The sequence below is a fragment of the Panthera tigris genome, chromosome D2 (genome assembly GCF_018350195.1).
Source record: "Panthera tigris isolate Pti1 chromosome D2, P.tigris_Pti1_mat1.1, whole genome shotgun sequence".
Classification (NCBI taxonomy): domain Eukaryota; kingdom Metazoa; phylum Chordata; class Mammalia; order Carnivora; family Felidae; genus Panthera; species Panthera tigris.
The window spans coordinates 17254792-17315739 of NC_056670.1; the positions used below are offsets into that span (position 1 = coordinate 17254792).

General features: G+C 49.7%; 1 protein-coding gene across 3 annotated transcripts; it reads right to left on the minus strand.

The window, feature by feature from the left end:
* Nucleotides 1-16272: 16272 nt before the first annotated feature.
* On the minus strand, nucleotides 16273-60023 carry CAPN9 (calpain 9). Of its 3 annotated transcripts, XM_007086009.3 has the most exons (20): nucleotides 59811-60023; nucleotides 53253-53322; nucleotides 49078-49196; nucleotides 47474-47607; nucleotides 43612-43780; nucleotides 42637-42720; nucleotides 37567-37652; nucleotides 35164-35241; nucleotides 33039-33199; nucleotides 31861-32018; nucleotides 31496-31704; nucleotides 28528-28564; nucleotides 27405-27485; nucleotides 25627-25684; nucleotides 24063-24127; nucleotides 23518-23586; nucleotides 23119-23197; nucleotides 21879-21995; nucleotides 19188-19246; nucleotides 16273-16633 (listed from the first exon to the last, which is right to left on the minus strand). In XM_007086009.3, exons 1-20 carry the CDS (start codon nucleotides 60021-60023, stop codon nucleotides 16607-16609), a joined length of 2073 nt encoding a protein of 690 aa, XP_007086071.1. In that variant the 3' UTR covers nucleotides 16273-16606. The 3 variants fall into 3 exon arrangements, with proteins under 3 accessions (XP_007086071.1, XP_007086072.1, XP_042816494.1); XM_007086010.3 differs by lacking the exon at nucleotides 35164-35241; XM_042960560.1 differs by lacking the exons at nucleotides 49078-49196; nucleotides 53253-53322.
* Nucleotides 60024-60948: the final 925 nt, after the last annotated feature.

Below are 60948 nucleotides of genomic sequence, written 5' to 3' on the forward strand. Positions count from 1 at the left end.
TCCACGGAGACTGCAGGGCCCGTGGGTGGGGGGAGCCGGGACTCCCTGCCGCCCGCCTGCGTCCTGCGCACTCGCTGCCCCTGTGCGCGTCCCCCTGCAACACCTCTCCACCCGGAGGGCCGCAGGGCCCTCCTACGGCAGCAGCAGAAGCCGGCTTGCAGCTTCCCCAACCCTTGCAGAGCCAGCCTAACGGCACCCTCTTCAGATGCCACGCTGCCCTGAGGCCTCACCCACTGCCATCCAGATTTTAGCAACGCTTCGGGGGCTGGGGGGTGCGCCCACTGACGACCGCATCTGGTTCCCTGTTCACACTTCACCTGTTGCTCTTTGCGCATCGCTTCCACTGGCCGGAAGCAGGAGAGGTGAGTGCAGCCAGAGGCTCCAGCCCCGGCCCCACCTCTGTAGACTGCGGGCTGCCAGGCGAGGCGACGGTAAACTATTTCGCACTGCCAACAGGAGAGAGGCCTGGGAGACGATCAGAGCACAGAAGGAAGGGAGAACCTTCCATTTCTGGTTCTGGCAGCGTGGCATTCCCGGCAGTTGTAAGAACAGCAAGAGAGGCGTCACGCTGGATCAGAGGTCAGGATGATCTGGAGGCTGGGAGGCTGGGGGAAGGCAGCGCCTGTCTGGTGTTTCCTATCTTTGTGAGACCTTCGGTGGTGCACCAGCCCGGGAAGGCTCCTGGGTCCTGTAGGCTTCGTATGTGGAACAGACACGAGTCTGGGGGAAGGTGAGTTGTGTAAGGCGTAATAACAACCCCTCAAAGGTCTTCGTGCCCTAATCCCAGAAAGCTGTGGCCATGTTATGTGACCCGGCAAAAGGGATTTTGTAAACGTACTTAAGGTTAAATAGGCATTGTATTCTAGGTTTTCCGTAGAGTGTGGAATATAAACCATAAACTAACTGCTAATAGAGCTTAAAACCGAGATTCACAGGGATCAAGCTTATTTCGAGTAACAGAGCTATGCTCCTGAACAGACCTCCAGAGTGTTTATAGGGAACACAATAATATTTAGCAACCGAGGTAAAAGTCATAATGTTTAGCATTCAATAAAAGATTATCAGTCACGCAAAGAAGCAGGAAAGCACATCCTGTAATGAGGGAAAGAAATCAATCCGTTGAAGCTGCCCCAGAGCTGACACAGATAATAGAATTAGTAGAAAAAACATAAATGTTGTTATAACTATACGCCATGTGCTCAGGAAGTTACAGAAAAGATGGAACCTGCTAAGTAGATGCGTGGAAAATGTAAAAAGACCCAGAATGAACTTCTAGAGATGAAAAGCACAATGGGTTAGATGAAAAAAAAAAAATACAGGATGGGATTAATAGCAGAGTAAACTGTAAGGTAAAGCAGTACATTTGAAGACATAACAAAAGAAACTATCCCAATGAGAGAAAGAAAAGACGAATAAAAAAATAGATCATCTAAGCTGTAGGACAACTTCAAGAAACCTTAAAGTGCTCAAAGCAGAATTCAAGGGTGAAAGGACAAAAATATTAGAAAAAAAAAATAAAGACTGAACACTCTCCAAATTCAGTGAAAACTGTAAACTCACAGACCCAAGAGGTTCAATGCACATTAAGCACAAGAAACCCAAAGAAACTACAAAGGTACATTATAATCACATTGCTGGTGGGAAGAAACTACAAAGATACGTTACAATCACATTGCTGGCAGGGTGCTTGCTTGGATGGTTTAGTCAGCTGAGCATCCTTCTCTTGATTTTAGCTAAGGTCATGATCTCACAGTTTGTGGGTTCAAGCCCCCTGTTGGGTTCTGTGCTGTCAGCTCGGAGCCTGCTTGGGATTCTCTGTTTCCTCGCTCTCTGCCCCTCCCCGACTTATGCTTTCTCAGGCGTTCTCTCTCAAAAATAAATACGTACACATTAAAAAATACATAATATATATGTTGTAGCAAGCAATGCAATTATATATACATATTGTATATAATCTATAATAATATCTATATAATCTCACTGCTTGCTATAAGTGACAAAGAAAAAAGTCTTAAAAGAAGCCAGAAGATAGGGACACATCATATACAAGGAAACAAAAATAAAGATGAAAACAGCTTTCTTATCAGAGATATTGCAAGGCTCAAATTACTAGAGTTGGAAATGCATGAGGGGACAATTGGATACCTTGCCTGAAATGAGCAAATTTTCAGGAATGCACAATCTATCGGGGCGCCTGGGTGGCTCAGTCGGTTGAGCGTCCGACTTCGGCTCAGGTCATGATCTCACAGCTCGTGAGTTCGAGCCCCGGGTCGGGCTCCGTGCTGACAGCTCAGAGCCTGGAGCCTACTTCTGCTTCTGTGTCTCCCTCTCCCTCTGCCCCTAACCCACTTGCATTCTGTCTCTGTCTCTGTCTCTGTCTCTGTCAAAAATAAATAAACATTAAAAAAAAATTTTAAAAAAATGCAAATCTATCAAAACTGACTCCTGAACAGAAAATCTGAATAGAACTCTAACAAGTTAACGAGATTGAATTTGTAATAAAAAAAAAATCTCCCAACAAAGAAAAGCCCGGGAGTAGAAGGCTTTACTAGTGAATCCTACCGAACATTTAAAGACTTAGCATGAATCCTTCTCAAACTGTTCCAAAAAACTTGAAGGGAGGGAACATTTCTTGACTCAGTTTATGAAGCCAGCATTACCTTGATACAAAGCCAAAGACACCACAAGCCAATATCCCTGATGAATAGTGATATGTAAATCCTCAACAAAATACTTGCAAACCAAAGTCAGAGGCATATTATCATTATTCACCATGACCAAGTGGGATATACTCCTGGAGTGTAAGGATGTTTCAACAAATGAAAACCAGTTAATGTGACACACCACATTAATAGAATGAAGAAAATAACCTCACATGGTAATCTCAAATGCAGAAAAAATATTTGACAAGATTCAACACGATTTAATGATAAAAACATTCAATAACTATGAATAGAAGGGAACATCCTCCACATGATAAATCCATACATGAAAAACCTACAGCTAACACCATAGTCAATGGTAAAAGACTAAAAGCTTTTCCATTAAAATCAGGATAAGACAAGGATACCTACTTTCACTAATTCTATTCAACATAGTCCTAGAAATCCTAGCCAGATCAATTAGGCAAGAAAAAGAAATAAAAAGCACCCACACTGGAAAGGAAGAGGTGAAATTATCTCTTTTTACAGAGAGTCTGATCTCATACATAGAAAGCCTTAAAGATTCCACAAAAAACCCTGTTAAACTAATGAATGAAATCATCAAAATTGTAGGACACAACAAAAATCGACACGTAAAAATCTGTTGTATTCCTACACACTAGCAATGGACAACCCCAAAAGGAAATAAAAAAAAAACATAATTCCATTTATAATAGTACCAAAAAGAATAAAATACTTAGGGATCAATTTAGCCAAGGAGGCCAAAGACTTGTACACTGAAAACTGGAAAAAACATTACTGTAAGAAAGTAGACATAAATGGAAAGATATCTTATGTTCATGGATTAGAAAACATAAGATGTCAGTACTACCCAAAGCAATCCACAGTTCCACCACGGTTCCTATGAAGGTCCCAATGGCATTTTTTTTTTTTACAGAAATAGAAGAACCCATCCTAAATTTTATATGAAATTTCAAAAGTGATAGCCAGCACATTATTGAAAAAGAAGAACAAAGTTGGGGGACTCACACTTCCTGGTTTCAAAACATACTACAGAGGTACAGTGATCAAACAATGTGGGACTGGCTTCAGGATAGATGTATATAGACCAGTAGTATGGAATGGAGAGTCCAGAAATAAACTGTCACATATTTGGTCACTTGATTTTTGGCAAGAATGTTAAGATCATTCAGTGGGGGAAAGGACAGTCTTTTCTACAAACAGTGCTGGGAAAACTGGATATTCACAAGCAGAAGAATGAAGTTGGACCTTAACCTTACACCATATACAAAGTTTGACTCAAAATGGACTAGGGACCTAGACTTAATGGCTAAAACGATAAAAACTCCTAGTAGAAAACAGGGGAAAATCTTCACGGCACTGGTTTTGGCTTGACCTCTTGGTTATGCCATCAAAAGCTCAGGCAACAAAAGAAAAAAAAAAACATACATTTGACTTCATCAAAAGTTAAAACTTGGTTTCATCAAAGCATGCTGTCTGGAGAAGGAAAAGACAAGCCACAGAATGAGAGGATATGTTTGCAAATCATATATTTGATAAGGAATTAACATCTAGAATAATAACTTCTCCAGCTGAAGAATAAAATCTAAACAACCCAATTCAAAAAATAGGAAAGGACTTGAATAGACATTTCTCAAAAGAAGATGCTCAACATAATTAGTCATTAGGAAAATGTAAATCAAGACCATGATAAGATACTACTCCACATCAAATAAAATAGCTATTATCAAAAAAAAAAAAAAAAGGAAAATTACAAGGGTTGGTGAGGATGTGGGGAAATTGGAACGCTTGTGGCATATAAAACGGTGAAGGCACAATGAAAAATAACTTAGCTGTCCCTTAAAAAAATTAAGCATAGGGGCACTTGGGTGGCTCAGCCGGTTAAGGGTCTGACTTCGGCTCAGGTCATGGTCTGGTGGTTTGTGAGTTCGAGCCCCCCGTCGGGCTCTGTGCTGACAGCTCAGAACCTGGAGCCTGCTTCGGATTCTGTGTCTCCTTCTCTCTCTGCCCCTCCCCAACTTGTGCTCTGTCTTTCTCTCTCTCACAAATGAACATTTAAAAATTAAAAAAAAAAAACCAAACCTAAGCATAGAATTATCACGTGACCCAACCATTCCACTTCTAGGTATATACCCCAAAAGAATCGAAGGCAGAAGTTCAATCAGACATTTGTCGCACACGCACATTCGTAGCAAGTGGCATTGTTTCCAATAGCCAAAATGCAGAAACACCCAAATCTCTGTCAACAGAAGGTTGGAAAAACAACATGTGCTGTATACGTAACTACGAAACACTGAGCCGCAAAAAGGAAGGAAATGCTGACATGTGCTACAGCTTGGAAGAATCTTGCAAACGTAATGCTAAGTGAAATGAGCCAGATACAAAAGGACAAAACTTGCATTATTCTACTTATTGGAGGTCCCTGGAATAGGCAGATTCATAGAGACAGGGAAATGGGGAGTTAGTGTCGAATGGCTACGGTATTTTTATCTGGATGATGAGAGTTGGGGTGATTGTGTTCAGCCTCATTCGCGGTATGGATTACCCTCCATTCCCCACCTGTGTGTCCCGTGGACTCTGTCAAACGGGGGCCTTGGCGGCCTGTCCTGTTACTTGACCCTCTCGTTGCGGAAGGCTTTTGCCCAGATGTCTGAGAGTCATCCCGTGGGCGCCGGGTCATCCTGCCCTGGACCTAAGTACCTCTTTCACTCTGCCTGTGGTCTATGGTCGGGCACAGTTCGAAATCCGTGTATCTCCATCGAGACTTATGGAAACATGTTTCTCATTAGTTTCTAGGGGTAATTCTACCTCCTGTGGATCCTGGCTCTGAGTTTATACTGAGGCTGAGTCAAACCAGGGCCGCCGTGTCCTTAGTAGCAGGCAATGCGACCCTTTGATATCGTCCTAGAGCTGTTTGCTCCCTTGTCCTTCATCTCTCAGGTCAGCTCGCGCTAAGACTGCAGGGGGCCACTGGAGGTTTCCTGACTTGGGGAGGCCACCATTTCTGCAATTCTCTCCTTCCATTTCCGTCCACTTATGGAAACGCTAGAATTTTATGGGAGAAAACAACCCCTCGGATAGAATGATCAAGGCAGCTCATTCACAAATAACAAGGCAATTAGGACCTTCTCCTGCGTTTCATTTTGGCTGTCACCCACCTTCGACGTTACTCCGTATCTTTTATTGAGTGATAAGTGTATTTATTTATTTATGCTTTTATGAGGGTCCATTTTGCTTTAAGATACGCTGCTATCATTGAGAAGAATAAGTGAGGTTTTTTTGGTTCATGATTTCTCAGGCCTAGCACACAAAATTCCTGAGAAAGGAGGAGGAAGTATGTTATAGTGACAAACAGCTGTTGGGAGACAAACTTGGTTTTTGTTTTGACACTCAGTATCTGTTTTCCCCTTTCTCCCTCAGCACCTTAAGATTTCATTTCTTTCTTTTTTTTTTTTTAACTAGCAGTTTTTCTTTTCTTTAAAAGAATTTTTTTTTAATGTTTGTTTTTGAGAGAGAGAGAGAAAGAGACTGAGCACAAGCAGGGGAGGGTCAGAGAGAGCAGGAGACACAGAATCTGAAGCAGGCTCCAGGCTCTGAGCCATCAGCACAGAGCCCGACGCGGGGTTCAAACCCACCAACTGTGAGACCATGACCTGAGTCGAAGTCAGATACTTAACCGACTGAGTCACACAGGCACCCCTAACGGTTTTTCTTTTAAACGTTTATTTATTTTTGAGAGGGGGGAGGGGCACAGAGAGAGGGAGAGACAGGATCCCAAGCAGGCCCCGAGATGACAGCAGACAGCCCGATGTGGGGCTCAAACTCATGAACCGTGAGACTGTGACCTGAGCTGAAGTCAGACGCCCAACTGGCTGAGCCACCCCGGAACCCCTAAAAATATTGGGATAGGGGGCGTCTGGGATTGTGGGGCATCGGACTTCAGCTCAGGTTATGCTCTCATTGTTGGTGAGTTCGAGCCCCAAGTCGGACTCACTGTTGTCAGCGCACCGCCCGCTTCAGATCCTGTCTCCCTCTCCTTCTCTCTCTGCCCCTCCCCTGCTCATGCTCTCTCTCTCAAAAATAAATAAAACATTTAAAAATAAATAAATAAATCAAATTTTGGAATGGGTTTTAGAAATGTCAAGGCTTATAAGAAGCCTTGGAACAGCTCGGCAAGAGCCCCATGAATTATTATTGTGCGTAACGCCCTGTGATAATGATGCCATCCACGGCGACATATGTCCCTGTGCTTCTGGCTCAAGGACGTTCTGTTTCTGCAGATACAGTGGCCAGCTACTGGCAAAAGAAATATCGGCTTTGCAAAAAACAGACTGACTTTTATATATTTCTACCAAATGCAAGAATAGAGATAAACATGGGACAAGGTTTCTGTGGGACTCTTTTCTGACTTTGCCCGGGACTTTCAACCAAGCAACTGAATGCTGCTCGGAGAGGGTGATTTTTAAAAACTTGTAATTATTGAACACAGCATGCACGTTCCGTGGACGGCACGACGACCCTTTTATTTAGAAAAAGGGACTGGCATCTGTTTTCTATCAACGGTTTTCACCATCGTGCTCCTTGCTTCAGCAAAGGCCACCCTGTGCGCTCAAAGTTTCTTGTATCTGGAAGGCATCCTGCCACCCCTTGGAGCAGAACACCGTGCATGCTCTTTGAGCAAAGAGAGCTGGTATCGCGTGCTAACAGACAGATGCTCAGGACGCCCTTTGTGTATCCACAAAAGCTAAGCCTATTGTGACCGAGCAAAGGGATCTAAGGAGCACGTATCTTGGGTCCGATTTCCTTTCCTCCCTGCTTGTGGTCCACACGCGTTAGAGACAGAAGGCCCAAACATGAACGTGGGCCAGAAGCTGTGCTGGGCACTTGGGGAACACAGAGGTGGGTAGGACTTGACCCCGTCCCCGCCGGTAGGTCATTCCTGGTCTACAGGGGACACCCACAGTGGGCAGGAGCGCACGCACAGTAGAGGCAGTACTGTGATCCAGCTAGGCTAGGGGATGGTTCCAAGCGAGAGGACAGCAACCCGGCTCCGGGCTGCGTCCCGAGAACACGCTGAGAGGTGAGCAGGGCCCTACTGAGTTCTGGGCGTTTTCCCGGGAGCAAGGAGGAGGCCTGACTGTATTTGAAGCAGGAGGGTCACAGAGCACCTGTCATAGTTGGGAGCTGGGTGGGGGCACACGCAGACACGATTCTCCTCTGCAGTGTGCTGTCGAGGAGCTCAGGAGAGGCCAGGAAGGGGACACGGGGCCGGGTGCAGAAATGGTGACAGATCCACGAGCACACAACATGAGGTGTGTGCAGAGTGGGATGAAAGTACTGAGTGCCAAAGACGCCAATGTTCAAGTCCAAACAGAGGAGAAGAGCACGGACGTGGGACTGGCAAGCGTGGCCGGGAAGGCAGGGGAAAGGCAGAGGGTAACCGTGCCCAGAGCGAAGGAGTGGGTTCATAAAAGAGGCATGGCCGGGAGCCTCCGGTGCTGCAGAGACCTCCCACGGGAGAAAGACCCCGGTGTCCCCAGGGCTGGCGCTGTCCCAGCACCGGTGCCAGCCCAGTGGTGGGAGGAGGAAACTCCTTCCAGCAGTGTGTTGAGAAGTGAGCACAGGGGAGACCTTCTGGGTGGCCGACTGTCTTTGTAGAACCTAGAAGGTCAACTGCGAGGGCCGACAGAGGAAGCTAAATCGTATGGATGTTTGGCTTCTGATGAGTTTGGAAGACAGAGGAGCATGTTGACATGCTGAAAGGAAGGAGGAGGACAGGCAACTTCCTAGAAGCCAGGTCCTGATGTGGCCCGGAGAGACTCCTCTGGATGGTCTCCTTCTTCTCCGAACGCTGGGCTTTGTCGGAAAATCAGATCAGTGAAGTCTCAGGCTGGCCGGCCCCATCTCATCTGCATCCTACCGGCCTCTCCATCCACCCCATTGGACCAGGACTGAGCCACATGTGACTTGCCTTCAAAGCCCCAGATTTAGAGAAGGAATCACATAATTGCACAGGGCAAGGCAGCCCAGAGAAGCTGAGTGATAGGGTTAGAATCACACAGCTAGCTGGAGGTGAACTGCAGACTAGAATACAGGTCTCCAGACTTTAAATCCAATGCCACTGCGTCACATGATCCTACATTTGTTCCACGTGGTTCAGCGGCCTGCCCCTGGAAAGAGCGATTTCCCTCCTGGCGGAGTTCTATTGGTGGTGCACAGAGAGAGCTCCTCCTTGAGAACATCACTGGGCTGTGTTCTTCCATCCAGGGCCACCATTCAGGGATGGCGGAAGAGTCTCTAAGTCTCTCTCTCCTATCTGTATTTCTCTCACGCGCTCCCTCTCCCTCTCTTGTCCCCTCGGCTCTTTGTCCCCTTCCAGAAAGGCACTGCGGGGCTGGGAAAGTGCCCCAGGCGAGCATCAGTGGCAAGCACAGCCTCCTGCTGATTCACAGCTGTGGTGTCCCCACAGCCCCCACACTGGCACTTGGCAGGCCGTCTTGGCTGGCCGTAGAATGGTGCTTTGTTACCATGAATGATCCGGAGTACTGAGTCGAGCTGGCACCACTGACCCCAGGACTTGTGCCAATCGGTGTCCTGCTCTGGTACTTTCTGAAGCCCCGGCACCTCAGGGCACTGTGTGGCTCCACACAGGGCAGGGCAGAGAAGAGCCTGGAGTGTTTCAGATACAGGTGTCTCTGGCCCGCAGCTCCCTCCCGGTAGGGTCTGAGGGGTTTGGTCTAAGGATCTATGGGAAAAGATTTTCACTCTCTGGGTTGCGTGCAGCTCTTTGCATGTGACCACAGGGCGGCAACTGATGTCAGGGCTGGGGCGGGGGGGGGCGGGGTGCGAGCAGCCCTGTGAGCAGAGACAGTGGGGAGGTAGCTCTGCTCTCTGAGGTCTCCCTCAGAGTCCATGCACGTCTTTATTTAGAGAACCCCCCCCCCCTTACATTGTCCTTTATTGAGGGCTTACAACGCATCAAACACTGCTGTCACGTACAGGAATTTCAGTCCATCGGCCATTGTAGACTTTGCATCCAGCAGAGTTAAAATACTCGGGGCACAGCCACCCTTCGTGTGCAAAGCTGGCCCAGGTCAGCAGGCAGCTGCTCACACGCAGGGGAGGAAGTCCTCGCTGCATGATAACATGTATCCTCCTCTCTGGACCTGAAGTCTCACCGAGGAACATCACTCCTTAAGCTCAAAGCTCTCATGGTGCTTCAAAATGTCAATACTTGCTTTACAAGTTTACTTATTTATTTTTGAGAGAGAGAGAGAGAGAGAGAGAGAATACCAAACAGGCTCTGCACTGTCAGCACGGAGCCTGATGTGGGGCTCGAACTCACGAGCCATGAATAATGAATGACCTGAGCTGAAACCAAGAGCGGGACGCTTAACCGACCGAACTACCCAGGTGCCCCAAGATGATAATACCTTTTAAGTGTCATTAGTCATTTATACTATTATAAGAATAATTTTCAGGTTACTTGATAGCATGATAGAATCTCAAGGTTGAGAAGGACTCCACTTCCTCCAGCCAGGACTTGAATATCTTTATTCAGCTTCTGCTCAAACAGGGAGCAGTCAGGATTGTGTTCATCACTCTCAGCTGCCCGGTTTGGGTTGTTTAAAAATCTGTTTCACCGGGATGAGAAAACCAAACGTGTAGGGTTGCCTGAGTATTAAATGAGCTCTTTGTAAAGTATGACTTGATATTTTGAATGAGTAGGGTGAAATCAGAAAACAATCTTCTTTCTTTCTTTAAATGAATTCATTTATTTTTGAGAGAGAGTGTGTGAGCAGGGGGAGGGGCAGAGAGAGAGGAGAGAGAATCACGCTATCGGCACAGAGCCTGACGCGGGGCTCGAACTCACGAACCGTGAGATCATGACCTGAGTCGAAATCAAGCGTCAGACGCTTGACTGACTGAACTACCCAGGTGCCCCAGAAAGCAACCTGATTTTTGTCTTTCATTGTCATTCAAAGACTAGGTCTCATTCATCCCCGACCCTGGATGAGAAGTCGGGTGGGCCTCTTGCCGTCACTGGTCTTCCCCAGGTAATAAATCAGCTGGCATTGGAGGTTAAGAAACACACTCTCCATACAGTAATTAAAATGTCTTGTCCAAGGTTCAGATGAGCAATCTGAAGCTGAATCCACTGAACACGGGGGTCCAAGCAAATGTCCATGTGGTTGTTAATGATTTGGGGTATCACCCTCACAGTCAGGGAAGGAGTGGGGACCTGTCTAGAAATATACATATTTCACTCAACCAAGCTGATGTCTCTACTATTAAAAAGTTGGAAATTAACGGACAGATTAGCCTACTTAAATGTACTCAAACTCAGCTCAAACTGTGTTTTGTGAAATTGATGGCTACCACCCTAAGAACTCTTGTCCCATCAAAGATGAGTGAAAGCAAGTATTCTTGAAACTAAGAAAAAAACACGAACACACATTATCATTTTGACTGAATTAACAGAAACCAGTCACTAAGGTCGATGGTAATTAATTCAATATTATTTATCTGCTTATGCTCTCTCTCAGGTCTCTCTCTGGTCTCACAGATCATGTACTTTTTACTAAAGGCTTTATCGAGGTATTTATTTATTTATTTATTTATTTATTATTTTACTATTTATTATTTATATATATATAAAGAGAGTGAGAGACCATGCGTGCACATGTGAGCAGGGGAGGGGTAGAGGCAGAGAGAGAGAATCTTAAGCAGGGTCCACAAACAGTGTGGAGCCTGACTCGGGGCTCGATCCCACGTCTCTGGTATCATGATCTGATCTGAAATCAAGAGTCAGACGCTGAATGACCTGGGCCACCCAGGCGCCCCTCTTGAGGTATAATTTAAACATCACAAAACACACCCACTGTAAGAGTACAAACAAATGCTCCTTAGTAAATGTATAGAGTTTCACAACCATCGCCACGATCCAATTTTAGAATATTTCCATCACCCCACATTGTTCTCATGCTATTCCGTGAATCCTCACTTCCGTTTCTAGGTGAATCCTCACTTCCGTTTCTAGCCCCCCGGCGACTGCAGATCTGTTTTTTGTCTCTAGGGGTTTGCCTTTCAAAAGAGTTTTATGCACATGCGAAATTGAAAAAGCATATATCAACAGTTTATTTTACAATATTTACATTTCATTGTGATGAATTTTGTTAAGCTATTCCCCAGTGATGTGTTGGGTTCATTTTTCTTTCCGGCTTTATAAATAAACCTTCTACCGAGCATCATATACAAGTCTTGTGTGTGTATCATGTATTTTCATTTTTCTTAGGTAGGTCATTGAGAGTGGATTTGCTGATGGACATGGTAAGTATGTGTTTAACTTTTAAAGGAAACCCAACCGTTTTTCAAGTAATGGTACATTACTTTCCCCCCAGCAATGGATGAGGGTTGCAGTTTCTATACATCTTCACCAGCCCTGGGTGTTGTCAGTCTTTTTCATGATAACCATTCCAGTGGGTCTGTGTGGTATCCCACTATGGCTTCAATGTGACAATGTGTGCATTTCATTAATGACTGGTGACATTCAGCATCTTTTCATGTGCTTATTTCCATTGGCGTATCTTCTTCAGAGAAAGGTCTAGTGAAATCTTAGCCCATTTAGAAAATTGGGTTGTTTACATTAAAAAATTTTTTTTTAAAAAGGGGAGGGCACCTGGGTGGCCCAGTTGGTTAAGCATCCAATGTCAGCTCAGGTCACGATCTCACTGTTCATGAGTTTGAGCCTCTTATCGGGCTCTGTGCTGACAGCTCAGAGCCTGGAGCCTGCTTCGGATTCTGTGCCCCCTTCTCTGCCCCTCCCCCACCCTCTCTCAAAAAGAAAGAAATATTTAAAAAAATTAGAAAGTCAGGTTGTTTGTTTCCCTATTGAGTTGTAGTTCCTTACATATTCTGGAAACGAATCATTTGTCAGACGTCTGATTTGCAAATGTTTTCTTCCAGTTTGTGGCTTTTCTTTTTATTATTATAATGGTGTCTTTTGAAAAGCAAACATTTTAATTCCGATGAAGTCTAATTTACCAAAGTTTTCTTTTATGAATTGTGCTTTTGGTGCCATATCTAAGAAATCTTTGCCTAATTTAAGATCACAAAGAATGACTCCTATGTTTTGTTTTATTTATTTATTTTTCAACGTTTTTTATTTATTTTTGGGACAGAGAGAGACAGAGCATGAACGGGGGAGGGGCAGAGAGAGAGGGAGACACAGAATCGGAAACAGGTTCCAGGCTCCGAGCCATCAGCCCAGAGCCTGACGCGGGGCTCGAACTCACGGACCACGAGATCGTGACCTGGCTGAAGTCGGACGCTTAACCGACTGCGCCACCCAGGCGCCCCCTCCTATGTTTTGTTTTAAAAGATTGATCATTTTAGTTCTTACATTTAGGTATGACACATTTTGAGTCGATTTCTGTATATGGTATGACATGACAGTCTAACTGGTTTTGTTTTTGTATATAGCTATATGGATATTCAATCATCCCAGTCCCATTTGTTGAAAAGACTATCCTTTCCTCCATCGAATTGATTTGGCACCTTTGTAAAAAATCAGTCGACTATAAATGGAGGCATTTATTTCCTGACTTCTGCTCAATTTATCTGCATGTTTGTCTTTAAGCCAAAACCATACTCTATTGATTACTATAGCTCATACTAAGTTTTGAAATCAAGCAGAGTAAGTATTCTTACTTTGTTCTTTAGGTAGATTTTATGCACAATATTCAGGAGTTTTTGTGCACAGATTCAGGTCATCTATGAATCTGTCAATAGGTTTACTCCTTCCTTTACAGTCTGTTTGCATTTAATGGCTTTTTCTTGCCTCTGTTACACTGGGTAGAGCCTCTAGTGTAGTGTTGAACAGAAATGGTGAGCACTGATATCTTTGCCTTATTCCTGATCTTTGGGGGAAAGGATTCAGTCTTTTACCATGGCTCTTACCAGTAAGTATGACAGTTGTGGGTTTCTTTTAACTGCCTTTTATAAAGTTGAGAACGTTTCCTTTTTCTCTCAGTCTTTCAAGAGTTTTGATCATGAATGATGTTGGCTTTTGTTGGAGATTTTTCTGCAAATGTTAAGATGATCATGAAGCTTTTGTCCTTTATTCTCTTAGTATGGAGTATTACCTACATGCATTGAAACTTGTTTGATTGCCTAGTATATGATGTAACCTGGAGAATGTTCCATCTGCTTCTGAAAAAATGTGTATTTATTTTAGATAGAGTGCTCTAAAATGTCTATTAGTCAAGTTGCTTGGTAGTGTTATTAAAGTGTCTGCATCTTTGCTGATTTTCTGTCTAGCTGTTCTATCAATCCCACTGAAGTGGGATATTGAAATATCTAATTGTTAGACTGTCTGTTCTTTCAATTCTATGCATTTTTGCTTCATAAATTTTGAGGCTATACTGTTAGGTAGTGTTACGTTTATAATTGTTATATATTCCTAATGTATTCACACTTTATGATCATGCAATATCCTTCCTTGTCTTTAGAAATACTTTTTTCTGGAAGTTAATTTTGTTTGATAGTAATATAATCACTCTGGGTCTCTTATGGCTACCATTGGCCTGGTATACCTTCCTCATCATTTTACTTCTATTTGTGTCTTTTTGTGTGAAGTGTGTCTCATGTAGACAGTAGCCATTGAATCTTATTTTTTTTTAATCCATTCTGATAATCACTGCCTTTTGATTATAGTGTTTATCCATTTACATTTAATATGATTATTGATGTGGTTGGATTTCGGTCTGCCATTTTGTTTTCTATTCCTCATTTTTAAAATGTGTTCCCCCTTACTGCTTTTGTGCTAAACAACTTTTTTCTAGGTATGCCATTTCAATTCCTCTGTTGCTTTACTTCATTTTTGTTATTTTCTTAGAGGTTGCTTTACAGATTAAGATATGCATATAACTTATACCATCTACCTCGGGTTAATACTTGCTTAATTTCAGTAAAATATAGCAATATTGTTTCAATATATCTCAATTTCCTCCCTTTCTTTTGTGTAATTATTATATCTCCAAGAATGCTATAACCCCAAGGATATAGTGTTACAATTATCGTTTTATATAATCTTACGTCTTTTAACAAAATTAAGAGAAAAGAGAAAACATATATGTATAGTCTTCTATCTTTGCCCACAGATACCATTTGTAGTGCTGTTCATTTCTCCTGACACAGTCGAGTCATCATGTGGTGTGAGGCCAACAGATCAGGAGACAGTTGCTGTTGAAAAGGTAACTTGTTATACTCACAGATCCCAAGAGGAGGGGCCCTGCCATGTAGGACCATACAGAGACCCCCCGGGGTTGCTCAGGAAGTGGAGGGAGCAAGAGGAAAACATGGGCAAGAGTCTCAACTGTGGTTTCCATGGGAAGAATGAGTGAGGCAGAGTAATTTCAGCAGGCTCTGGGGCATAGGCGTGCCCCTAGTTGTATGGCACCTGGCCCCGTGGTGATTGGGGGTGGGGGTGGGTAGAGGCCTAGAGTGTGAAAGCCCCATAGAGGAGATGGTTGGGGTGTGGGCTCTGGATTGGGTGGCTTGTCAATGCAAGTTGTTTGCTCTCTCTGGGAATTGACTAGCCCCGAGAGGGGCAGTCCCCCCAGGGTCAGCAAGGCCTCAATGTGTCAACGATCAAGTGCAGAAACTAGAAAATATGGCTGTTGCACGTCGCTCCTGTCCTGCATCCATTGCTGGGTGAGCTCAGGGAAGGGTTGGGAAGCGAGAGAGAAGACCGTGTTTCCCTGACACCTTCAGCCAGGGGGCAGGGCTCTCGATGAGGTTTTGTTTCTACCTTCATGTTCATCCCAACCATGCTTCCTCCTTCCCTCTCTGAACACCTTACATGCCACCTCACCTGCCACAGGTATATAAATAAGAAAGCGAGACTTAGCATTTACTGAGGCAACATCTTATCATGTTATTTTCCATGATCCAGTTTGGTGGGATTTTCGTATGCAGGGTCAGGGAGCTAAAACAAGGCTTCTCCACTCTGTTCTTCCCCCATCATGGTGGAAATGAGTGCAATCCAGTCTGACCTGAATCTGGACTCCTGAGAAGAAATAACATTGCCTTTGGCGTTTCTGACCCAAAAACTTTAGACACAAAGAGTGTCTGGACTGGATGGAGAATTAGTTACCACCTCTTGGAGGAGGAAATAGAGATTTTCGTGTTGTTCTGCTCCTACAAGTAAGCATCCGGAATTCCCTGATGTTTGCCCCCAGTAAGCAAACACACCTAGGATGAAGAAAATGCTTAATTATGACATCACACCTTTCCCTTCTCATCTCAGGCCCCAACGTACTTACAAAAACATTGTCCTGTGGCACCTGGGTGGCTCAGTTGGTTAAGTGTCTGACTCTCGATTTCGGCTCAGGTCATGATCTCAGGGTTTGTGAGTTCAAGCCCCGCATCAGGCTCTGCACTGACAGGGTGGAGCCTGCTCTCCCTTTTCTCTCGGCCCCTTCCCCACTCGTGCATGCGCACACATTCTCTCTCTCAAAGTAAATAAGCTTAAAAAGAAAAGAAAAGAAAACAAAAACCAAGACGTTGTCCTGTGTCAGATGTTTGAGTATAATGATGGATGCTCCGTTGAAGCCAGGGTTCTATGCACCAAGTTACACTTTGGATAATTAGTAGTGGGAAGAGGTTCGGAGAAGGAAGGGGGAATGCCTGAACCTGAAGGTAAGGCACCAGCCATCTTCGGGAAGTGATTGTACAGAGAAATAGCATAAAATCCGAGGCCAGAGCTGTGTCCATTTCATTCTTCCAAGATCAAGATGGTGAGGCAGGGGGAGGGGAAGGTTGGGTCATGAGAGGAGAGCTCTGCACCAAGAAACGTTCTGAAGTTCGTGGTCCAGAAGTCAAGACTCAGCCGGACAGAGTGCGTCCTTGCCAGGGAAGCCTCAGATGTTCATTGTCAGCTTGATGAACTGGGAACAAAAAGGAGAAAGAAAGAGAAGGGCTGGTTATCCCTCTAGGTCCCCGCCAGCACTGGCTTGTTGAGTCCATGGCAACTCTGCTACGCGATTGCCTTGCCTGCGAGTATGGACTTCTGCTTCGACATGAAATATTAAAAAAAAAAAAAAAAAAAGAATCCTCAGCACTTTGTTTTCCCAGAGGTCCTGAGTTCTGAATTGGCTCAAGTCAAGTGCAGGCGGTGAGAGAGAGAGGGAAGTGTGCTTTCTCCTGGCAAAGCAGACAGCTTTCCTGAGGCTCCTCAGCCGTTTCCTCTTGGACGAGGGCCCCCCTCGCGGTGAGGACACAGGTGGTCCTCCATCATGTGGAGGCTGCGGGCTCAGCATCCGGGCTCTTTACAGGTGAGCTGGTGGAGAAGTTGCATGCAATTCTCATTTCCTCCATCCTGCCTCTGCCTCCCCGCCCCCCAGCCCAGCTTTCCTATCACAGCATGGTGACGTGGGGGACCGTGCTTGTGTGGGGCGTTGTTTTCTCTCCTCTCTGCCCCTCTTCCTGGGCACAGCATGTGCCGAGGCCAGGGTCAGGGAAGGCGGCTGGATGACGCACGGGCTCTTTTAGCAGAGTAACTGTGGGTGGGGCCAACCCAGGCAGGGCAAGGATCCATTGTTACCTAGGTGGATGGGGGGGGGGGTCCCAATTGTGGCTCTTGAACTTGGCCGTATATTGGACTCATCAGGGAATTTAAAAAATATCAATGCTTGGGCATGCCTGGGTGGCTCGGTCGGTTAAGCATCTGACTCTTGACTTTAGCTCAGGTCATGGTCCTAGGGCTCTGGGATCGAGCCCCACCTCAGGCTCCGTGCTGAGTGTAGAGCCTACTTGAGATTCTGTCTCCCTCTTCCTCTGCCCCTCTCCCATCCTCTCTCTCTCTCTCCCTCCCCCACCCTCTAAAAAAATGTATCAATGCTTGTGCCCCACCCCGAGAGATTTGGACTTATTTGGTCTGGGTCATGGCCAGGCCACTGGGGTTTTGAAATCTCCCCCAGGTGATGCTAATGTGCCGCCGGAGTTGAGGATGATGGGCTTGCAGGGAGAGAGAGGGAGAAGACTCAAAGATCTTCGACATCTCCCTGTTGTCTTGGAGGTGAACAACAGGGGCCGGGGGCGGGAACTTACACGAGATGGCTTGGGTCTGCCGAGGGGAGGGCAGACAGGAGAGAGAGCTCGTTCCAGCCCCCACACCTGTGGACGCTCGGTTTGGAAATGACGCCTTGACGCTGAGGCAGTGGGATGCTTCTATCTTGCAGAAGGTGGCCTTTGGCTTCGAGGCCTTTGGCTAAGAGGGTATTGAGTACCACACCTGCCCACTCTCCCCCCCACACTGGGGACAGGCGGAAAGTGTCCCTGGCTTAGCAGAGGCCAAACCCTGACGAAACTGAGAAATCTGTCTAGGAGTCCCTCTTGTGTGATACGCACAGGGTGAGTACGCACATCTTTCTTTGGAATCCTCAGGCTGAGGCCTTGATCTCTCTGCAAATGGTGACACTGAGGCACAGGGCAGGTGAATGCGTCAAAGCACGGCCCACACGGCCATCAACCTCTCCATCTTGATAGTCAGTAAAATGCAACCCAAATCCAAAGTTGCCGTTGAATTTGGAAAGGAGCCGGGTGTCTCCGGTGTGAATGTGAAAGAGGGAGGGGAGGGAAAGGGCCCAAGGATGGGAAGGAGACACAGGCTGCCTCCTCTGCTACTGTTAAGTTCAAGGGAAGGCAGAGCTGGAGCGGAAGACACGGGGAGAGAAAGGAAAATAACGGGAAATAAAAATCGTGGGAACCATTGGAGGAAAGCGCTCCATAATTTTCTCCCTCCCTGCCTTGGGGCAGGAGGATGACCAGCCAGCACTCGCAAACCTTAGTACGTGTAGGAATCCCTGGGGATCCTCCTAAAACAAGATCTGACTCGGCAGGTCGGGGGTGGGGCTTGGTCCTCTGCATTTCTCGGTAATGCCCACGCTGCGGGTCGGCAGACCACGCTCTGGGCAGCGGGGAGAGGACTGTCTACACCTGGGGCGCCCCTTCCGAGCCTCTGAAACTCTGATCCGTGTTCTGCCCTCCATCGCTTTGGCTGTGGTCAGCCCCTGTCACTGGCACAAGCTGTGTCCTTCTCAGGGTTTCTGAGGTGTGTGCGCGCGTGTGCATAGAATCATGAGATCCGCAGGACAGCGTGAGCAAGGGGAGTGAACAAATTGGAGGCTGGAAGGCAGACAGGCTGAGGAACCCGTATGGCAGAAGGCAGAGAAGAAGTCAAGGTTTGCTGGCTCGCTCTGTTCAGGTGATTAAGCTCTTTATGCCTCAGTTTCCACTTCTGCAAAACAGGGATGCTATGAATCCTTAGCTCACAGGGCTATGGCAATGATCGCATGGACTGCTAACCGACGGGTCCCTAAACATATTAGCAAGTTTACTGTTGTCACTGCCCCCGTGGCTCAGTGTAAACTTCACATTCAGTCGCGCATTCAGCAAACGTTTACACAGCATGGGCTCTGCCTCGCGCTGGCCGGTTCCTACCTCGTTTATGTTGAGATGAATGAACTCCTTGTTCTTTGTACTGAGCGCCTGGAACACCCCTAACAGGGAGAGACATGAGAAAGGCATCATTGTGGGGACGGTTGCTTCAACAGGTTCAAGGATTTCCTGTGACCTTGGGGCCTGCCGGGCTGCTGGTGGAGGAACTGCTCCATCTGGTGGTGAGCACGGGTCTTCTAGAACAGCAGGCCAGACTCAGGCTGACTCCGCGGGGATCTCTCGCGCCTGGGGGAGGCTCTTGAATTCCTGGGATGGCGGAGCTGGTGGCCTTACCATTGGGTGGCACCTGTTGTCATCTACAATGTGCCAGTCAGCCGGCCAGCTCCCGGGCCCCAAACATCTCCCCTATGCTAACTTTTTGGGGAGCTACCGATCCCCTGCAATCTATGGACCTCCTTCCCAGAGAAAGAACACACATATGTAAAGTTTTGCCTGAGTCTTGAGAGCTGTTCAGCCTCCATGAGCCCCTTACAAGAACATGAGCCCCCAGCTGCTCCCACACATAGGAGCAAAGGTAGGACAGAGAGTCCTCTAAGCTGGACGCCAAGGCTAACGCACTGAATAGCCTGGGGGTTACTTTCCTCTCTGGGCCTCAGTCTCCCCATCTTAGTCAAAGTGGCCGAGCCACTCAACCCCGGCTTCCCCTGAGAGTCACCCGGGAACTTGAGAAATACAGCAAAAGGGGGGAAGGGTGGCTGTCCTAGAACAAAACAGACAGGGCCCGACAGCCCAATGCAGTTGGGTACATCCCGAGACCGGCAAGCCAACGTGGAAAGACGGCCTGCAGAAGTTGAGCAGGGGCCAGGTCTTAGATGAGGTTGAGGGCTCGCTGAGAGCCTGCCTGTCAGAGATATCGACAGGGGAAGGGACTCAATTTCTGAGGTCTGTTATTAAATAATTCAGGAAAAAAGGATGCGTTAGAAGGACGTCTGAAAGATCAGCAGAACGATCGTTGCTGAAGCTGGTATAAGGCCCTAGAACTCCCTGGGGGAATTTTTATAAATACTGACACTGTGTGTCACCCCCCGGATTCTATTCAGTTGGCCTCCTGGGCAGCCTGGTCATCACAAAACATTATTTTTTCTTTTAATCCCCTTCTCCTATTGTGCCCGTCCCCCCCCCCCGCCCCCCCACACACACTCCCAAGTCATCAAAAAATGCTAGCCCTTCCCCGGGGGCAGGGAGGGGCTTTGTAGTGGGTGGCAAAGTTTGGAAACACTGGTGCAGGGCACATGGGGACCGATTGTCATTCTTTCTACCTATGTATGAGTAAAAATTTTTAGAGTAAAAAGTTTAAATGATCCTGGGGTAAAACCCTAGCCTTGATATTTTAAAAACGGTCTCCAGATGGCGAATCTAACAAGGATCCCGGAGTCGAGGGTGTTGGGGCAACCGTACCTTCTCCCTAATAGTCCTCCGTTGTAAGAACACGTTGAGCACCCCTTGCTGGGAAGGATCGGCCCAAGGGGACTCAGGACAGGGGCAGTTGAGAGAAGAGAAGCTACCAAGTCTCATCATTTTTAGGTCGGTTTTGGCCACTGCGTAATTGTACTAAGTGACGATCTTTTGGGAGACGCCTTCCTAAAATGCACCTCTTACCAGCTGCTGGTGACCGCCTACAGAAGGTGCAACCTCCCGGCTTGGCGTACAAGGCCAAGGACCTGCTTGCCTCTCTCAAAGCACCACGATCAGCCAGAAGTGTCTTGCTTGTCTACTAAGCCCAGCCCTCCCAGGGATGACAGCCTGGTGGAGACAGGCCTCAGCAGGGAATCACCTGTGACCTAAGTGGCACAAAAGAAGCCGAGGGGGGAGCCCCAGCGCCCTAGAGCCGAGGAGCACGGACCCTGCCTTGGTTTAACGAGTGCCTTGAAGTCACCTAAGCGAGCACCCTTTAGAAAATGCCAAGCAGAACGGGGCCCTGATCTGTGGGGCCCAGCGCAAAATGGAAACGTGGGGCCCCCTGTACAAAAATGATTAAAATTCAAGATGGCGACGTCAAAGCATTAAACCAAGCGCGGGCCTCCTCAGGGGTGCGGGGCCCTGTGCGCCAGCGCATTTCGCCACCCCGGTCCTGGGTTACAAGCCCTCGGATGCGTTTCTTTCAGCTTCAACTTTGTGACAGTGTGACGAGAAACCGTTAAGCCCTAAGGACCCCCTGCACATAATCTGTTGAGGTAACAACTCTTGTCTGGGATAACTGGGTCAGCGTTCAGACAAGTGTTTGGACAAGACAGTGTTGAGTACAAGACACAAAGGTAGGGTGGAGGGAGGGGGACAGAGGGAGAGGGAGAAGGGGAGGGACTCCCTTGGTTCTGTGTGCTGTGATAGATTTGACCTCAGATGGGGCCTTCCTCAGATAAGAGGCAGGAGCCCCCCCACCCCCACCCGTGGCCCTGTCCTCCCATGAGGACACTGTGAATGCACGCGAGGAGAATGGCTCTTAGCAAGCGGAAATGTGCTGGGCCCATAACCCACGGGTCGTGCACGAAGACGCCTCCACCCCCACCCCTCAGTTAACCACACGCAGCGCAGAGATCACACGATGACAGCCGTCTGTGGCCTGTCCTCGCCAGGATTTCTGGCAGGTTATCTCTCACCAGCTCCTGGAAGGGAGCCCAGGGGCCGTGGCCCCCCTCCTGGGGGCCCAGGGGGTGCAGCCCCGACGACACTCACGGCTCGCGTTCTCCAGCCGGACCAGGCAGTTGAGGAAGTCATCAAAGCCCAGCTGGAGGTTCTCGTCTGTGTACCTGAGGACAATCAGCTGCAGGAGGCGACCGCTCAGCTGGAAGCCTGCGGAGAAGAGTGAGGAGACCCCAGCCCATCAAAGGCCGGGCCCCGCGGGCGGGCGCACCTTCGGGAAGCGCCCGGCGCTCTGTCCGCAAAGTGCGGGTTCTCAGGCCCAGCGGGGGGCCGCCGTCCTCAAACACTGCATGTCTCCACTAGCTGACGATGTTTCTGGATGTTTGGTTTACCTGGGAGGGAACCACATTAAAAACTCTGGCAGGGCCTGGGGGAGGCCTGTCTGTGAGGCATGCTCTGTGAGAAGCACCACGCAGCTTGGCAGGGGCTGTGGGCTGCAGTGGCCTCAAGGCCACGGCTACGTGCAAAGGACGGCCAACCCCAGACACTCAGATCGCCATGGTGGGGACTGCGGGGGGATGAGAGACGCCCCCTGGATCCCGTCCTTTGCGTAGGGAGCTCGTAGATGTTAGGACTGAATCATCTGGTTTGGATTCAGTCTGCTGGTGACAAAGCCAGGGACAGGGTGGCAGATGGCGGAGGAAATCTGTGACCCCCAACCGTGGGATCAGCGTGCCCTGCCTCGTCCATGATAATCACCATCCTAAAGTGCAATTAGAGGCTTGGAAGCACCACGGCCTGCCACCAAAGGGCCACATGTACCCCCGCTTGGCCAGGAAGCTCGGCCAGAGGCTGAGAGAGGGGGTGAGGCTAAGTTCAGCCCTAGTGGGTACATTTGAAAGACTCCAATATTGCACAGCAGTTTAAAACACAGGTCCCGGTGTGCGGGAGCGAGTCCTGAGCCCGAGGCCTGCCTCCGGCACTGACAGGGCTGTGCTCTTAAGAAGCATGAACTCAGGGGCGCCTGGGTGGCTCAGTCGGGTGAGCCTCCGACTTCGGCTCAGGTCATGATCTCACGGTTCGTGAGTTCGAGCCCCGCGTGGGGCTCTGTGCCGACAGCTCGGAGCCCGGAGCCCGCTTCGGGTTCTGTGTCTCCCTCTCTCTCTGACCCTCCCCTGTTCATGCTCTGTCTGTCTCTGTCTCAAAAATAAATAAACATTAAAAAAAATTAAAAAAAAAAAAAAAAAAGAAGCATGAACTCAGGTTAAAGACCGGCCACCCTCTAGGGCACCAGAAGCAAGTGGCTTCTAGTCTCTTCTAGGCTTTTCTTTACCTGTGGCTTTCAGGGCGGTCCGCAGCTCATAGGAGGACATGGTGCCAGACTTGTCAGCATCGAACTGAAGGAACAGGTTCTACAGGGAGGACAGAGGCATTGAGAACCAGAGGGCACCCAGGGGCGCCAGCCAGTGACAGCCAGCGAGGGAGGACAGACTCCTCACAGGGTCGGGTGAGGCCTTCAACGCAGGCGGGTCCCTGTGATTTCCCTTTTTAATTTGGGCGCCAGCGCTGTGGTACTTTGCTAAGCCTGAGACGTGATCTTGGGAATGGAAATTCCACCATAATTACTTCCCTTCTGCCCTCTCCTGGCCGGCAGCACCTTGACCGTTTAGAACCCCCTCCTGCTCTAGGCTCGCGCAATCCCCAGAGGCCAGGCCCCGGCCGGGTTACTTACCGTCCACTTCTGCAGCTTGTCCCAGAACACTTTGAACTCCGCGAACTCCAGCTTCCCATTGCCGCTGGTCTGTGCCGAGAGCATTAAGGAAGGAAGGGAAGAAGGCAGGTGAGCCGGGTTTCAACCCGGTGCCTCGTAGGACTCCAGAGACGAAGGGGCAAGGGGCTGGCCTGGGGGACTGGGGACACAGATCCAGGGCTCTTAGGGAGGCGGCTTAATTACAAACCATGCATCTCTGAAGAATGCAAACTGCAGGGGTGAGATGGGGAGGGCACCAGAAGGCTCGAAAAAGCACATTATAAAAAAAAACTCCCTTTATTCTCTTAGAGGGGACCCCAAAGGGGTAACAAGATCCCCAAGTCCCTTCAAAACCTTCCCCCCACTGGCCAGTTCGGGCCTCTTGATTCGGTTCCAATTCTAGGGGCGGCCATCTTGGGTTGTTCCCCGAGGAGACGCCTATCCTACCCGTGAAGGAGGCCACATTCTAGAAAGGTCCGCACCGCAGGAAAGCACAGCTATTTCTGCCCATGAATTTGGAAGGATACGTCCATTAGAGAAATGATGTTTTTACAGGAAATCAGGCTGAGCTTCTTGAATTTGACGTCCTTTTCTGAAATCACACACAAAAGCAGAATTCATGAGACATGTGATAAGATAAACCTATTTCCAGCTGCTGGAAGTCCTACGGTGTGGTCAGATCTGGGGCTGGTGAGAGGGACATGTGGTCACTGCCAGGATGCTGGTGACAGTGGAAACTGACAGGGCCCTTTGTGAGGAAAATTTGCTAAATATAAAAAAGATGCCTTAAAAATGGGAATATCTTTCCATTCCTATCCTAGTTTTAAGACTCCCAAGCAAAGAATTACAAATTAAGATTTTTTTTTTTTATCATTTGGTCATTAATAATGGCAAACATTTAGAACGGAAAGGGGCAACAATGCAAATGTCTCCCCGTAAGGAATAAACGACACCTGGTATATTCTTACAACAAAACATTATCTGGCCACAAAAAGGGATGCAGTGATCCTGGTAAATACTACAACGTGGATAGATTTTGTGAATGTTATGCTAAGTAAAGAAGCCCATGAAAAAGGACTCCCTATTACATGATTTTTTTTTTTTCCTAAGTAGGCTTCATGCCCAGCGTGGAGCCCAACACGGGGCTTGAACTCACGACCCTCAGATCAAGACCTGAGCTGAGATCAAGAGTCGTCGGATGCTTAACTGACTGAGCCACCCAGACGCCCCACAGGATTCTTTTTATATGAAAAGTCCAGAACAGGCCAGCCTAATAGAGACAGAAAGTAGATAGGTGGTTGCCATGGGATGGGGGCGATGGGGAGTGACAGCCACTGGGTACAGGGTTTCTTCTTGGAGTGATGGAATGTTCCAAACTTGGTGGTGGTCGCACAATTTTCCGAACATCCTAAAACCCGTCGGGGGTGAATTGTATAGTAGGTGAATTATATCTCAAAGCTGGGACATTAAAAAATAAAATTGTCAAGGGGCGCCTGGGTGGCTGAGTCGGTTGAGCATCCGACTTCGGCTCAGGTCATGATCTCGAGGTTCACGAGTTCGAGCCCCGCATCTGCGCTGACAGCTCAGAGCCCGGAGCCTGCTTCGGATTCTGTGCCCCCCCCCTCTGCCCCCTTCCCCCCTCGCGCTCTGTCTCTCTCTCTCTTTCAAAAATAAATAAACATTAAAAAAATAAAAAATAAATGAAAATTGGATCTATAATTTAATGACAATTATGTGTGTGCACATATATCCACACACTGAGAGATACAGACGACATACACTATACACATACATGAAGATACACACACGTATCTTAACAGTGCTTATTTATGGGCAGTTGATTATTGGTGGCTTTGGTCATTGTCTTGGGGCTTTTCTGAATATTTTAGAATTTTCTGCCATAACTGTCTTCGTTTTTGTAATCAGGAAAGAAACAACAAAAGCTATTTTTAAAGTCTACCTAAGGCCAGCCCTGGAAAGCAGGGAACCTGGGAGAGCTGGAGGAGAGCCAGGAGGTATGCAGTCACAGGTCACACGTCCCCTCCATAGGAGCCCTGGGGTCCCCGATGGGTGGTGGGTATGAGCACTTACTCTTTTGCAGCACAGCATTTAAAACATATTCCAGTTTCTCTGCAGTTACCTCCATGTCCTGTGGGAGGGGAGATAATTGCTTTTGATGGCCCATAGCACCTTCTTTGTGAGTTGTTTCCAGTTCTGAGCTTGATTTGGCTCAAGCAATAGCCCGGCCTTCAAGGACCTTGCCACGGGCCCGTGTGCCCACGTGGTGAGTGACTGCAGCCTGCTGAACTTCTCAGGGACGATGGCCAACCCAGAAAGGACGGGAAGGCTGGGCCCCACAAGGCAAGCTACCCCACTGAGCTAAAGTTCCCAGGTGCTTATGTCAGAGCACATTGATGTCTGGTTCTCCAAGCCTCTGTGCAGCAGAACCGCCTGGAGATTATTAGAAATGCGGGCATGGATTATTCCCATGGATTGTTTTCAAAACCTCCAGGGTGAATTTCAGAACCGCTTCTCTAAGGCCGTTTGCTCAGTGCGCTAAATCTCGGCATCGAGGACACTGAGAAGCTGGTTAGAGATGGGGAGGTCCAGGCCCCGCCCCTGACCTCCTGGTGAGGAAATCTGCATTTTCCCAGGATGCTCAGGCGATGTGTCTGTACGTGACTGAGCAGCGTGGACTTAGGGCTCCTTCTGTCCAGGATTTTGAACCAGCATGCGAAACAATCACCTGTGAAGTTACTTCCGCACACACCTGCCCAGGTTCCACCCCGGAGCTTCTGAGGCGCAGGTGTTTTTTGGTCGTCAATACAGTTTGAGAGAATCTCCTGCAACATTCCTCACTTCCCTTTCCAACCCGGATCTCCAGTTCCAGCAACTTCTGTCCCTCCTACGCTGGGAGGGGTTGCTCACCCAGGACCGTCCTCCGGATGGCATCAGATGCCGGAAGTTAACCATTCACTCCCTTCCCCACCGGGCCAATCAGCCCCGGAAGGAGAACGGATGGCCGCTTTGCCTGCACGGGCCCCCACTTTTCTCCACCCAGACTGTTGTCCCCAGGTCTCCCTGACCTCCCGTTTATGGCACTGCTTGAAATCCCACTGTTAGGGCTTCGACCCCAGGGGCAGGAGTCACACGGGTTTTACCATTCAGGAGACCCATTGGAGCAGGAAGCTAATGAGGTCATTAGCACCGGCCATGAAATGGTTAACTCTATTTATGGCTACCAGGGAACACAGGTGGGGACAGTTTCTAGGAGAACGGAGGAGGCCGGGCCAGGAGATACCCAGGGCCCCCAACAAACAAGCTAAGTACTGAGGGGGCAGGGATGGGGTCGGGGTCAGAGAGCGGGAGGTGAGGGACAGATCCTCTCCTTCCCCAGTGGCTGGCCCCGGCCCAGCTGCCAAACCCGGTCACGCTGCTGATGTCACTGGACAGAAATCATGTTTGTAATTTAACGGTGACATCCAAGCAGCACCACCCTCCCCCGGAGCAGAGAGAACATTTTAATGGCGGTGGTCTATGGGTAGAGTTCAATGGGCCACGTCTTCCAAGCTGTCTCTAGCCTTTCACAGAACGCCTCTGGGCCGGGCTGAGCTCCTTTGGGTGCTATTACCCCACGGACAGTGGCAGACTGGCGTGAGAGTGCGGAGGGGGAGGCGGTCCTGAGAGCCTCTCAAGGGACTGGGGCTGGTCTTCCAAGTGACCTGGGCTGGCCTCACGTTGGAACTAGGCCCGCCAGGCCCCCGGAAGGCGTTGCTGACCAGCACCCTGCTGCATCCCTGGGCGGAGGAAACCAGGCCCCTGAGCTCTGCAGAGGGTCAAGGCCGAGTGCAGCTTGCGGCCAGCCCTACCTCGCCGGCAACTTGTTCAAACAGGGCCCGGAACTGCAGTTGCTCGTCTGTCTCCTGGCCAGCTGGAGTCGGCTTCGGAGGCTAAAAAAGCAACCAGAAGAACTCACGTTGGGCCCCATGAGAAAGGAACTTGGCATTTGCTTTCCCAAAGAGATAGCAAGAGAAAAAGAGGCTCGCCCTGGAGACGGTGTGGCCCCGTGGGATACGCTGGGACCTCGCTGCTGTGTGGGGCGGGGTGGGGGTGGGGAACAGAACTGGCCACCGTCTGTGGCATTAGGAACGGCAGCCTGATTCCTTGCGACGGCTCTTGAGAGGGAGAGTCTGGAAGGACTAATTAGTGGGACTTTGCAGGTAAGAGCGACAAAGGAGGCCAGAATCCTGACCGAGTTGGGGTCCCGGCCAGGGTGGCCACAGCCCCCCGTCTGACCCTCACCACTCTTGACTGCTTGACTCTTACTTGCTTCACCATCTGTGTTGACAGGTGGTAAACTCTTTGAGGGCAGGAGTCTGTCTCTAGCCGGGAGCCCAGGGCCTCGTGCGTGGAAAGAGCTCAGTAAATGTTTTGGGTGTTTTGTCCTGTGCCGATCCGAGCTGACTTGGGAAGCGTCAGACTGTTCCGGCTACACCTCAGCACCTCTCGAAAGTCTTAGAGCCCTTGGACAAGTATAAAACCCGCCCCTCCCTCTCCCCCTCCCCACCCACGTATCGTCAGGAAGAAGTAACATGTTGCCCTAAGTCCGCTGTAAAAGAATCCACCAGCTACTCTCGTTTTCTTCTTATCGCTTATTTTTCTTAAATTGAACGCGCTTTAAAGATAATTCATCCCCTTCGGAGGCAGCAGCCACCTCTCAGAGAACAGAGCGAGTTGGTTAGCACAGAGAAAGATCGGTCCAAACAGAGCTTCCTTCCGGGCACCTACCTCGTCCCCGTGCCTGGTCCTGGAGGCATACGAAAGACTTAGAAGGTACAAAGCCTCTTCTCCAGGAGGTTAGAATCGAGGTACTTACCTGATCGCAGATAAGACACTCCCCAAACTCCGAAGTTTTGAATGATGCTGTGACTGAAGGAAGCTTTCAGGACAGACACTGAATCCCAACCTCCAGAGTAACATGAGAAGGCTCACCTCGGGAAGGTCAATGTTCACATCTCCATCCATGTCCCTGGGTGGGGCGGGGAGGGGGGCAGAAAACACACCGACTCACTTGTGGATTCACTTCCTCCCTAGGATCTGCAGCACTAACGGGGCCCCAGAGGGCTTGGAAGGCTCTGGCCCATTGAAGCCCTTCTTTTTCCATGATGTTTATGTGTCACAGGGTCTGCAGACCCCCTGCGTTGACCTCCGTCTCTCTCCCCTATCACTCAGACCCTGCCCAGCACGAAAATGAGAGGGAGGCAGTGTAGCCATCAGCCGAGGAGAACTCGTAAATCCTGGACTTCTAGAAGTAAAAGAAACTACCAGCTACCACCGCCTGTTTCCTGGATGCGCTTTCGCAAGGGATATTTATGAAGTGAGGGTTGGGCTGTGTGTGTACGTGCCTATGTTTGGGGAAAAGAGGAGAACTAATGGAAAGGTTGCTGTTCACATATTTAGGGGAACCGATAGTGTTTGGAAAGCAATAATATTGGCAGCAGGAGGGGGCTTCAGCTTTTAGTGAGACGAAAACATTTGGGAGAATCCAATCTTACAGAGGAAACTCGAAGCACTCCCCAAGGAAAACTGCTAAAAATTCAGAGGGAAGACCCATAATCAAACATTAAAATGGAGCCCAGATTGGGGGGGCGGGGAGGCAGAACTGGCCGCTGCCTGTAGCATTAGGAACTGCAGACTGAGTCCTTGTGAAGGCTCTTCAGGGAAGAGTCTGGAAGGACTAATTTAAATTAGTGGGACTTTGCAGATAAGAGCGACAAAGGAGGCCAGACTCCTGACCCCGTTGGGGTCCCGGCCATCCCCTGGGCATGCACAAGAGAACACTTCCAGAACTTTTTAAATTGTTTAAGATCCTCTCAAGAGGACGAGGCCAATGGCAGTAGAGGTCACTGTGGTTCTTCAGTTACTGAGCTACGGAGCTGGTGTGTATGCTCGAGATCACAGCAGACGAAAGTACTTCGTTTGGAGGCCCCTGGGTGGCTCCGTCGGTTAAGCGTCCGACTTCGGCTCAGGTCGTGATCTCACGGTTCATGAGTTCCAGACCCACGTCGGGCTCTGTGCTGACGGCCCGGAGCCTGGAGCCTGCTTCGGATTCTGAGTCTCCCTCTCTCTCTCTCTACCCCTTCTCTGCTCACACTTTGTCTCTCTCTGTCTCTCAAAAATAAATAAATATTTAAAAAGAAAGTTCAAGTACTGTGTTCAGGGCGAACGTGAGTATGGACCCTAGCTCTGTCATGTGTGAGGCTTCTATGAATGCCCGGGCTCTGATCTCACCCCACTGCTGGGGCAGGGAGCATAAAATGAGGGATGGGCACAGCCTGGTTTCCCTCTCTTGTTATGGCTGCCCACAAAAATCGCCCATCTTCACGCCTCTCGTATAGGTGCTCTTGCGTGAACAGACACGGGGCTCGTACAGGTGCTCTTGCGTGAACAGACACGGGGAAATGTACCCTCAGCTTGCACTGGCATCTGGGAGAAGGCCGGAGGACAGCTCTCCAGCAGGATTTTTTAAAAAAATTTAAGATCTTATTGCCCCTATTTAGCTGATGGGAAAGAACCACGCCTTTTGTAATCAGCTCGGGAAACCCAGCCAGACTTGAGAACTGAGAGTATTCTCAACGCCCGCCACCAGTCCAACTCCATACCACGAAACAAGATAAAACCGGAGGCCACGAAGTCACCGCTGAATCCATCTTGTTTTCTCAGGTCGGTCCTCAGTGGGGGGGTGCATCTAGCTCAAATACAGAATTCTCTGCGATCCCTCGAATGCCGCTAGAACGTCGCCCTGATGGCGAAAAGGGCAGCAACGGGAAATTTTTTCTTAGAAGTATCTGATACGGTCTAATTTTTTGCTAAGACGCCGCAAAGGGGAGGCGGCAGAAAGTCGGGTGTATAAAATGGAGGGCAGCCTTGGGTCAGGTAAGCACTTGACCATTGGCTTTGGTGATTGTAAGCGCCTGACATTACGTTCTGGACTGTCGAGGCATCCATTTCAAAGACCCTCATCTCAAATAAACACATCGTGAGCGACATGGCTAGATAAAAAGCCCAGCTACCCCACCCATGAGGTTGCCCTTTTTTTTAGAAAGCTCCAGTAGACCATTTGGCCCACTGCTTCCTTTGCCTTCAAGCATTTTAATTCACCAATAGTGACCCTTTTGAAACTCTAGGCTCCTACCCTCGACCCCAATAAAGGCAGAACCCCAGGCCTGTGCGCACGCTCTCTCTCTCTCTCTCTCTTTCTCCCCTCAAGATATTGCTGTGTGACTCCAGGGGTGCTGTGTATCTTCCAGAACCTGTGAGCAATAAACCTTGTCCTTTCCAGGTTCCCTGGGTCATTGCTGAGATGTGTCTGCCCTCAACGTTGGCTCCAGCTGGGGAACCGTCTGGGGGGGCTCCCCAAAGGGAGTACAGGCCCAGGAGAGTGCCCTCAGATGTTCCTAGCTGATGGCATCACTGTCCCTAGGCTGAGACCGACGACCCCAAACAACTTGGCAATATTTATTAACTGACGCTGAAAGAGCAGGTCATGCTAGAAACTTTCTAGAAACGTGTTCTAGAAGGAACTGGTCATTGTAATAGCCACCCCCCTTCACTTTGCTCAGAAATAAGTCCTAGCATTTCTAAATGTGGGTCCCACTCCAGAAGCTTCTTGGACATAGAGTTTGGAAAATGAAGCGCTCCACCCGAGGGGGTCTGGTGAGCATGATTCTGGAAGTGGTTGGAGAGAGCAGCTTTTCAGTGGCCTGTTTGAGGGAAGGAAGGAGCAGAACCAAAATAGAAATGTATCCCACTTTGCAAATGGGTTAAGAGACCTTCCTGCCTGCTGTCTCAGGTGTGTCATGGAGAAGAGAAGAAAGGGGTCAAGGCTCCAACAGTCCCCTGGTGACTTCTCGGGGATTGAACCACTAAATGAAGAGGGATTCTTGAACCTGTTACTCACTGGGTGATAATTTTCTTCTCCGTAAAGATCCTCAGGCAGAAATCAGCTTCCTGATGGGGCTCAAAAGTGCTGGGTATCAGGATATACTCCCCAGGGGGCAGCTGGAAGCGGTCAGAGACTTCTCTCAGGTTGATGAACGTTTTGCTTCTGGCCTGGGAAGCATGGTACCTGAAGAAGTCTTTGTTCAGGTGTTCGTCTTTGCGGGGGCTCTGCAGTGGGAACATAAGAGGGTGGTTCTATAAGGAGGGCCACTGGTCTTGGGTATTTGGACACAGTTTGGGGACTGACCATTGAGTCTCGGGCATGTGGCTGAGAATCCAGGACATAGGCGGTGGGCTCTAAAGCTCAGCTTGGTTCCTACCTACCTGGTAAATGGCATAGCCAATGGTCAGCATGTTGGCACCAAACCTCTTGAGTTTCCTTCGATCTTTCTGCATCAGGGCCACAAGGAAAGTGCAGTCCTCCTGCCCCTCATCTTTCTCAATCAAGGACAGTTTTATCTGTGGATTGGTCCAGAAGGTATCTGCCATTGAAAGAAGTGAATTATTTTGCTTTCCTTTAGAAAAACACAAAGGACACCCCCCTACACACACACACACACACACACACACACACACACACGCACCATCCACCCCCACCACAACCTCCCAAACCTGAGAAAGTCATTCATTTCTTCTCTCCCTGTTCTGATGGCCCTCGTGCCCTACTTCCCATAATCCCAGTGAGAATGCCAAGTGCTCTCCCTTTTCATTTCCACCTTCTCTTGAACCATTTCCCACAGAACTTTTAAAAGACATTCTTCTGGGTCTACTCAACTACAGTTCATTCCATCTTATTTTGTCCGTGTGGTATTTCAAAGGAGAGTGCGGTGCCCTTGGAGTTATGCAATTTGAGCAGAAGCCACCCCACTCTGGCTCCAAGGGTGAACACTGAGTGGTTTATGTTCGCCCCTGTTGCCTCGGACAACTGGAACAAAGCCAACCAGCATGTACCATTCACCAGGCAATATGGGTTCAAGGAATTCCCAGTAGAAGGGAGTTGAGGACTACTGTTGGATGACCCTTGGGAGCTCTCACTGTTCATGCAAACGAGGGCTCAGAAAGCCCTGAATGCTGCTGCCAGCCCTCCTGTGACTCTCAAGAAATCCAGACTGAGGAAAAAGTCAACAGAGGGAAGAGGGCAGAGCAGAGGATTACAAACCAATGCGTTGACAGAACTATGCCTGAAGGCCACCCCGCTTCTCCTCTGAATTTTTCAGTTATGTAGGGGAAAAATCCCTTTTTATTGCTAAACTAGCGTGAGTTGTGTTTTCTATTATTTGTGATGGAAAAGAACCTAAGTGGGAAAACAAGAGAGTTTCCTTGAGCAATTCTTATCCAACTTCCTCCTCTTTCTTTGCAGCCCTCACCGGCCATCTCTGAAATCTTACTGTCTAAACTCTACACTTCAGGCTTTCTCCAGGGTCCTGGCCCTGATCCACTGATGTACCCCAGGTTGGACTGGACACTTGGCAATGACAGAGAGTGACAGGTGGACGACCAACCTAGAAAATTGCGGCAGCCCCCGGCGGTGGAGCCCCGCACCCAGCTTCCTTGATGGACCGTCACCTCCCGTTTGTGGACAGCATCCTCCTCCAGGGCGTCAGGAGTCAGGTTGCAGATTTCTACCTTGTCAAAGTGGGTCTTGAAGTCCCTAAACGCCATCCTACAACAAGGTGGAGAGACACCAAGGCGTAGGAGGTGATGGTGATGCCATGATCCACTCAATCGCTTAATCATCTAACCGACCACTAGTGAGTGTCTGCATCTGTCCTCAAGACTCAGGTGTGGGCAGACAGAAAATGCACAAACAAAGGTAAGGAAAACCCAGAGCCTCTGTACTCAAAATTCAAGGTAAATGCATCTCTAATTTCCAACTGAATGGCTTGTTAATCTCTCAAGCTTGTGGATCCTATGTGTTTTCCACAAATTTCTTTGACTCATGACCGCATGGTTCCTGAAGCAGGCCACCAAAGTTCACCCATCAAAACGGGGCCAAGGACTGCAACCCACTCCTTCCATCTAGAGTGGGGTGTAAGCAGTGATGTGTGGGTCAAGGCTGTTGGGAGTGGGGGTGTCTTCTCCAACCTTTCCTGTTTTTCCTCTTCTGCTGGCTTCCTGCAGGTGACTGTGTGACCCCAGGGGAGGGGGGAGCCATACAGAAGAAGGGGCTTGGGTCCCTGAATCACTGCACAGAAAGGGCCACCCACAGAATAAGGGTGTCTTCCTGGACTGTTATAATGAGTGAGAGATAAACTGTATTGAATTTGAGTCTTTATACATCTTGAGTCTATTTGTGACAGCAGCTGGTGTTACCCTAAGTCATTGGTGCCTTGAAGCATGGAGCTGCCATGACCGAATTCTAAAATATGTGATATCAGCTTAGCATATGGGCAGGTTTCAAGGACATATTGGAGATAGAAAATAGATATTCATGTTAGGAATGGCAATATATTTATTAAAACTGTAAAAATAGGGGCGCCTGGCTGGCTCAGTCGGTTAAGCGACTGACTTAGGCTCAGGTCAGGATCTCGCGGTCCGTGAGTTCGAGCTCCGCGTCAGGCTCTGTGCTGACAGCTCGGAGCCTGGAGCCTGTTTCAGATTCTGTGTCTCCCTCTCTCTGGCCCTCCCCCGTTCATGCTCTGTCTCTCTCTCTGTCTCAAAAATAAATAAACGTTAAAAAAATAAATTTAAAAAAACTGTAAAAATATGGAAGACAGAGGCTGTACTCCAGGGGAAGAGAATGGAAAAAGCTGGAATATTCATATGTACCGGTTTTTGCTTAGGGTGTTTAAGAAGGTATGTAAGAAAGAGGTGAGCTCAGGTGAGAATTGACTGGTTTGCTCACCAGGGAATAAAGCTAGAAATCCGAAATGTGTGGTCTTACACAGGGGAAGAGCCAACTGTTTTCTGAACCCCATAGGAAGAAATACGATTAAAAAAAAAAGCTTCTAGAGATGAAGGTCCATTAAAAACTTTCAGTTAGGGGCGCCTGGGTGGCTCAGTCGGTTAAGCGTCCGACTCTTGATTTGGGCTCAGGTCATGACCTCACGGTTTCGGGGGATTGAAAACCACGTCGGGCTCTGCGCTGACAGTGCAGCTCCTGCTCGGGATTCTCTCTCCCTCTCTCTCTCTGCCTCTCCCCCACTCGTGCGTGCTCTCTCTAAATAAATAAATAAACGTTAAAAAAAAAAACAAAACCTTTCAGTTACGCAAAGAGATTCTACCCTGTGGAAAGTCCAGATTAGGAATGTTTTGTGCCCACTTCAGTCTATATTCAGCTCTCAAGGTCGCTGCCTTCAGGGGTCCTTGTCATCAAGTGGGGTGAAGGGGTAGCCCCTGGGAGCAGTGGGGCTGCCTGCCTTCAAATTCATGGTGCAAACTCGGTTGGTGGGTAGTTTGGGGGAGGGGTGCCAGGCTGCAGACCCAGGCTCGGCCGCACGTACAAATCAAATTCTCTGCCAACCTGGGTGAATGCGAGGGGGTTGAGACGGATGCATTTGCTTTACCAGAGAAATCAAACAAAGACAGACAGACAAGGGAAACATGCAAGTAAGCCAAGGGCCATAGGGCGCTCTCATACCCGTTATGTCGTTAATACAGAAAGGAAAACAGAGGCCAGCACTGTACCAGAATTCCCCGTCGTCGAGAGAGGTGTGACACAGGCGCTTCTGCTCAGCTGGCCCGACCGAAAGCCACTCGGAGGAACTAGGGATAAGCAAAGTCAGGCTTTAGGTGGAGGGTCTTGCACAGCAGCCGAAACAACACTGGCCTTGGTGGAGAGGAGTGTCCCTCCTGGGGAGGCAGGGCATGCGGCCATGTGGGGAATGGTCCCGGTCAGTGACTGCTCTCTGGGCCCCAGAAATGTCCCAGGGGAGCTGGAGGCTGGTTGAAAAGTGAGCGTCCAAAAGCAGCCGATGGAAAAGGCCCTTGGGGTCATTTGAACCTCCTCCATGGGGGATTCTCATGGGGCCGTCATAGGATGTTGAACACCAGCAGGGTAGCAGAAACTTCCAACTGGAAGCCACGAGTGGACTGAAATGCGTGCCCGGGAGCATCTCCTGGCCTCGCCTCTTCGTTTGTAAGCGACGTTTTGACAGGTGATGGTAATAATGCCTTATGTTCACCTGGGCTTGAGATTCCACGCGTCAAACACCTTCTTTACGTGACCGTGCTAGGAAGCCAGGTGGGGTTCTGTGAGGTTCACGGGCCCATTTCGTGGACCAGGGCACCCAGGTGGGCAGCCGTCACCACCCGCCCCCAAACCCAAGAGTTCCACCTCGCCTCCGAGTTCGCTGTGTCTCCGCGACCCCCGCAGCCACCCCCAGAGAGTTCAGGCCGAGTCACCACCAGTGTGGTGCTCAGCCAAGGCTGCCCGCCTCACCCACGCCCTGCATGGGCCCCTCTCCAGGAGGAAGGAGCCCCTCTCCAGGTCCTGCCCGCCAGGGTTGGAACAGCAGAACTAAGAGCCATTATGTTCTTTTTGAACCATTACCTTCCACGGGGCTCACCCCCCTGATAGCGGTCAGACTGGCTAAGGAGCGCTTTCAGCACTTCTGTCGTAACAGGGGGTCAGGATCAGGAATCAGGATGGGGACCCGCCCTCCATCACCCCAAGGCTGAGCGGGAGCGTCCAGCCTTGACCCCAGTAAATGCACTCTCCTTATTTCGCCCTCTGCGTGTTTCGCAGGAGAAGGAGAAAGGGGCCCCTCACTCTTTTACGCCGCGTGTTCTCTAAACTGAAGGACGGGATGAGTCTACGCAGGATAGGAAGCCGTCTCGTTCATTTGGGTTTCAGTATTTGTGTGCTTTCCATTTCTGCCAGGAGAGGGAGGCCGCTCTCTTCCCTCCTGTGATGCTGCTCGGGTGTGAATCCATCTCGGCCACAGCTCCCGGGCTCTGAGGAGGCAGGAGCCGAACCGGGGCGGCAGGTAGGGGGACAAGAGCAGCAATGGGAGGCCTGGCCTCCTCGGGGGCGTGTGCTGTGCCCTCGGGCTGGAGTCAGGTTAACGGAGACACAGACACCCTGACGATTGTGCCGCGGTGGCTTTGTTGTGAGCAGAGGACAAACAGGAGCTCAAGATCTATTCAGGTTCGAGACTTGCCGGAGGTCTCCCCAGGGCCCCACGAGCCATGAGCGGGCGGGGCTGGGACAGCAGGACCCCAAGACGGCAGGGGCAGGGGCAGGGTGGGCCCCGCCCAAGCATATCTAAACATTCCCTGGTCCCCGTCACCTGGGCCGCTTCCCGAGGGACAAGGAGGGGACACACACCTGCAAAACAAAACTTTCTTTATAACTGGGGACCAAATAAAGAACCCTGGCTGACTGCTCTGTAATGGATGGATTTCCTGTCGCGCTTCCTCTGTCTCTCCACGGGGCCACCGGGCCTCTGGCCAGTGGTCACTGACCAATGAGAGAGAACCCTGGAGTGACCTGCCTGGTGATATTTCAGGGATCCTCACACCCAAAATACTCATTGCCACCCCACCCCCACCCAAAACACATACATACCAAATATCAAAGCTACCATAATTGGAGATCAAGCCTTTCACAATACCATGGGGATATGAACTATTGCCATGGGAGGGAATACATCCACTGACATAAATACAATTATTGGAAAGTTTAAAAAGACATTAGGGGCACCTGGGTGGCTCATTCGGTTAAGCGACCGACTTTGGCTCAGATCATGATCTCGCAGTTTGTGGGTTCTGTGCTGATGGCTCAGAACCTGGAGCCTGCTTCAGATTCTGTGTCTCCCTCTCTCTCTGCCCCTCGCCCACTCTCCTCTCTCTCTCAAAAATAAATAAACATTAAAAAAAATTTTTAAGCCATTATAAGGGTGTTCCATTTTGACTACATGATGGACCAGAGGGCTAAAAAGGGAGGAAGTAAGGCCACCCAGAAGCAGGACCCTGAACAAGAGTCAGGAGGGAACTGGGAGCTGTAGACCAAGGGCCCCTTCTTCATACGTCTGCACAAACCAGTGCTGGCCCCTCTGTGCCCCAGAAGGCAAGGAGGTGGGGACTGACCTGTCACTCCAGGACCCGTTCCACTCAACCTGGCCCCAAGGGTTCCGGACTCTGATGAGCTCCACGTTCCGGCCTTGGAAGTTTACCTGGAGGGGAAAAACACCAGGGAGATTATATATTCATGTGTGGACCTCAGAGTGCTTCACCTCCAGCCCGGGCTGGGTTTACTGAAAACCTCTTGACTGTGACACGCTAAAGCCATGTCCAAACTCATCAATTCTTTTTTTTTTTTAATTTTTAAATGTTTATATTTATTTTTGAGACAGAGAGAGACAGAGCATGAGTGGGGGAGGGGCAGAGAGAGAGGGAGACAGAATCCAAAGCTGTCATCAGCACAGACCCCGGTGCGGGGCTCCAACTCGTCAACTGCGAGATCATGACCTGAGTCCGAGTCTGCTGCTCTGGCGACTGAGCCACCCAGGTGCCCCGAAACTCATCAACTCTTCACTGGCCCTTGGAATTTTCTAGTTCCTAGTGAACATAATGGCTAGCGTTACCAGCACCGTTATATCAATCACCCACGATGGTTGCACTGCAGCTGGGAAATAACGTAGAATTATAAATAACAAGAAACTAGTCCACACGAATCTTCAGATGAACGAGTTTTCTGTCTGGACTGGACTCTCCCTAGACGCGGAGACCAAGTCTTATTTATCAGTGTACCCTCAGCGTCTAGCACAGCGAGCGGTAAAGAGTGGCCAGAAGTACTCATGGAGTGAGTTTTCTTCATCCGTAACATCTTACTCATGGATCAGTGAAAATTATGCAAGCACACACTGGAAATGTAAACAATGAATAAACAAAAACCACTTGCAAGCCTTCTGAACCCAATCTTCCCCCACTTTCAGGTGTCAGGTGAAGATTTCTGCTGTCCATATGGAGAACCCTTGGGCCGGTAAAGAAGGATGATGCAGTCATGGCCTTCATGCTCTGCCCTGGACCAGGAGAGAGGGCCAGTGCATTTAGAAAGATTTCGGAGGAAAGAGAGTAGAAGTAAATGACTTTTGTTCATCAGTGAACCAGAAATTTTAGCTCAAAACTCTTTACCCTCATGCACTGGGCACAAATTATATTTTTGACGTGTAAAAATTAAGTTAGTGTAACCTCTCCAGGGTCCAAGATGCAGCCCGTAGCTCATCATGTAAGATGTCCATGAAGAGAATTGTTCACGGAAGGTAAATCCCTTATAGGTGGAGAGAAAGGAAAAACAACTGAACAGATGTGATGAAAGGTTTCTATTTCTTAAAATAATATTTGGAAGATGTAACATTAAAAATCACCTGCCAAAAAGAAAAAAACCACCTGCCTACCCAAGTGAGTGATTGGCCAGGCATTATGGGTGGGAAGGAGGAGGTAAGAACACTTTGCAAACAGTTTTAATTCTAAAGAATGCAACTGTATCCCCTGGGGAGGAGGAAGGACCGGCTTCCTTCTGCACTCCTTACTTCCCACTCCTCTGGACTGGGTTTCTCAAAACATGGGTGGCAACAGGAGGAGACCAGAAGTGCCGGTGTCCTCTAGAAACCGGGTTTGAGACTTGTCCAACAGAAGCATGAAGTGGGCAAAGACAAGCCTTCGGACTTCGTTGAACTTGAACCTGAGAGGATACAGCCCTTGGCTTCTTGTCCTCCTCTTCCAGGTCATCCCCTTTGCTTCTCTTTCCCACGTGTCCCCCAGGAGCGCTTGTCCAAACCAAGCACTCATTAGAAGTCAGGATGGTGTGCCGTTGGGTCTGGAAGCCCCCGGGAATCAGTTCCACCCTGGACTATAGCTGCAGAGAATAGGACTTTTGAAGGTTGATTTTATGCGTCACCCTGACTTGGCCACTGGTGCCCAGATATTTGGTTATACACCATTTTGGGTGTGTCTGTGAGGGTGTTTCTAGAGGAGATTAGGATAGGTAGACTGAGTCAAGCAGATGGCCCTCCCCAGTGTGGGTGGACCTCATCTGATCACTTGAAGGTCTGAATAGAACTACAGAAGGTGGAGGAAAGGGAGAATTCACTCTGTGTCTAACTGCTGAGCTTGGACTTTGGTCCTCTTTTGCTCTGAGACCAGGACATGTACCCTTGGTTCTCCTGGTTCTCAGTCTTTTGGACTTGGGCCAGAACATCATCCCCAGCTTACAAATGGCAGATCACAGGACTTCTCAGACTCCATAATCATGTGACCCAATTCCTCATTATCTATCTATCATCTATCTATATTTTAAAATTGTTTTTAAAGTATATTTTAAGAGAGAGAGAGAGAAGGAGAGAGACAGACTATGAGCTGGGGAGGGGCAGAGAGAGAGGGAGAGAGAGAATCCCAAGCAGGCTCTGTACTGTCAGCACAGACTGTGAGATCATGACCTGAGCCAAGATCAAGAGTTGGGCACTTAACCGACTCAGCCACCCAGGCACCCCTCATCTATCTATATCTTATTGGTTTTGTTTCTCTAGAGAACTATGACCAGTACAAGACTGGTAGAATTAGGGTAGAAAAAAAAGAAAAAACAAAGCCCAGGCTCCCACACCAGCTAAACAAGGTTGTTACTCTGGTGGAATCACATGTTTCTCTCTCTCTCTCTCTCTCTCTCTCTCTCTCTCTCTCTCTCCCCCTCTCTCTCCTATTTTGCTCTTGAATTCCAGCTGTCTCTCATCCTTTAGATGAGACATCCTCAAAAATATCTGAAAGTGTGGTTTAGACTGTGATGCCCTGAGGGTTGCTTCAAGATTCACAAATCAATCAGTAGGATACACCACATTAATAAAAGAAAGTATAAGAAATAAGAACCATATGATCCTGTCAATAGATGCAAAAAAAGCACTTGCAAAACACAGCATCCATTCTTGATAAAAACCCTCAACAAAGTAGGGATAGATGGAACACATCTCAACATCATAAAGGCCACATATGAAAGACCCACAGCTAATATCATCCTCAATGGGGAAAAGTTGAAAGCCTTTCCCCTACGGTCAGGAACGAGACAAGGATGTCCACTCTCACTGTTACTATTTAACGTAGTTCTGGAAGTCTTAACCAGTCTTAACCAGGCAACCAGCCAACAGAAAGAAATAAAAGGCATCCAAATCGGCATGGAAGAAATCAAACTTTCATTATTTGCAGACAACATGATACTCTACGTAGAAAGCCTGAAAGACTCCACCAAAAAAATCGCTAGAACTCATACATGAATTCAGCAGTTGCACGATATAAAATCAACTACAGAAATGTGTCGCATTTCTATACACCACTAATGAAGCAGCAGAAAAAGAAATCAAGGAATCAATCCCAATTCCAGTTGCACCAAAACCAGTAAGATACCTAGGAATCCACCCAACGAAAGGGGCAAAAGATCTTTACTCTGAAAACTACAGAAGACTTATGCAAGAAATTGAAGAGGACGCAAAGACATGGAAAAGTATTCCATGTCTTTGTAGACATTTGAATGTGTAGAACAGAACAGGGAGTATTCCATGCTCATGGATTGGAAAAACAAATTGTTAACATGTCAATACTACCCAAAATAAATACTACACATTTAATGCGATCCCTATCAAAATACCACCAGCATTTTTTTGCAGCGCTAGAATAAACGATCCTAAAATTTGCACGGAACCACAAAGACCCCTGAAAAAGAAAACCATCCTGAAAAAGAAAAAAAAAAAACCTGGAGGCATCATCAGGGAAATACAAATCAAAACCACAATGAGACGTCACCTCACACTTGTCAGAGTGGCTGAAATTAACCACGCAAGAAACAACTGGTGTTGGTGAGGAGGCGGAGAAACGGGAACCCTCTTGCGCTGTTGGTGGGAAGCAAACCAGAGCGGCCACCCTGGGAAACAGTATGGAGGTTCCTCGAAAAAGTGAAAATAGAACTGCCATATGATCCAGCAATTGCACTATTAGGTATTTAACCAAAGGATAGAAAAATACAGATTGGAAGGTGTACATGCACCCCAATGTTTACAGCAGCGCTATCAACAATAGCCAAACTATGGAGAGAGCCCAAATGCCCATTGGCTGATGAATGGATAAAGAAGATGTGATATATATAATGGAATATTATTCAGTCATCAAAAAGAAGGAAATCTTGTCATGTGCAACGACGTGGAGCTAGAGTGTATTATACTAAGTGAAATAGGTCACTCGGAGAAAGTCAAATACTATATGAGTTCGCTCATATGTGGAATTTAAGAAACAAAACATGAAAATATGGGAGGGGTACTCTTAACGAGATCACACTCTTAACGACAGAGAACAAGCTGAGGGTTGATGGAGGGAGGGAGGGAGGGAGGGAGGGAGGGAGGGGATGGGCCAGATGGGTGAGGGGTATTAAAGAGGGCACTTGTCATGAGCGCTGGGTGTTGTATGTAAGTGAAGAATCACCGCATTCGACTCCTGAAACCCATATTGCACGGTATGTTAACTAAAATTTAAATTAAAAACAGAAAAAATAAAATAAAATGTAAAACCCTCGAAGTCATTGGCAGTCGGATACATACAAATTAAAACAATGATGCAAGATCACCTCATACCCGTTTGTTTGGCAAAATGCGAAGACCGGCTGTTGGCAGAAATTCGAGGAGGGGACAATTTGACACGTGTCCTGGTGGAATCGCAGCGTGTTGCTACCATTCTGGAGAGTAATCTGGCACTATTTAGGCAATTAAGTACATGCCTCAGATCCCGCAGTCCCACCTCTGGGCATGCATCCTCCAAAACGTTTTGCCTAAGTGTCTGAGGAACCATGTTAAAAAGAAAAAATATAGGGGCGCCTGGGTGGCTCAGTCGGTGAAGCGGCCGACTTCGGCTCAGGTCATGATCTCGCGGTCCGTGAGTTCGAGCCCCGCGTCGGGCTCTGTGCTGACAGCTCAGAGCCTGAAGCCTGTTTCAGATTCTGTGTCTCCCTCTCTCTGACCCTCCCCTGTTCATGCTCTGTCTCTCCCTGTCTCAAAAATAAATAAAATGTTAAAAAAAATTAAAAAAAAATATATATATAATGTGACACACTAAATAAGTACAAGGGACTAGCACGACCGAGGCTATTCCTATACCCTGTGCACAGGGGTTCACATCGCCTACCTGGTCAATTCCTGTCACACTGTAGGCATGGCCCTTAATGAGACCAAAAGGTGTCCGGGCTTCAGACTCTGTAGCATTTCGGATCTGGAACACAAAAAGAGCACCGCTGGACCCATTGGGGACCTTAACCCTTCCCTCTCTGCCCAGACCGAGCTCCAGGCCGGGGCTGGCCCCTTCGAGCCACGTGCCTGAAGCATAGCCTCGCGCCAGGGTGAGGAGACCCTGAACCCCGCGACAAGTTCACTTTTTGCGCCCAAACAGAGCAACTTGACCGCCCCCATCATGCAGCACGGCACAAGATAGAAGTAAGATCCCATACACCCAAGAGAGGATAGCCGGCATTTAACAGTAGACAACCCTATGTCACACGCCTGAAAGCACAGACGAAATGGATAATTTAGTAGCAAAGAACACATTCCCAAGGTCGACCCAAGAGGAGACAGAAAGCTTGAACAGGACTCTAACAACTAGCTGGGATAAAATTATATGTGTGTGTGTGTTTGCACGCATGAAGACATTGAGAGTCCTCTCTACAGATACGAATTTTTTAATGATATACGAAGCAAAAAAAAAAAAAAAAAATTCAGGCAAGTATAAAGTAAGATTCCATTTAGTAAAACCAAACTAAACTTCTGCTGTGGTTGTGTATGTATGCGCATGCCTGTGTGTACAAAAAAGAGCGAGGCGTGAAGGGCACACACCCGGTGTCACAGGGCTGGGACTTGGGGAGGGAGATAGGGATTTGCCTTTATAGATTGCACGATTGTCCCACTGGCTACAGTAAGTACACCCCAACTTTGTAATTTGGAAAACACGAAATTAAAACCTCTGTTTTAATGAAAATAAATAAACATTGACACCACCCTCCCACTGCCTGAAAGTTATGTTCTTCCTCACACGAGGCCAGGGCAGCTGGCCCAGATCCCCAGCCCCAGGACAGGGGCGGGCATGTCAACAAGCCAATGAACGACTTACATCAATGGAGCAGCCCACGAGAGAGCCCCTCTTCAAGGCCTTCTCCAGAATCTCATAGAAGTTCTCTGGAGCCTCTTTAGTTGCAAAGCTCTCTGCTACACCCCCGGTGAAGTCTTCCATGGCCTCGATGGCGCTGCCTCCCTTCAGAGCCTCATAGCTACCGCTCAGCCTGCAAGGGCGGCAAGGAAGCACGGACACCGTTGCAGGGAACCAGGAAGACCACCAGGTGGCGCCCCTCGGCCAAAGATTTTCTAACTTGTAGGGACCGTCGTTTAGGGCCTTGCCCTGGCTGGGTGATGCGGAAGGAAGATGGGAAGCAGGCATAGGGCTTTCCCTGGAGCTCCAAGGATCCAGGCTCTCTGTGAGACAGGCAGTTGGCTGTGGTGGTAAAGGGCGTGGACTCTGGTCCCTGACCGGCTGCAGGTTCAAGGGCTGGATCCACAATGTACAAGCTGAGCGTTCTGGGGACACCTCCCTTACCCAATGCTTCAGTTTCCTCATTTGCAGAATGGGAGTGATGGGTGGTGTATGCTCCCTCCTGGGACTGCTGTGAGGTTTAAATGAGTCTCTATCTCTCTCTCTCTCTCTCTCTCTCTCTCCTCCCCTCTCTCCCTCCCTCCTTCTCTCTCATCTTACACAGAACAGGGCTTGACCATGAAGGTGTCAGCTATATGTAGACCTGAGACAAAGTTGAAGATCTTTTTCTTCCTTTCTGGTCTTGCATAATCCCAACCTTTTTTCTCATAGTTGTATTTTTTATTAATATAAGTTTTATTAATATAAATTCATATCAGGTAAAGCCCTATGCCTGCTTATATATTATATATAAATTTATATTAATATTATTATGTTAATTTCTATTAATATTAGTTGTATATTTATTAATATTATTAATATAATAACTTATATTCATATAAGTTAATATAATATAATATAATTAATATACGTGCACACACACACATACACACACATATAGGCATCCTGCTTGAATTTTAAAACAAACTTTCCCATTTAGAACAGTTTCAGATTTAAGGAAAAAATTGTACATAGTACAGAAAGTTCCCATCTCCCCCCCGCCCGCAATTTCCCCTAGTGTTAACATCTTACGTTAGTGTGGTGTACTTGTTCCCGGTGACTGAACCCATACATTGTTATTATTAAGGTCCTTACTTTCTTCTTATGTCTTTAGTTTTTACCTAATATCCTTCTTCTGTTCCAAGAACAGGATATCCCATCCAAGATATCACATCACACTTAGTCCTCATGTCTCCTTGGCTGTGACAGTGTCTCGGACTTTCCCTGCTTTCTATGACCTTGACAATTACGAGGAATACTGTCGGGTGTTTTGTAGAATCTCTCTCAATTAGGATCTGTCTGTTGTTTATCTATTGGTTAGACCGGGGTTATGGGTTTGGGGGAGGGAGACCACAGAAGTAAGGTGTCCTTCTCATCACGTCACATCCAGGGCCCAGATGTCACCATGACTTATCGCTGCCCATGGTGCCTTGACCACCTGGGTGAGGTCATGCCTGTTAGGTTTCTCCACTAGATAGTTACTCTCTCTCCCCCTGTCCACGCCGTCCCCTTTGGAAGGATGTCATTACGTGCAGCTAAGGAGCAGGGAGTTTTGCTCAATCTTAGATGACTTGCAATTCTTCTACAGGGTAGATTTATTCTTTTCTCCGATTTATGTATTCAGTCATTTGTTTATATCAGAATGGACTCATGGGTATTTGCTTCGTACTCTGGCTTATAATCCAATACAACTTTACTTATTTTGTTCCTCACACTGTTCTAGGTTTGGCTATTTTCAGCTTCTCCAGCTGGCTCCTGGGTCCCTTTGACATAACCCCATCAGTGTGTGTGTGCGTGTGTGTGTGCGTGTGTGTCTAAAACATGTTCTCACTCCTTACTACTGCAAGACGCTCTAGGCTCGTCTTATGAATTTCCCACCCCTGTCCTACGATCAGCCTTATCTCCACGGAGCCTTGGTTCCTTTCATTGGAAAATGGTATTTAGAGACCAAGACCCAAGAAGTAGGAGTGCTTGTTGCTGTGGGGCTGCCATTGTTTCTAGGCCATCTCTGCTGACAAAGCGGGGAAATAATGTATATACACTGACCCTGTATATATACATATATCTTTATGAAACCATCTCTTTTAAACAAGACGTGAGTTCAGCCTGAGTCGCCAGTCCTAACCCATGACAACATGCATTATTCCAGCCTCCTCCCCTTGCTTCTTTGTAACCTCCTCTCTAACTGTGAAGAACCTAGCTCGACCACCTGCCTTAATTGTTCAATTCACAATTATATACATGTATCATATAGTATATATGAAACATATATATTACAAAACATATATATGATACATGTATATATGCATAATATATGTATTATATATATACACACATATATAGCACATATATCACACACACACACACACACACACACACACACAATTATAAATGTATAATGGTATCAGAATGTTGTCCTGTGCCCCATGAGAAACAACTTTATCAGCCCGAGTAGAATGCTCGTGTACAATTCCTCTTGCCGTTAATCTTACAGACCCCACTCATCTCCACCGTTACTCAGGTTATCTCCCTTTTCTCCTACCCTCCAGTGAGTTTGTCTCATAAATTTGTGATATAGTTAGATGAAATGCATAGCCCGCATTTCATCCTGGGATTCTTCATCCTTCTCGATGATTTTTAAATCTTCTTGTATTAAGCTTCATTGTTTGTGCCGTAAAGGGTTATGGGTTTGGTAAATGAATGGCATCATGTATTTACTATTTATTTAGTAAATACTATGTATTTACTAAATACTATAAATTACTAATACTAATACTAATACTAATACTAAATACTATAAAATACTATGTATTTATTTAGTAAATACTATGTATTTACTAAGAAACTGCCAACTTGTCTTCCAAAATGGATGACCCATTTGGGCCACCATGACTCCCCCCATGGCCATTCATTGGCTCCTCCCACCAATGAATGAGAGTTCCTGTTGCCCACATCTTTGTCAGAAATTGATGCTGTACGTGTGTGGTGGTATTTCGCGATTGTTTGTAATTTACAGTTTCCCAGTGACAAATGATGTTGAGCATCTTTCCATGTGTTTATTTGCCCCCTGTCCATGTTTTTGGTGAGGTGTATCCCAATCATCTTGGGCCTCTTCTAATGACCAAAAACTAAACACAGATTTTCTTTTTTAGGAAACTTATTCTTCACTCTTTGAGTGAATACCCTTCATATTCCACTGACTCCTACCAGCTGGAATTCTTGACCCAAAGCCTTTTCCAGGGCTGCTGGGGGAGGATTACCCTGTGCTGGGCTCACCGAGAAGGAAGCTATGCCCACCCAGCCCTGGAAAGCACAGGCTGTGGCCCCTGGAGGTGACGGTTGCACAATAATGTGAAGGCACTGAATGCCACGGCACTGTATACTGAAAAAGGATTAAAATGGTAAATTTTACCACAGCCCAGATGTTTGAGCTGTAACAGCGCTCGGTGGGAAGTCGGGAGAGCCAAGATCTGTCAACACATCCAGAGTTTCTTCCACCTCCCCTCCCAGCTCTTCGGAAGGCCAGATTCGTGACACAGGGAGAGAAGAGGGACGTGTGTCACCACTCTGCCCAAGATTGGGCACAGCTAAGCCATGACAGGAAAACTATCCACACTTTCCTTTTCCACCTCCGAGCCTGACCAAGCCCCTAGAGGGTTGGCCACACGGGGCCACACCTGTGAACTCTGTGTCCCTGGTCATTGAAGCTCTCTGAAAAGGCTCTGGGGATAGAGACCACTTCTTGGACCTGCCTGGCCCTTGGCCTGGCCCTGCAGGGGGCACTCACTTGGCGTAGGCTTTTTCCAGCAGGGCACTCCAGAACTCTCTGTGGTCGGCCGAGTGGAGGAAGATCAGGCGGTCCCTGAAGGTGGGCAGTCGGTCATCGATGACCACATCCAGCCATTCGCTGTGCTGCCAGAACTGTTGGCCGGATGGAGATGGAAACCATGGGGGTGAGGCACAGGGGAAGTCCAGCCCCATCTGTAAAGGCTTGGCTCTTTCTCCCACCCCGGGTTCCCTTGGCACTTCCTCCCTCCGACCAAACCTCCCTTAGGGTCTTGAGGAAACTCACACGTGGGTTCCATGATGGGTCCCCTGGACTTTGTCCACCAAGCATCCCACCCCACCGCTGGCAGCGGATTGGAGACCCAGTGTCGACCCATCAAAGCCAGGGTCACACGTGGACACTGCAGGGTGGGCCGAGTTAGCTCCTCTCTCCCGAGGGAAGGGGGTCGTGTGGGGTTTGCTCCGCTCCTGCGCAGCTCGCTTCTCCATGTCCCTCTCTCCACCAATCGCAGGTTGTCTTGGATGTCCCTGCCTCTTGAGTTGCCTCCTTGCCCGGGGGCGGAAACTCTATAACTGATCTCTTTTGGCCATTCACACACAGAGAGAGGCTGTGGTGGGGCGCACTCGTGCCACGTGTGCCGACACCAGGTGAGCGTGCATGCACCCGTATGTACGCGCGCATGCGTTCTTGTGTGTTCACACACGTACCTATAAGCGAGTCCAGGTACGTGTGTGAGCGCATATGTTCACATACGTGTACGCGTGCATTCGTGTGCATGCATGCACACGTGTGTGAGTGCATCCATGTCAGAACTCAGATTGCCGGCCTTGGGGATGGAGGGGACGGGGTTGGCCCAGGCATGTCAGGACAGCAATGTGTGCCTGCCCCGTGCTGCCCCCTTCATCGGATCCTTTTAGTTCTGTGAACACCCCACGAGCTCGATATCAGTCCTTGTTTCTCCAGACAGCTTGTGAAGGCCGGGGTCCCTAGGAAATCTGCCTGAGGTCACCCACATAGGCACAGGGACAGGCGGGCATCCGTGGGTGGGCAGCTCTGCACAGGGACTACAGGGAGAGGTGGGGAGAGGACAGGGAACAGAGTAGAAAGAAAACTGCAAACGGATTCCCAGGCAGGCCGTGCCCACGTGAGGCTCTGCGCGGGTCCCACGGGGGCGACGCGTGTCCTGCCAGGACCCCAGCAGGTGACGTCTCAGTGCTTCTCTCTGTTTCTATTTCTTACCCTCACACACGTTTCCAAATCTGTGTTTCGTCAATAAGGAGAATCTCTCGGTTTGAGAAAAATATGAGAAATAATCCACTCCCTGAGAGGTATAAGGTTTTAGGCCATTTACGCTGAACGCACAAGATATTCCAAAGACGAAAACCTGTAGCGTGGGCCTGCAGACTTGCCAAAGTTCTGGATATATTCCGAACGCGGTCCTTCGAGTGCGTTTAGACGTTAGCCCTTGACAAAGCCCAGTTTGGGGTGCGGCTTTCCCACAGATGGGGGCGCATTCCTCCCGGGATTACCAAGCAGCTGAAGAGGCGGGTGGTGTCACATTGGACCCCAAAGACCTAGCTCTACCGGCCAAGGCCCCCTCTTACCTGGAAGTGGAATATCCCGGCATAACCGGGTCCGAAGCTTTGGTCCTGGGGGACGACTCGAACCAGAGCTTTTTCATTCAGCGTCAGGGAGGCGATGGCAGCTAATAGCCAGCAGTCGCCTGCGAAATGAAGGCCATAAATCACAGTGTTCATCGCCCAGTTCACAGTAAATTGGGAAACTCTACGCCAGAAGCAGAAGTGGGGGCGTTCCAGATGTGGCCGCGTCTTTTCCGCGTTTAAGGAAACGGACAGAATACCACCAAAGACCTCTGCTCCCCACCCCCCCGCCCCTGCCACCTTCTGCCTCCCTTCCTGGCTCTTCCCTTGCCCGGTTTATCACGCACAGCTGTTGTCGGCTGGCCAGCGTTATAGGATACGCTCACTTGGGTTTCAGACATATGCTCCGTTATGCATCAGCTCTGTGCAGTTCCAGAAACTTCCCCTCCAGAGGGCGAAGCCTCCATATGTCCGTGTCAGCGTGCGCTGGGTAAATAGGCAATTCATAAGCGCAGCCCAGGAAATTAGGGGGCCCTCAGAAATAGCCCTTGCAAGTGCCTGGGGAGTATATTTACGGCACCGAGGCCTCCCCACAGCCCAGACTCAGTGTAGTTAGAGATCGCAGTAGCTCCAATTATTATTATTTTTTAACTTTTTAAAAAATGTTTATTTATGAGAGAGGCAGAGACAGAATGCGAGTGGGTTAGGGGCAGAGCGAGAGGGAGACGCGGGATCCGAAGCAGGCTCCAGACTCTGAGCTGTCAGCCCAGAGCCCGACGCGGGGCTCGAACTCACGAGCCGCGAGATCACCACCTGGGCTGAAGTCGGACGCTCAGCCGACTGAGCCACCCAGGCGCGCCTCCAATTATTTTTCATTGTCAAGGTTTGCTGACTGATCTACGGATTTCTGCAGCGATGTCTTCATGATAACACACATCTAGAGGACAACTGCAAGGTGCAGTCAGATCTCAGACCATAGTGATCTGCGCTGTACCAGACGGACGCAGCCACTTGCCCGCGTTGAGAATGGAATGAGCCCCTCTCTTCATTGCTGCTTGGGAACTAGGGGTGAGCAGATATTTGGAAGTATCCATTTAACCAACAGGAACCCCTCTGTTTTCTCCCAGATCTATCTGTTTGCCATAGATACCACCACCGTCGTTGGAATTCAAGACCCCGTCGCCCTCAGCCGGGTTTCCCCGGGGCTCACATTTCTGGAAAAGACCATATACCCCATGACCCCTTTCTGATTGTTGTGCACAGGCAGGAGAGACTCACAGAAGGCCTAGCATCAGGGAAACGACTCCCAGAGTCGCTCTGCTTCTGGCTTTCCCTAGGGTGTCCCCCAGGGGGCACAGGCCACAGGTTTCGAATGCCTCAGCCGCTCTTTGGCAGCCTGGGGTCCGGCCTTGGAGAGATGGTAATGAGAAAGGACACAGGATCACTTGTTCAGCAAGGTTCACTGAGTGCCTCCTGGGAGGCGGTCCCTGCTTTCAGCTCTGGGGTCTGATGGAGGGGCCCCTGCTGTGGGGCTGACCTCCTCCCCACTCTTCTCCAAGTTATGGCTTTGCCTGGTGCAGGAAAATGCCTTTCTTTTCCTGAGAGTGTGGCAGATCGTGTCTCTTCAGCCAGGAATGCCCTGAGCGTTTGAAGGAGGAGATTCAGAAGCCGGGCTATTCACACAACTTAAACCAAAGGGGAAAACTCAAGAGCAAAGCAATATTGCTTTATCTCTGCTGGGCCCGTACGGATGCAGGGTATTGCTTATCCCAGCGCTATGCCCAGAATAAGGGTACCCTCTCAAGGTCAGTTTGTTGGGCAGCCGGATGAACAGACAATAGCAGGCAGGGGGCCGCCAACCGGGAGAGGTGGGAGATGGTGATGTTCTAGCTTTTATTTTGGGTGGCAGACTCACAGCTGTTCATTTTATTGTTAGCCCTCATTGTGCACACATATGTACAGTATTTGGAAATAATAAAATTGTTATAAAGTACTAGTTACAGGGGCACCTGGGTGGCTCAGTTAAGCATCCGACTTCAGCTCAGGTCATGATCTCGCGGTCTGTGAGTTCGAGCCCTGCGTCGGGGTCTGTGCTGATGGCTCAGAGCCTGGAGCCTGCTTTGGATTCTGTGTCTCTCTCTCTCTCTGCCCCTCCCTCCCTCATTCTCTCTCTCTCTCTCTCTCTCTCTCTCTCTCTCTCTCTCAAAAATATAAACACTAAAAAAATAAAGAAAACAAAATAATAGTTACAATCAACACCAGCTAAGGTTAAATATGCAGTTGTAATTCCAAATGGGTGTTTGCACTCCTGTGACAAACCAAAACTTTGAAACACAAAGAAGCCTGTACGATGACTTTCTAAGCGAGGGGGCAGTGAAGGGAGATAGAGGAAGAGTTTGGGGGTGAGATGAGAGAGAAGATGAGGAAGGGACAGACAGAGTCTCCCGGAGAAGGCTTACCCTCAACAAGTGAAGACCAATCTGAATGTAAATAGTTTCAGAAGGTCAAAGTTCTAGCTAGGCTGTCTAATTCTATCATCTATGTACAGTTGACCTTTGAACAACATGGGGGTAAGGGGCACCGATCCCTGGCACAACTGGGAATCCATGTATAACTTCTGGCTCCCCCTAAAATTAACAACCGGTAGCCTACTGTTGACTGAAGGCCTTAGTGATAAGTCGATTAACACATATTTTGAATGTTATATGTATCCTGTACTGCACGCCTACAATAAAGTAAGCCAGAGGGGCGCCTGGGTGGCTCGGTCGCTTATGCGTCCGACTTCGGCTCAGGTCATGATCTCACGGGTCGTGGGTTCGAGCCCCACGTCGGGCTCTGTGCTGACAGCTCGGAGCCTGGAGCCTGCTTCGGATTCTGTGTCTCCCTCTCCCTTTCTGCCTCTCCCCAGCTCGTGCTCTGTCTCTCTGAAATGTTAAGTGTAAACATTTAAAAAAGTTTTAAGGTAGAAAAAAGAAAATGTTAGTAAGAAAGTCATGAGGAAGAGAAAATCCATTGGCAGTACAATACTATATTTATACAAAAAAAAATCCATGGGTAAGTGGACTCATGTTGTATCATTGTATCTCTCTTTGTATCTATCATCTATGTATCTATGTATCTATCATCTATGTATCTTCTATCTATCTTCATCATCATCATCATCTATGTATCTTATCTATCATCTATCTATGTATCTTCTATGTATCTATGTATCTATCTATCTATCATCTATGTATCTTCTATGTATCTATGTATCTATCTATCTATTATCTATCTGTGTATCTTCTATCTATCTATCTATCTATCTATCGTCTATGTATCTTCTATCTATCTATCAATCTATCTATCTATCTATCTATCAATCTATCTACCAACTAACATCCCTCTAGGTTTGTGAGTCTGGGTTCAATGTTTGGGTAGCTGGGTCATTGAGCACGGTCAGCTGTGAATCCGGGCCTCATAAGCTTACAGCTCCACTGGTATTTTTTTTTTTTTTTAGAAGGTCTTTTTTTTTTTTTCCATAAATAGAATAAAGGTAAACCCAGTCCAATTTTGGACTAAATCCTGAAATGCAAGATCCAATGTAACTGACTGGGGAGCACTCTCGGATCAATTGTAGGAAGGAGATTGTGAAGCTCCGGGGTGGGGGGGGGTGCCCCAAAGTCTGAGCCCCTGGGCGGCATAATGGTTAAGAGCAAGTTCAGATCCCGACTGCTCAGCTATCGCTCCTGTGACTCATGTTACTTAGCCTCCCTCAGCTTCGGGTTCTCATTTATAAAATTGGAAAGGTCACTGGGAGGCTGACATGGTGATGAGTTAATGCATTAGCTGTGTCATGGTGCAGGGAGCCAGACCGGCGTCACCGGGCATCTCTGTTCTCTGTAAACTCCTGGGTCGCGAGCCCCACACCGTAGGCACACCCACCCCCAGGGAACAAGAGTACAAGTCGCCCAGAGTCTTCTGGGCTCCATCTGGGGGCACAGACTGGCAGACTGGGAGGGAGGAGAGGAGGAAGCAGCAGGGGGCAGCAGTGCTGTTCCCCCAAACCCTGTGCCCCTTGGGTTTCCAGGGTCCCGTGCTGCCCTTGTCACAGAGGCAGCTCAGAGGCCCTCTCCTGCTGGCCCCTACGGGTGCTCTGTCCAACCCCCCTCTCTCCATGCCCCATCTCCCCCACTTACCAAGCTCCCCCTGGCAGATATCTGTCCTGGTGGCCCCTCCAAGGATGAATTCTGGGTTTTCCACTATTTCCTGGAAGAACAAAGGCGATACTGAAGTGAGGCCCGCCACGTCCTGGGCCGGTGTGCTTAGAGCAGCTGCAGGGTCTCTCTCCGTTCTGGGAGCAGAGGGCTCTTTCCTGTATTTGATTCTTTTCCTACGGAGGGACGCCACAAACCTGGGCCTGTCTCTGGGAGACATCCCTCATCCCCTGGGGAGAGGTCCTACCCTCTGCGCGGTCCCTCAGTGCAGTCCTCTGGTCAGACAACTCCTGCCATGCCAGGCTGCAAAGCAGGACCAGGAACCGAAGGTTCTCACTGCCACTCAGGCCCTGGGCTAGGAGTTAGGGGGAGCATGAGTTCGAATCCTGACTCCCGGCTTACGGGCATTACACCTTCTGTGGGCTTCAAATGCCTCATCTTAAAATGGGGTGATACAGGGGCACCTGGGTGGCTCAGTCGGTTAAGCGTCCTACTTCGGCTCAGGTCATGATCTCACAGTCCGTGAGTTCATGCCCCGCGTCGGGCTCTGTGCTGATAGCTCAGAGCCTGGAGCCTGTTTCAGATTCTGTGTCTCCCTCTCTCTCTGACCCTCCCCTGTTCTCATGCTCTGTCTCTCTGTCTCAAAAATCAATAAAAACATTAAAAAAAATTTTTTTTTAATGGGGTAATACGCCACACACTGGTGTCTAGGATTAAATACAAATTTCCACTCTCCCCACCCAGCTTCTTTCTTTTTTAAAATATGTATTGTGTGTATATATATATGCAGTAAAACCTTGGTTTGCGAGCATAATTCGTTCTGGAAACATGCTTGTAATCCAAAGCACTTGTATATCAAACCGGACTTCCCCATAAGAAATCATGGAAACTCAGATGATTGTTCTGCAACCCAAAAATATTCATATAAGAATGATTACAATACTGTGATATAACAAAATAAGGAAAATGCAAAATATAAAGAAAAAATAAACAAATTAACCTGTACTTCCCTTTGAAAAGCTTCGTGGCTGGTGTGAGGGAGACAAGAGAGAGGAGGGTTATTGTGTAGGACGACTTTCACTATCACTGATGGAATCACGGCTGTTTGTTGGTCCAATGGCATCTTTTTCTTTTGGTGCAACTTTAACAAGGAACCTAGCCAATGACCCAGAATGAAGCAAAGCATTCCTAAGCTCACTCTTGTATGGAAAAGCAAAGGACTGTCCTTAGGTGCTTAGAAGCGACAAAAAATACACGAGTCCCAGTTGCGGGAACTTTCCAACATCCTGAAAAATCTCTGATTTCTGCCAAACACCATGGCCTGAGACTGAGCGTTTGAGCATGGGAGATGATCACCCACAATCCTGCGGTGAGAGACAGAGAGACAGAGAGAGAGGGAGAGAGACAGAGAGAGAGAACCATTGGCTCAGTTGTGGTCATGTGACGTTGGGCATCACGTACTACTTGTATTGCAAGACATTGCTGGTTTATAGAGTTAAAATTTATTAGAAATGTTTGCTCACCTTGTGGAATACTCACAGAACAAGTTACTTGCAGTTCAAGGTTTTACCATATATATATATATATATGCACACACACACATATACACATGCACATACACACTATATAGTGGGAGATATGTGCATATATCTCTCATGTCACTTTACCTCAGTGCATTATATATATTCTATTATATAGTTCACATATTATATTATTGTGTATACATAGTTATTTATACATACACTTATATATACAGAGAGATAAGCATAAAACATTAACAAAAAGGCATTTGAAAGCAATTGTATAAAACTCATATTTTCTTTCCAGTTTTCTGGGGCACCAGTCTCCATTCCTGGCACGGACTATGGCAAAGACCAAGACAGAGAAACTCCCTGCCCCCTGCCCAGTGAGGGGGGACAGACCGGAAACAAGCGAGCAGACATACAAGTTCAGGAGCGCTGAGCACCGGGATGGAAAGTGATGGCGTGAGGCGCAGGCTATTTTAGCTGGAACAGTCAGGGAGGGCGTCTCCGAGAAGCAGGCAGTTGAGTAGGGAGTCGGGTGAAGGTCCAGGGAGAGGAAACAACAAATCATGAGACAGAGAGGAAAGTTCTGGCATACAGCAGATGCTTGGTCATTTTAACTGGATCTGAGTGCAGGCTGAGTAAGGGGCTTTCCTGCTTATTTCCAGAAACAGGACTGGAAGGAGAGGTCCTCACCAGTCCCGGGGTGGATGCCTCAGGGGACAGCTCTGCCCTGAAGGGGTTTCCTCAAGCTCCCCGGGACCCTGCTGCTCCTCTGGCCCGTGTCCCAAACAATCACCAGAGGACGGCGATTTCTTTGCGGGGAGGAGGACTTCTTAAGGCAAAGAGCCAAAGTATACAATGATGGTGCTCTCTCTGTAGCCCGCAGGATGCGCCCGCCTGGCACGGTGACGACCCCCAGAACATCTGCCCAGAGAGCGCCGCTTGGCCTCATTTTCCAATATTTCAGGAAACTCGGGCCAGGAGAACTTCTGAACACCGTGCCATGGGTTCGCCAGGCCTAGCAGAGGTCTGAGCAACATCCAGAATGCAGTCCCCTCCAGTCCCGTCCTTAGCTCCAGGCGGGCTGAAGGGGGGGGGGGGGGGCTGTCACTGGATCACCCTAATCAATCTCCGGAAGGGCAGGAAGGGCAGCACAACGTGGTGGGGGACAGCTCCTCAACCAGGCCGGTGGGGACCCTCTCACACGTGCTGTGTCCCCTCCGTGAGCCCAGTTCCCCAGGGGGTTTGCAGGCAGCTCAGGGCTGGGCCGTGGGAAGGTGAGGTCCCCGCGGTAGCCCTCCCCGATCAGCAGAGGGGCTCGGCGCAGGCCATCTAACCTCTCCAGCCTCTGTCGCGCGACACACAGACCGCCCTCCTCCACCTTGGACATTCGGCGCCAGGTACGGAACGTGTATTGGAGCCCCTGCCCCGAAGGGGCACCCGGGGGCCTCCCACGGCGCTCCCTGCGCAGCCAGCCGCCCTCAGGGGGCGCTATAGGGCCCCAGCAAGCAGGACCCCCACTGCCGCGGTGGCTCACTCCCATAGTGGATGCAAAATGGACTGAAGCTTGGCAGATTCTGCCCAGCAGGCTGTGGCAGGTGCCGGGCCGCCTGGAGGCCAGATGGGACGTGGGCGACGGGCCCCGCCTGCTCCCTCTCTCGACCGTCCCCTCCCCCGCCTCCCGCCGGCCCATCCCCCCCCCCCCCCCAACGGCACCCCCTACGCCCGCAGCTGCCGCGGCCTCTGGGCTGCATCTTGCAGTCACTTGTTGTCCAGGAGACTTTTATCGAATTGCATCCAAACTGTGGTTTGATGGAGGAAAATACAAAGGGAGAAGCCTCAGAAACTGTCACCAAGTGAACACCCATCAGCCAGCCGGTGTCAAGCCCGGGGGTCCCCGGATGCGCGGCCGGGGCAGCGGTCCCTGCCGGGTGCCCGTGAGCGGCGGGGGTCGGGCGGTACGGGCGCCGTCCTGGAGGGTCTGAGGATGCGCATGCCCAAAGAAGGGGCACCGCGCGGCCAAGTGTTCGATGCCATGTGCCACGTGACCGCACGTGTTGACGGATGTGAGTTTCACGCGTGTGAAACGTGTGCGACCCGTGTAGGCGTGGGGCACAGATGGCCCGTGCACACGTCTCAGGCGCGTGCTGGCTCTGTGTGTATCTGGGTGCCCTGCCTGTGTGCCTGGGGTTCGTTCCGGAGGCATGTTTTTGCTCAGGGCCTGTTTGGTTCACTTGGTACATCATCAGGGGCTCAGCCTCACGCATAGACTTTTCTGTACCAAGTAATCAATTTAAAAGGGGGCAAAGTCACAGTTCTAACAAATTTGGAGAGGCCGGGCCCTATGATTGACAGGGGTGTGCTCCCCAGGGCCGCGGAGGTACGTGGGGACACGGGGTTGGTGGGGGGGGGGTTTCTCAGGACAGCCCTCGGCCTCTGGAGGCACAGGGGTAGGGGCCAGCTGCCTGGGCGGGGCAGTCATGGCCCCATGCCACAGTGTACCCAAGCTAGAGGGGTGTGGGCATCTTTACAAGGAGGTGCGGCCGGGGGTTTAGGCTGCGAAGTGAGGGAGGGGATCACATAGAAGAAAGCAGATGGACGCAGGCAGACAGGGAATCGAGGAGAAAAAGGCCAGATGAGACACTTGTGATCTAAGGAAGTCGGGCTGCAGGGGCCCAGGAAGACAGGCCCCTGGTTGACTGCACCGTGGTCCTCCGTGCCCGAGACCCGCCCCTCCCCACTCAGACCCACGGCCCTTTCCAGGCGGCCCCCTGGAGGTGATCTCACCTTCTCCCCAAGCAGAACGTGTCACCCCCCCCCCCCCACTGCGGGCCCCCAGGTGATCCCCTTCAGTGCACCCTTGCCCTGGGCTCCCTGGAGGGCAAGGCTGGCTGCGGACCGCCCTCTGGCTTCTCTGATTCCGGCCGCTCCTGTGCTCATGCCCGGCCTGCAAAGCACAGCGGTGTTTGACAAGAAGGTGGTGCTGGGGAGGGCACCCCGCCCCACGGTCCCCCTGGGCAGCTCCGCACTTGCAGCCCCAGCAGGCACCACCTAAGTGCAGGGCGGAAATGCAAACGGCACCCCAGCCACACAGGCCTTCTGGAGGGACACTGCTGCCATTTCCCTGCTGCCCCCCGGCCCCCGGCCCTGTGCCAGGGACCCTGGACCTCCGTCCAGCAAGAGGAATATCAGTCCTCACCCCCCACCCAGGCCCTTGCTCCCGATTTCACAGAAGTCTGCAAAAGCCCTCGGAGAGGAAGCAGAGAGGTGTGTTTCTGGGAATGAGGACAGAAGGGAAGGTCTGTCTTAGGTGCACGCGAAGTGAAAGGCAGAACAGACTCTGAGATTAAGTCCACAGGAAGGACAGCAACCCAGTCGACCTGAGTTAGATAAAGACGTCGTTGGGGCCCTCGGCCGAGGGCAGAGGGGCTGGGGTGTGCCGGGGGCTCTGGTCTGTGGGTGGCGGCCTCACCCGTCATTTGGGGCAATCCCAAGGGAGATCAGTAGCGAAGACGACTAGCTCCTAGAGCTGAGCTCTGGGACTCTGGGATCCCTCGGGGGTCCCGGTGGCCCTTGTTCCGCGGGGGGCCCGCCTCCGGGAATGGGAACAAAGGTGCTCCCCGCCCTGGCCTGTGCGCATCAAGCTTTCGTGCTGGAGAAAGTCCAGCTCTGGCCAAGAGAAGGGGAGTTGTAGGCAGCGGAATGACAGGTTACGCCAGAGGGTGGAGGGGCAGACTGCGGGGGCAGGGGGCCTCCCGGGCCCGGGAGGTGATGGTGTCCCGGTACAGTGACAGAGGGCAGCGATCACAGTGACACTTATTTACAGGCCCCTTTCTGCGTGCCCTACACATTAGCACAGGAATCCTTGCAACAGCCCAGCACAGGAAGCAGCATCGTTACCGCCCCCCCCCCGCCCGCTTCTGTGGAAGACAAAAGACCCCCCAGCAGCCGGGAGGGTCTTGTTCCCCCGGTTGGGGGTGCTGAAAAAGCTGCCTCTTCCAAGGTCATGGCTTTCAGGGGTACCGCATCCCGTGACTCATCGGTGAAGGGCACAGACACAGGTGGGCAGGTCACCCCCACACCAGGCGACTCTGAGAGCCCATCCCAGCTCCAGAGCGCCCCGTGCGGCTGGCCGAGGCCTTCGTGGGGCCCTATCCCAGCCCCCCGGGGCTCCTTCCGCCCACCCCTGCTCGTCTTTCCACAGGTGTTGGCCCCAAGGGCACCCATGATAAACTGACAAATGTCCTGCGGTCACTCTTTGTGCGGGGGTCCACCCAGCGTCTCAGCCCAGCCCTTTCTGTGCTCGCCCTGCCCGTGGCGACCCGTCCCCACGGGAGCCGCTCCCAGGCCAGTCCCCGCCTGGAGGGAATGACGGCCAGCGGCGCCCGGGCAGAGGTCAAGGCCTGACTAACCAGCACAGCAAATATTGACTCCTCGTGCTGGCGCCCCTAGGGACCATCTCCTCCAGACTGTTGGGGGTGGGGCAGCTCGGACACCGGCTCCCCTCCGGGAAGGCAGATGCGTGGTTCGGGGAGAGAAGCCCTGTGTTCCGTGCGTCCCGTGCATCCCCTTACTGAGCACTTGCTTGCTGAGCGACTGTCCATCCACACCGAGCACCCCGGCTGTGGCCAGAAGCTACAGGCACGTCACGTGCGCCCATGCGGCGAAAACGTGTCACCGGAGAGTTGGCTTGGATACGCTTTGATCCCCACTTGCGGCCGGCTGACAGGCCCCTCTCTGGAGCCAGGCCCCAGTCCCGGGCTCCCCTGGGTGGGAGTCAGAGAGCTGGGGGTGGGGTGTAGCCAGACACCCGGGAGCATCCCTGACCTGCCCATATGTGCCCCCTGTGTGTCGTTTCCCGTGCAAACCGCCCAGCATCTCAACAGTGGATTCGGCCGATGTGCCTGGCAGGTGTGTGTGTGTGTGTGTGTGTGCAGCCCCCCCTCCCAGGACCCCCTCTCCTGGGCTGCTGAGCCCCACCCCTGCCTGCACCCCCCGTTCCTGCTGTACTCACCCCTGGCCGTTTCCACACGAAGGGGATCTGGGGCCTCTCACTGTAGAAGAGAGAGGAGCTGTCGGCTGGGAAGTCTGCATCCTCAAACAGGATGCCCTTCTGCACACACTCCTGCCTCAGCTGCTCGAAGCTCTGGCCCGAGGAGTGGGTGGCGCGGGCGTCCTTGGGCACCGGGTGCTTCTGGGGCCCTGGGGCCCGATAGAGGTAGGGCATGGCTGCTCCCCTGGCAGGTGGGCTCCCGATAGGTGGGAAGAAGCAAGGCGACTGTGTCAGCCAGGAAGGAGCCAGCTCGGGGACACCTGGGCTGAGTGGCCCTTGGCCTCCACCTGTTTGCCTGGGAACCTCCCCGACACGACGGAAAGGAGGCACACCCTGATGGCAAACTGTGGAGAGGGCTCTCTGCCCTCCCTCCCAGGGCGCCTGCAGACCCAGGGGGAGCAGTGAGCCTGGGCCGATTCTGCTTCATGCACCGGGGAGACCCCGTGGGAGAGGATTGCGTTATGGGGAAAGAGGGCAAGAGGGCCGCTGCGTGAAGCCCCTGCTCTTCTTCTAAACACTTTACAAGGATTTCTCTGCGATTCTCGATATAGTCACGGTCGGCGTTGGAGTCACAGGGTCTTGCGTTAAAAGCCTGGGACTTGGGTTTTTACAGGACCCCCCAGTTCCCAGGAGTTTCAGCTTAGTTCCACACACTTTCTGTCGGGTGGACCCTGCCTCTTGCTGTACCGGGAATGTGTAGACCTCAAAGTTGTGACGCATGGCTTGAACTTCCAGTTTTGCCTAGGGTGACCTTGGACAGTCCGTGCCTGTTTCCTCGGAGTCAGGACAACAGCCAGGCAGACAGGTGTGACAGTATGAGGGTCATCCATTTCTGGTGGCACCTCCGTCAAGGAAATGATCACCAGCCCAGGTTTCTGAGAATTTCCCCTTCAAATGCCCCAGGGAAAGTGAAATTCAACACCGACCACGCCATTTAATGTGGGGCCTTCCCCACGCGCCAGGAATTTGGGTCCTTATTCCATTCCCATTACGTGGATCTCTGGACAGGGGTCTTTTCGCCTGGATCTCTCCCGTGGACTGAAAGAACCAGTTTTTTGCTTTTGGGGTTTTTTTTGGTCTTGTTTTGGTTTTTTTGTAC

What these genes read in the sequence shown, in the direction of transcription:
- CAPN9 (XM_007086009.3), bottom strand. Translation starts at nt 60,023, where the DNA reads ATGCCCTACCTCTATCGGGCCCCAGGGCCCCAGAAGCACCCGGTGCCC. An exon ending in TCGTGGGCTGCTCCATTGAT is followed by an intron (nt 42,721 to 43,611) that starts GTAAGTCGTTCA and finishes TTTGTGTTCCAG; the next exon opens with ATCCGAAATGCTACAGAGTC. An exon ending in TGAACATTGACCTTCCCGAG is followed by an intron (nt 27,486 to 28,527) that starts GTGAGCCTTCTC and finishes TTGCTTTTTTAG; the next exon opens with CCTCCGAAGCCGACTCCAGC.